The sequence below is a fragment of the Martes martes genome, assembly GCF_963455335.1.
Source record: "Martes martes genome assembly, chromosome: 17".
NCBI lineage: Eukaryota > Metazoa > Chordata > Mammalia > Carnivora > Mustelidae > Martes > Martes martes.
This window is the reverse complement of record NC_137905.1, coordinates 55,920,120-55,990,854: the sequence shown is the minus strand read 5'-3', so window position 1 is coordinate 55,990,854 and position 70,735 is coordinate 55,920,120. Positions and strand designations below refer to the sequence as shown.

The following is a 70,735-nucleotide window of genomic DNA, read 5'->3' as shown; positions in this document are numbered from 1 at the left end:
TTTCTATTTTTTAAAATGCTTTTTAAAAGCAATCTCTACATCCAGCATGGGGTTTGAACTCATGACCCTGAGATCAGGAGACATGTTCTATGAACTGAGCCAGCCAGGTGACCCTACTCAGTTGAGCTATGGTTATTTAACTGGATGGGGCATAGGAAAATCTCCAGAATCTATTTTCTAGTAAGATAAGCAGGGACAGACCAGGATTACGTCATCATTTGTGTGAGGAAAGGTTTAAAAATGGGAATATATTTTCCTATCTTTTGGGTTTTGCATAAACACTGGAGGGTTGCATAAGAAACTTGTCAACGTGGTGGCCTGTAAGGGAAGGATGCCTGGCAAGTGATTAGGTATGACAGCACGGGTAAGACCTTTTGATGTGTACATTTTTGCATTTCTTAAACCCACAAATGTGTTTCCCACCTAACAGTTATGTATTAATTACGAAGCTCAAAGCAAGGAGAACATTTAGGACAGTGCCTCCAAATCCTGGCATCTTGTCACTTGCTAACCTTGAAATACATTCTTGTAGATGTTGGGAATTTCTGGAGAAGATAATGAAGCGGTTAAGGGGCAGGGGGTTGAGAAACTGGAAAACGGGGATGGGTGGGGACTATTGGACTTAAAATTTTGATTTTTATTGAGATATAAGTGACATATAATATTGTGTAAGTTTATCTTTTTTTAAAAATTCATTTGAGAGAGAGTCAAAGACAGAGAGTGCGCAAGCAGGGGGAGAGGGAGAAGCAGACTCCCCGCTGAGCAGGGAGCACGACATGGGGCTCGATCCCAGGACTTGGAGACCATGACCCGAGCCAAAGGCAGATGCTTAACTATGTGAGCCACCCAGGCGCCCCAACATTGTGTAAGTTCAAGTTGTACACCCGTTGATTTGATTGATTGGTTTTTGTTTTTAAGCAGACTCCACACCCAGTGTGGAGCTCAATATGAGCTTGAACTCACAAGATCAAGACCTGCGCTGAGATCAAGAGTCCAGTGCTTAACCGACTGAGCCAACCAGGCGACCCTGATACACTTATATATTGCAACAGTGTTCCCTGATTTGATACATTTACATATCCCTATAGTGTTCCGATTTGATACACTTACATATTGCAACAGTGTCCCTTGATTTGATACAGTTATATATCCCAATAGTGTCCCGATTAGATACATTTATATATTGCAACAGTGTTCTCTGACTTGTTACATTTATATATTGCAACACTGTCACCTTAGCATTAGCTAACATCTCCATCATGTCATACACTTACCATTTCGCTACAGTGAGAATAATTAAGATCTAGTCTCTTAGCAACTCTGAAGTTTATACTACAGCGCTGTGAACTGTAATCACAGTGCTGTGGGTTACATCTCTGAGACTGATTTGTCTACCAGTCACAAGTTTGTACCCTTTGACCAACATCTCCCCACTTTTCCCATCCCCTGGTAACTGCCATTCTACTCTGAGGTCTAGGAGGTCCGCTTCTTGATTCCACATGCGCTATCCCATGGTATTTGTCTTTTTCTCTGGCTTCCCTCATCTTGCATAATGCCCTCCAGGTCCATGGATGCTGTTGCAATCTTCTGTTCTTAGATGTTGCATCTCATCCTTCGTACAGAAGTACTTTAGGCTCCGCAGTTTACCGTGTAAAAGGATTCCTGAGGCAAAGCTGGGCACGAAATAGAATCTGGCCAAAAGGGAGTCTTACGCTGGAAAAGGAGTGCTTCTGGAAGGAGACTGCGGTGGGTTTGTCCCTGGGGAGAAGACACCCCGCTCGTGGCAAAGGTAGAGACAGTGATAAGTAGTAGCAACTGGTAAGTCCCCAAACAGACGGCTGGAACACCAAGGCCAGAATTTGACCCCAAGGGTCCACGATCTCCAGACCGGGGCTCTGCCCCGATATTTAGTGCTAGGACCCTGTGTTCTAGGAGTTGGGCTGTGACCACCCCGGCAAATGGGATCGGTTCCAGGGCTGGCACAAGGGTCTAAGGAGGTTTCCAGAACCATGCCTTGTTTCCCAGACAAACATAGGCCTGGAGAGTGAGAGACCAGGTGGGCCCGGGGCTCTCTCTCCACCTGAGGTCTCCTGCTATATTCTTAGACATGAGTCTGGGGTGGGGGTGTTTCAGGAAAGCAAGTAGGTGGACTGGGCGAATCTGGCCCCGAGAGGGCTCCTGCATGCTGAGATCTTGCTCTAGGAACTGTGATGAGAGAGTTCACTTATCCCCAGGCACCGAAGAAGACCACAAAGTTTCTTTTCTTCTTTCCTTCAGCAAGAATTGGTTGGCTGCGTGGGACGGGGCAGACGGCCGTAGATGAGACAGACGTGGCCCATCCAGGGCACACAATCTGGGGAGAGAGGCAGACAAGACAGATGGAAGAGATGTGGATCAGATCCTTTCAAACATGGAAGGCACGGTGTGACCATGCCCAAGGATGGCGACCTGGTGGGAGAGGCCACTTGGAGTCGGTGACCTCGGAGCCAGAATGGAGGGATTAGGAGAAGCCAGCCATGTAGGGAGTGGAAGAGGGCGAGTCTGGACATTTCGAGCACTGGGAGGAATCAGCTTCAGGATCCTGCATCAAAGGGATCCTGTCGCTGTATGGCAAAGAGCTTTTAGGCTGATGCGGTGTGGGACAGAGATGGCCGGCGGGAGGCAGAAATGAGGTGAGCCGGAGCCGGATGGTGGAAGGTGTTTGAGGACATGATAGAGACTCTGGCTTTTGTTCAAAGTGGAAAAGGAAGCAATTCGAGGCTTTTAAAACTGCAAATGACATAATCTGATTGCACTGCTTAAAACCACTGAGCTGGGCAGAGAAAAGCCATCAAGGTCGCTGTTGTAGAGATGAGAAGGGAAGTGAGAAAAGGGGCACCTGGGTGGCTCAGTGGGTTAAAGCCTCTGCCTTCGGCTCAGGTCGTGATCCCAGGGTCCTGGGATTGAGCCCCGCATCAGGCTCTCTGCTCAGCGGGGAGCCTGCTTCCCTTCCTCTCTCTCTGTCTGCCTCTCTGCCTACTTGTGATCTCTGTCTGTCAAATAAATAAATAAAATCTTGAAAAAAAAAAAAGAAAAGAAAAGAAAAGAAAAAAAAGGAAGTGAGGAGGCCAGAGCAGGCAGGGGCCCTGGGGAAAGATGCCAGTGTGGGCGCCGGGTGTCCGCAGGGCAGCGGGGTCAGGGTGCTGACTAGGGTGACGCCCACCCAGCGGTATTGACAGAGAGCTCTGTGCCTGTTATAGATCCTGCAGGTGAGGCCGTGAGGTCCACGCGATGGGGGTGACCAGGTGGGGCTCCAAGGCAGGCGATCGGAGAAGGCCTCTCTGCTTGGGGCCTGAATGTCTTAGAGCCGAGCATTCCTGGGAGTGGGACGAGGACATTAAAGAGTGTGTGTGTGTGTGTGTGTGTGTGTGTGTGTGTTGGGGAGTGGGAGTGTGTTTGCATGTTCTGAAATGAGTCAAATGAAATGAGTCAAATGGCCCCTTGATGGTTCCATCCATTAGGCATCTGCCTTCAGCTCAGGTCATGATCTCGGGGTCCTGGGATCAAGTCCCGCATCGGCCTCCCTGCTCAGGGGGCAGTCGTCTTCTCCCTCTCCCTCTGCTCTTTCCCTGCTCATGCTCTGTCTCAAACACATAAGTAAAATCTTTAAAAAAATAAAATAAAATGAGTATGATGAAAGGAGTGGGGTCTAGAACAAGCAGAGTCTGAGGGAGATACAGCTGAAAGACAGGTCCTCGGGGAGCCGGTCTGGGTCTGTCTATAGGGAGGGAGATGCGCACACACACTCGAGGACAGATAGTCTTGTCAGAGATGATGAGGATTAGGAGTACAGATTCACGCTGTAAGGCTACATCCATCCAGGGCCAGTGGGTGAGATGATCGGAGGGATCCCCCAGCTCCAGGAAACGCTGACTCAGTGTCTTGATGACCAAGTGGCATCCATTCCTGACCAGGTGGCCCAGTCATCCCACCAGGTACATAGGGCCATGTCCCTGGGAGAGGCTGTCGGTGCCAGGATACTCGGCCCTCCACTGCCCATCTGGCCACTTCTCAGGGGCTGAGTTTGCCACAAGCAGCCTTGGTGGGTGAGGGGCTGTCTCCTTCTGGGACAAAGAGAAGAGAGGTGCGCTCTATCAGAGACAGACCCCCGAGCTGGCGTTCTTCAGCTTCAATGACACGACTGCATGGGCATAGCCCGCCTGTGCCCCTCTGCATTGCCTGGGTGGGACCCGGGGGACCCGGGAAACCAGCACAAGCATGGGGGTCCTCCTGCCTGCTGTGCCCTGGGAATAAATCCTCTGTGACTCGGGGGTGCAAGTCTTCTGCTGGCATCCGTGAAACAGGGACGAGATAGCACATGAGTGTGTAGGAATTACAAAGTCCCAGGCCTTGACAGACATGTTCTTGAGGAACGAGCTGCCAATCCCTCCAGTCTCCGAGGCTCCCCAGGGGAGGTGGGCTCAGGCGGGGCTGAGGTCCTGCTTCCCACTCAGAGTCAGCAGCTCAGCCTCTCAGAGGATTTGGAAGAGTGCCTGGAGCATAGTGAGAAGGTTAAGAGAAAGGAGCTATTCCTGGAGTTATTAAATGCTTTTTACGGAGGCATTGCAGACTCACAGTGTACGAGGAGGCAGGGCTCATTTGGAATATTCTGGGAAGCCAATGAACGCATCCGGGGGATCTGGGCTACGGTGTTATGGGAACCAGATGAACGCACTTGGGGGTTTGGCCTCCCCCACGTGGAAGAGTTGCTCCCCCAGTGGTCACAGCTGACAGGATGATAGATGACAAAGCATGGTTATTTGTGCTTTTATATATATATTGAATTGTGCATATATTTATGTGTATATAACTTCTATGTAAAATTATGGAGGCTGACCAGTCCCAAGATTTTCATCCAGCAAACTAGAGACCCAGAAGAGCCGGTGGTGTAGTTCTCATCTGAAGGCTGACAGGCTTGAGACCCAGAAAGAGCCAAAGGCACGAAACAAAAATGAATTTCCCAGCCGAAAGGCAGTCAGGCAGAAAGAACTTTTTGGTCTATTCAAGTCTTCAACCGATTAGAGGAGGCCCACCCACACTACGGAGGGCCATCTACTTAACTCGGAGTACTGATTCCAAGGTTAATCTCCTCCAGGACAACCCTCCTCCAGGAACATGCCTGGAATAATGCTTGACCAAGTATCTGGGTGCCCCATGGTCGAGTCAGGCCGACACATAAAATTAACGTTAACCTACAAGACTTCACGGGGAACTTCAGAGGAGGTAGGTCTGCTTCTGAGCAGGCCTTGGCACAGGTCTTTGGAAGTGTGCAGGGAGAGGCTGAAAAGCATCACAGTTATGAGCAAGGGCGTGGTCCAAACAGCCGAGCTTCCAACCCTCTCTCCACCATTTAGGGGTGAAATGCCCGTTACGTGCTTTATTACAAAGATGGTGGCAGACAATTCCTCCCCAGCCTGCGGAATCATGTTGCTTGTCCCATGGAGAGGTGGAGTTTGTTGACCTCCCCTGTGGTCGGGTGACTTGGCTGGGCCAATAGCACATGCTGGGGGTGGCACCGTGTGACTTCTTAGCCTAGGCAGTACGAGACTTGGCAGCTTCTGATTTCATTGGGTTGGAAGCCAGCCAGCAGATGAGAAGCCCCAAGCTAGACTCTGATGAGTGTCCTGGAGGAAGACCCCGGTGGTCCCATCATTCCCACCAAGGCTCCAGGCATCTGAGGGACGCCATCTTGGATTTTAGCCCCCGACTGAACGAAGCTTCACGAGTCCCTCTAGTCAGCACCCCACAGAGCTGAGAGCCCAGCCAACCCCAGCAACCGTGGGAAGTAAGAAATCATTATTGTTTTCAGCTCTTCCAATTTTGAGAAGTTTCTCGCAGAGCAACAGATGACAAGCAGATCACTTCAGCTCTCTGTGCTAACACATACCTCAGATTAAATTATTTAATGCGTGGAAAGGGTTTGGATCGATTCCTAACACAGTCAGTGCTCAATAGACGTTACCTATTCTGGTTACCCCAGCTTGATGAGTAGGAGACATGCCAGGCAAGGACAGACTCCATCAGAAGTACGGTTCCAGCTGTCCCCTCGGGGCTTATTTAATTCTGTGCAAATAAGAAATACGGATGATAAGCCCGATCCTTTATCAAAATTATCACGGAAACCAGAGGCCCTGAGTTTCAACATGTAGTTACTGAAAAAAACCATAAATTTTTTTAATAAAATTTTTTTTTTATTAAATAAAAGATTTTATTTATTTATTTATCTGAGAGAGAGAGAGTGATAGAGCTCCCACGAGCAGGGGTGGGGAGGTGGGATAGGAGCAGAGGGAGAAGGAGAAGCAGACACTCCACAGAGCAAGGAGCCCCAGTACAGGACTCGATCTCAGAACCCTGGGATCATGACCAGAGCAGAAGGCAGACATTTAACCGACTGAACCACCCAGGCGCATGCCCCACCTTTTTTTTTTTTTTTTTTTTTTTAAGATTTTACTTTTTAATGTCATCTCTACTCCCAATGGGGTGCTCAAACTCACAACCCTGAGATCAAGAGTCACATGCTCCTCCGACTGAGTCAACCAGGAGCCCCCGGACAATCTTTAGTGGCTGACAGAAGTGAGTGAGCCCTCGTAACTAGGTTAGTCATTAACATTTGTGTAAATAGCTCAGAAAAAAGTGAGCAAACATTGACATATCAAACATCTTCAAATGAGAGTCCAAATTATATTTATTCTCTAACTCGCCATCATAAAAGACACCGCTTGAATAACATAGTTTTTTTTTTTTTCTTTTCTTTTTCTTTTTAAATAGTCCTGAGGCTCATTGCCTTGAAACCTCGAAACTGTGACTGTCAGTAATGGACAGTTAGGCTTGTTGAAATGTTTGTTGCGCAACAGTCTGGCCATCTGAAGCTGTGAACGAGATTATAAAAGGGAAGGAGCTCGCTCTACCAGCTTGTGACAATTACCGACGGCGGCGGCTACACTAGGGGCGAGCCCAGAGTACTGTGTATGGTCGTGGAATCACTTGCTTGTACACTTGAAACTGCAGTAACATTGTGTAATTATACTTCTGTTAGGGGCACCTGGGCGGCACGTCGGTTGAGCATCTGACTCTCGATTTCCGCTCAGGTCGTGAGGTCAGGGTCACGAGATCAAGTCTAGGGTAGGCTCTGGGCTCAGCAGGGAGTCTGCTTGAGATTCTCTCTCTCTCTCTCCCCCTCGGCTCCTCCCCCAATCCCATTCCCACCCTCTCTCTCTTAAAAAAAAAAAAAGCCACAATAAAAACTATACTTCAATTTTTTAAAAATGGGGAAAAAAACCCTCCACAAAGTCTTGTGATAATAAACCATTGGCTATGACCTTGCTGACACAGTTTAAAGTATCTTCACCTATAGAGTTTGGGGAGGAGAAAATCTCCTCTACCCTTCAAAGGCTGCTCTAAGAATTAAACCGACATGAAACAGATTAGCAGGAAAAATCAAATTGACTTTTGCTCATATGAGGTTCCAAGACAGAGAGGTAAGTTGAGGCAGGTCTCCGTGCCACTCGGAGCTGAGGACAGGGCCGGGGGCTGGGGCCTCAGAGGGGAGCAGGGCAGTAAGAACACATGCATGGTAATAGATGTCTGCCCTGCCGTGCAGATGGGGCCCTCAGATAAAACCTGTCTTCGGTAATAGCTCTAATTCTGGAAAAGACCCCCTGTTTGAGTCTTCTAGGTAGTTAAGTGAGGGACAAAAGTTTCTCCTGGGCCTGCAAGGTCTCAATTGTTTTCAGCTCAGAAAAACACACATGCCAAAGGGGCACCTTTTTGGGGAGACCTGTTCTGAATTCTCTCAAGAAGATTGCAGACAGGTGGGGCGCCTGGGTGGCTCAGTGGGTTAAGCCTCTGCCTTCGGCTCAGGTCATGATCCCAGGGTCCTGGGATCGAGCCCCACATTGGGCTCTCTGCTCAGCAGGGAGTCTGCTTCCCCCTCTCTCTGCCTGCTTCTCTGTCTACTTGTGATCTCTCTCTCTGTCTGTCAAATAAATAAATAAAATCTTAAAAAAAAAAAAAAAGGAAGAAGAAGAAGATTGCAGACAGGGCTTTCTGGCCGGCTCGCTGGAGATCTGAGTCATGAGTTTGAGCCCCATGTGGAGCATAGAGATTACTTTAAAAAAAAAAAAAAAAGCTAACAAATTTAAACCAGCCTTGGGGCACCCGGCTTGCTCGGTCAGAAGAGCATCACAAGACTCTTGATCTCCTGGGTTGTGAGTTCAAGCTCCACGTTGGGTGTACAGAGGACTTAAGTAAATAAAACTTAAAAAAAAAAAATGACCACAGAGATTATCTATCTTGGAACAATGTTATTCCTACTTGCAAAGTTATTCTGTGCATAAAACAAATAAATGAATTTAACAGATGAAGTTTAGAGCCATGGTACCCAGCGGGAGGCAGTTTTGCCCCGTTTTAAAATAGAGGTTTTGGGGGCGCCTGGGCAGCTCAGTCAGGTAAGCATCTGACTCTTGATTTCAGCTCAGACCATGATGTCTGGGCGGGCTCCGAGCTCAGCGGGAGTCTGCCTGAGATTGTCTCCCTCTGCTCCTCCCCGACGCACCCCCTCTCTCCACAATAAATCAATCTTTTAAAAAAAGGAAAAAAACATTCCTAAACAAACAGATAAATAAATAGGGGTACCTGGGTGGCTCAGTTGGTTAAGCATCGGCCTTCTGCTCAGGTCACGATTCCTGATCCCCCGGAGTCCTGGGATGGAATCCAGGTCAGGCTCTCTGCACTGCGGGGAGTCTGCTTCTCCCTCTGCCTGCCGCTCCCCCTGCTTGGAGGTGCTCTCTCTCTCTCTCTCCATCAAATGAATAAAATCTTTAAAAATAATACTGGGTCAACAAACAAATAAAATGGAGGATTTTACATATGATTTCACTCATAAAAAAAATAAGCAAGGGAAAAAAAGAGAGACAAACAGAGAAACAGACTCTTAACTGTAGAGAACTGATGGTCACCGGAGGGGGGGACCCAGGTAATGGGGATGAAGGCATGCATTTGTGGTGATGAGAACCAGGTGTTGTATGAATAACTCTCTTGTACACCTGAAACTAATATAACAAGTTAACTAACTGGGATTTAGAAAAAACTAAAAAAAAAAATAGACTTTTTATTATTCTTCAGGGATAGTGAGGCCAACAGATTAGGGCAATTGTTTGCCATTGAAAACATAATTTAGGGGTTCCTCCCCGGGTGGCTCAGTCGGTTAAGCGTCTGCCTTCGGCTCAGGTCATGATCCCAGCATCCTGGGATCGAGTCCCACATTGGGCCCCCTGCTCAGCAGGGAGCCTGCTTCCCCCTCCGCCTGCCTTTCCCCTTGCTTGTGCTTGCACTCTCTCTCTGACAAATAAATAAATAAAATCTTAAAAAAAAAAAAGGAAAGAAAAGAAAACATAGTTTATAACTGGGCTTTGTCTGGGCTCCTGACTCAGCTTCTAAAACTGTTGTGATCTCCTGAGTGATGAGGGGACAGGAGCATCTTTTGTTCTAATATTTGGTCTTCATGCACAGTTTCTGGCACTCGGCTCCCAACACGCCTGGGCTCTCTGGAGCCGTGTCTTTTGCATGCTGGGGAGCTGACTGGTGGCCCTACCTGGCTTCAACAGGGGGACTGGCTGCCACCAACACCCAGGTGTGGCTGGAGGATTGGAGCCTGCACCCAGGGGAGGGGAGGGGCTGGACGTGGAGTCCATCACCAATGGCTAGAGATTTATTCAATTGTGCCTATGTGATGAAACCTTCATAAAACCCCTGAATGATGGAGTTTGGTGAGCTTCTGGGTTGGCACCATCAAGGTGCCAGGAGGGTGATGAGCCCTCAGGGGGCAACCCCTCAAAACCTTGCTCTATGCATCTCTTTTTTTTTTTTTTTAAAGATTTTTATTTATTTATTTCTCAGAGAGAGAGAGAGAGAGAGTGAGCACAGGCAGAGTGGCAGAGGAAGAAGCAGGCTCCCTGCGGAGCAAGGAGCCCGATGTGGGACTCGATCCCAGGATGCTGGGATCACGACCTGAGCCGAAGGCAGCCGCTTAACCAACTGAGCCACCCAGGCGTCCCATCTATGCATCTCTTTTTATAAGGGTGTTCGAGTCTGGGCATATGGGTCCTTCTAGAAGACTGTATTTTATTTATTTATTTATTTATTTATTGCTTAAAAATTTTTTTTAAATTAACATATAATGTATTATTAGCCCCAGGGGTACAGGTCTGTGAATTGTATTTTATTTATTTTTTTAAATAAACTCTATGCCCAGTGTGGGGCTTGAACTCACCCCCTTGAGATCAAGAGTTGCATACTGTACCGGCCCAGCCGGCAGGGCCCCGGTGCATCACTCCTTAGGTGGGGCTACACCTGAGTGGTATCTTTGATAATTAACAGGTTATCAGCAAAGCACTTTCCGGAGTCCTGCGGGCCATTCCAGCACGTTGTTAAATCTGAGGAGGGGGCTTGTGGGAACCCCTGGTTTATGGCCATTCAGTCAGAAGTACGGGGCGGGGGGGTGAATTAGGACTTGCAGCCGGCATCTGAAGGGGGCGAGCAGTCTGGTGGGACCGAGCCTTAACTCATAGGGTCAGAAGGGATGTGAATCACCGGACACTCAGCGTCTGGAAAGTTGGAGAACTGGTTGTGGGTGTGGTTTGCTGTCAGAACCGCCCCCCGTAGTAAAAACAGCCCAGGTACCTTCCCAGATCCCAGGAGGAGGGGGCACGCCACCCCAAGGCAAGGCACCAGGGTCCGACAGGAGGCAGAGGGAGGGGAAAGCATTGCCAAGAGCCTGACTGGGGGTTACTGTGGGAAAGAAAGGGGGAGGCAGGGTGTACAGATTTAGGATGGGCCCTTGGCCATTAAGAGGTGTCCTGGTTGTCTGGCCCCGGCCCCTGGGGATTAGGGCAGAGAAGAGGGGGCATCTGCATAGGGAAGACACACTCAGAGGCCACTTTGCTGTTTCTAGGAATCAGCTAGACCTGAATAGGGCGGTCCCTCCAGGGTCAGCCAGACCCCAATATGTCAAAGCATCAAAAACACAGAATAAATGGAGATGATTATACACCCCTCCCCACCCACGACTTCAGTGTCCTGAGACGGTTTCGGGTGTCTCTCTTAGGGGAAGGGGAGGCAGCTGCCGACACGCAGAAGGTAGAGGCCAGACCTGGAAGCCCAGCAGCTCCCCGCACAACCGGCCACAGAAGGACTCAGCCCCCATTTCGAGCTCTGCTGGGCCTCAGAAACCCTGCTAGAGAACAAACCGAAGGAGCTTATTTTTTCCGCAGCTGATTCACGAATCCAGGGGACTTTCCCCTGAGACCTCTGGTGTTCTGGGCCTCGTGCTGGAGGACGACTGCAGAAGGACCCGCTGGCGGGGGGCGGACTCCAGCCCGGGCTGTCCGAGAGGCGCGTGACGACAGCCCTGGAAAGAGTGGAACGAAGCGAGGGCTTCTGTGTGCCAACTGTTTACATTCCTCTTCCAGAGTCTTTGATTTGATGAGAAACATGAGTAATTGTTTTGTTCTGCTGAGCAGGATGGCATCTGCTTCTCCCTGCGTCTCGTGAGCTCGCCGGGCATCCCTGGCGATGGGATCAGGCAGGCACCTGGGACCAGCTCTGTCTCCAGTGGGCGTAAGAGAGCTCTGTGAACGAATGAGTGAGTGAATGAATGCACGCCGGCCCAGCCCCAGCACGTCTTCAAGGAATACGGACTACATGCAGACAGAGGCCTCAACGATTCCTTTCTGAATCTTCTCCCCCCACTCCTTCCTTAACAACAAACGGGGTAGAGGAAGATACCTGTGGACACCATCTGCAGGGACACTAGGTGGCCAGTGTCCCCACGAACCCCGAATGCAAGCCCACGGGGCTCAGCCAGAGACAGACGTCTCATTCAAAATCACAGCATCACACCGAGAAGACGAGGATATCACCCAGAGAAACCTCAGAAGATGCCCAAAGAGGCACCGAGGGGGGGGGGTCAGGAGAGGACTAGAAATGTTGAAGAAGATATTTTAGATGTAAATTGGGAAAAAAAAAAAAGGGAAAAAAAGGAGATATTTTTAAAATGACAGCTGAACTGTAATAGGAATGAACAGACCCACAGAACACATGGTAGGTGAAAGTGAATATGAAAAGAAGAAGAAGAAAAAACAACCAGATATAAATGACCGTAGCCGACCACTCCCCACAAAGCGAGAGGAAAGAGGAGAGAGGAGGAAAGACCTAAAGAAGAAAATCCAAACCCAGGGAGGGAGACGGAGAATAAAGGCCAGAATCTAAAAAAAAAATTTCCTGAAATTCGAGATTTGGGCCTTCAAACAGAAAGGCCCAGGATGTAACTAGAAAAGCCAGCCGAGGGGCGCCTGTGGGGCTCCGTCGGTTAAGCGTCTGCCTTGGGCTCAGGTCACGATCTTGGGGTGCTGGGATGGAGCCCCGCGCTGGACTCCCTGCTCAACGGGGAGCCTGCTTCCCCCTCTCTCTGCTGCTCCCCACTTGTGCTCCCTCCCTCAAATAAGTAAATAAAATATAAAAAAAAAAAAAAAGAAAAGAAAAACTAACCAAAACCAGTCCTCAGCTTCTAGAAAAACTACTAGTTGGCTTTTTTTTTTTTTTTTAAAGAGGAAAACAATTATTTAGACATCTGAGCAATAGATCAAGTTGACTTAGAAGGGAGAGAAAGTTAGATCAGCATCAAAGGTTTCCACCGAGGGGCTGTGTTCCAGGAGAGAGTGGTTTGGTAGGTGAAGGATACTCAGCAACGTATTAAAACAAAGGAACGAAAATACATCTTGGCTGAGTGGGGGGTGCAGGGATGACCCAGATCAGGAAATCAGTAATTTATCATCTTAACAGAGAGAAGTAGAGAAAGAATCCCATGACCATCCCCAGACATGCTCAAGGGGCATTTGACAAAATGTAATAACTATTGTTTTATTTTTTTAAAAAGATTGTATTTTTTTATTTGACAGAGAGAGATCACAAGTAAGCAGAGAGTCGGGCAGAGAGAGCAGAAGAAGCAGGCTGCTAGCTGAGCAGAGAGCCCGATGCGGGGCTCGATGCAGGGCTTGATCCCAGCACCCTGGGATCATGACCTGAGCTGAAGGCAGATGCTTAACCCACTGAGCCACCCAGGCGCCCCTGTAATACCTGTTCTTGTTGGCACACAGTGAAACAGAATGTGACGGTTCTTTAAAACGTGAGATAGCTTAGCCTGAAATTCAGGATCTCAGTGAGTACACATTCGGGTAAATATCACCCCAGAAGCTAAACCTAGGTCAGGCACAAGAGAAGAGCCCCGCTGTCTGGGGACGGCGTGTCTTCCGTGATGTGTCGGCGAGGAGGACTTCCTAGCCACCTGTCAGCATCTGGGAAAATGCATTGTCCTTTCGGGTCTGGCAGCAGGTTCCCCCCCTCCCCTTGGTGCCACCGACAGGTGAAAGGGACCCAGCTGCAAATGACCCAGCACCCCAGCACGACCATTGGCCAAATACTCTGCGCCTGCCTGCAGTGTGTCGGGCACTGAGCCCAGGGTCATGGTGACAGCTGGTCGCCCGCCTTGCCTTGCTTCCTCGAGGCATTGTAACAAGACGCGCAGACCTCGCTCCTGTCCCCCTGAGTCCATGGCATTATCTGGGTCTGGGGAAAACCATCTGGGGGACACAGCCCCATCCCTTTTCCCCTGCCATGCCCTGGGTGATCAGTCTCGGGGGCAGGCCTGCTGCGGGTGCAGCCAGCACTGGCCCACGGAAGGGAGGCCCGCCCAGCTCCCGCTCTCTTCCTCTCTCTCCCCCTCTCCCCTTCCCTCCCTAGGTCTGCCTCCCCCCTGCTCACTCTTGAAACGCGTTAACTGCTTGCGCCGCCTTTAAATCACCAAGTTACCCGGCGGCCTTGAAAATGCCTGCGACCTTCCTCGGAGCTGGACCCTGGAAGACAGTGTCCTCCGCAGGCGGCCTGGGGAAGGGGGGGGGTCACCTGCCGCCCCGCAGGCGTCCCGCGACAGGGGACCCGCTCCGCTTTGCCCGAGAACCACGCCGGCTTTCACCTGCGTTCCTTACTGCTCCCTCCTGCTCCGGGAACGTCGCTTACCTTGCTCGTCGGCCTCGTCGCGCACGGAGGACTGCGGGAGCCGCAGCTCAGGTCGCCCCGCGGAGACGCCTTCGCAAGTGGGCGGGGCCGGCTCACCTGGTCGCGGCCCCCCGCGCGGCCGGCCCGGTGCGCATCGGCTGTGTCGGGGCGCCCTCTGCCGGTGGCGCGGGCGCTCTGCGGCCGCGGGCGGAGGTCGGAGGTCAGCGGGCAAACTCCAGCCGGGGGCCCTACCCCCTGGGCCTCTGGGGACATAATCCCGAATGTGGGGGCCCCCGTCCTTGGGAGCTCAGGGGGTTTTGTTTTCCATTTTATTTTATTTTATTATTTTGGTTTATTGTTTTTTATTATTTTACTTTTAAATTTTATTTTTTATTGTTTCATGTTTAACTATCTTGTATTCTTTATTGTATAGCTTTATTTTTATTTTGCTATTTATTTTATGTCATTATCTATTTTATGTTATCACTTATTTTATTTTATAATAAATAAATTCGACTTTTACGATTAACATCGTGTGTGGGACGCCTGGCAAGCTCCCCGGGAAGGGCATGCGAGTCTTGACCTCGGGGTTGTGAGTCAGAGCCCCGGGTTGGGTGAAGAGACGACAAATAAATACATAAACATACAAATATACATAACATTGTTTATGATTTTCAGCCACCGTTAACTACGTGACTCGCCCCCACTGTGCTCAGCCGAAAAGGATAACTCCCACCTGCCCCTGCGTTGTGTCCATTAACTTTCTTGAGTGTGTTCAGATGTGTGGGGCGAGCACTGGTCCCAGTCGGTTTTCATACTAACTCTGACCAGTAGAACTGCTCCTAAAACCAGCTGAACGGACGGAAGAGGCAGTTCTGCTGATATCATATCTCCGCTCGGCGATAAAACAAAGGCACTTGTTACTGGAGGTGGGAATGGAGGACACGCTACATTTTGGATAAGATGGCTTGATGCTTTTTAAAAGGTCTGGAATATGCATTTATTGAATCAACTAATTTTCTTCCTGGGTTCCCCTGATAGGGACCTTTGTTTTTTCGTTGCTGAGTTAGTGAGAGGGAGTGAGAGTGTGGGTCCTCTCTCATTATAATCATAACATCACAGACCTTCGTCCACTGCTTCCCCAGACACTGGGTCATAAAGATCCGCTTACCCACGTGTCCTCACACAGCAAGAAAGGGCACATCAGCAATTATGTCCTCCGAGCACCCCAGCAACAAACATACCTTCCTTTCAAGGTTTCTCATCAAATCCCCATGTGGTGCAGGGTATCCGTTCATTTTAACCAAGGCTAATTCAGATTTTTTTTTAAGATTTTTATTTATTTATTTGACAGAGGTCACAAGTAGGCAGAGAGACGGGCAGAGAGAGAGGAGGAAGCAGGCTCCCCGCTGAGCAGAGAGCCAGATGCAGGTCGATCCCAGGACCCTGAGATCATGACCTGAGCCAAAGGCAGAGGCTTAACCCACTGAGCCACTCAGGTGCCCCGCTAATTCAGATTTTTTAAAAAAGATTTTATTTATTTATTTGAGAGAGAGCGAGAGAGAGCAGGAGCCTGGGGGATGGACAAAGGGAGGGAGAAACAGACTCCCTGTTGAGCAGGGGGCTTGGTCCCAGGACCCTGGAACATGACCTGAGCTGAAGGCAGACACTTAACTGAGTGACCCACCCAGACATCCCAAGGCTAATTCATTTATTTTTAAAAGATTTGATTTATTTATTTGAGAGAGAATGAGTGGGGTGAGGGGCAGAGGAAGAAGCAAGAGCCCAACATGGGGCTTCATCCTGGGACTCCGAGATCATGACCTGACCTGAAGACAGACACTCAACAACTGAGCCACCCACGTGTCCCAAAAAGTAGCTTTATTAAAGCAGGGAACAGGGGAACCTGGGTGGCTCAGTGGGTTAAAGCCTCTGCCTTCGACTCAGGTCATGATCTCAGGGTCCTGGGATCGAGCCCCGCATCGGGCTCTCTGCTCAGCGGGAAGCCTGCTTCCCTTCCTCTCTCTGCCTGCCTCTCTGCCTACTTGTGATCTCCGTCTGTCAAATAAATAAATAAAAATCTAAAAAAAAAAAAAAAAGCAGGAGACAAGACCCATGGCCGCCTTCCCCGATGTCTTATAAGAGCCCGCCCCGGCCAGCCGGCCCCCCACCCCGTGGAGGCAGGCCTGGATATCCAGTCTGCACGTAGTGAACAAAGTCCATCATGAAGGTGCACGTGATGAATGTAACACACGACGACTATCTGACGAGTGGAGATGCAGGCCAGCCCCAGAGGCGGCTCAAATGCAGGTGGCCGCCTCCCCAGCTGCACACTTACCCATCAGGCTGTGCGGCTGGGCTCCCCCTGCCGGCCAGCTGACCCCAGGCTCCTACAACCCGTCCTGGAGGCCAGCCCATCCTGCAGCGGCGTCCTTGGCACTGCCCTGCACTCGCCTTCATTGGGGCTCCTCGTTGGCCTGCCCTGCCCGCATCCCGGTGGCCTCCCTCGGCTCCGGGAGCTGCCCCATCACGTCCCTGAACCCCCTCAGACCTCAACACCACCACAGGGTCCCCCCGGGAGCCCCTCTGTCTGCTGCCTGAGCCGTGAGCTGGTGCAGGGGTTTGCCGATGGCGGGGAGAAGGCTTTCTTCTAAGAAGCTCAGGACACATCAGTTTTGCAGATGCCTGCGTGTTCCTTGCTTCGTGGTTTCTTGTTTTTTGTTTTTTTTCCAATGAACGCAATTTTTTCCCCCACTTGAATAGGGAGGGAAAAAAATCGCTGGTTTAAGCGCTGACTGTGGTTATAGTTGTGTGTTCCAGGAGAAAGGAAGATGGAAAAAAAAATCTGCTTTTTTGCTTCGGAAAACATAACCTTCTGGCATGACGCTGGAGGCTGTTAGTCACTCTGCCTCCCCAGGTTCTATTTTAGCAGAAGAACACTTTGAATTTTATCTGGGCACCTGATGGCCCATTAGAGACATGTGCCATCCCCTGCACCACCCCCCACCACACCGCCACTACCTTGGTCATGTGACTGCTTGGGAGGATTGGGGTAGAAGGGGGATGATCTGCGTAATGAATGGCGCCTGGTTTCCTAAGAAAATTGCTCGCTCTCCATTTGTTTTCTTCCATCCTGCTGCCCGGGGTCTGGAGAGAGCAGCAGTGACCCCCCTAGACGGGGGTGTGGAAGCCATTTGCATCCAGCAGTCTGGTATGTGCTGTGTCTGGAACTGAGCCACCTGCTGGCCTCGTGCCAAACACATATTTCTCTTGGGGGAGAAAGACAGGCCTGTCCTAGCTAGCTGCTGGATTCTGGATTCTGTGTTACATCACCCTGGCAAGCTTTTCCCTACTCACTTGGCTCCAAAGGCAGATTCCCAGAGCAGAGCAGGGAGTGCGGAGATCCAAATAAAGGGACAGAATGGGGAGGACGTTTCCGAGACCGCAGTTTGGGCATCTTGGAACTTGGGGAGAAGTGGGGGGACCCACTCTCCACTCCCAGAGCTTGATCCCCAGCACAGACCTCACCCCAGCTCTCCTGGAACAAACCTGGATTAGCTGGCCGACAGGTGGGCCCCTGGTGGTCGTGGACTAACTGGGCGAGGACAGTATCGAATTCCACACTGTGCTAACTTCTGCGAAATGTCCTCCTCCTGCATTCGAGGAGAGCTTGTAACGGAGAGGCGTGGCGTGGTTGGAGGTGTTAGGAACAGAACAGACTGTCTTTGAGTGCCTTGCTCTACTGGGTTTTAATATCCTCAGCAAGTGGCCTGCTCTGCCCGGTTGGTGAGGGCAGAAATGGTTGGGGGGGGATCCTGGAGGGCTCCGGAAGACCTTCCCCAGCCCCGTGGGGGTGGACCCCGCACAGCTGGGCACTTCCTCCAGGGTCTGCGGTCAGAGCCAGTGGGTGAGGACACAGCTAGCTATAGAGGAAGTTTCACAACCACTGTGCACAGGCCCTGGTGAAGTTGTGACTGCGACCGCCAGATGGAGAGGCCCTGGCAGTGGCAGTAGCGACCAGAGAACTCAGCAGCTTTGGGGTGCTGAATGACAGCCTGCAGGTCGCTTTGCTTCTTCGGGCCCCAGTGGACCCCAAATTGGAGGAGTCACCTCGTAGGGCAGTAAGTGTCCTTCCAGCGGATAAGGGGCCTAAAAGCTGGAACTTGGAGGTGCCTGGGGGGCTCAGTTGGTTAAGCATCTGCCTTCAGCTCAGGTCATGATCCCAGGGCCCTATGATGGAGCCCTGCATCAGGCTCCCTGCTCAGTGCAGAGTCTGCTTCTCGCCCTTCTTCTCCCTTTGCCCCTCTCCTACTGCTTGTGTTCCCCCGCCTCTCTCTCTCTCTCTGTCTCATATAAATGAATAAGATCTTTAAAAAGAAAAAGAATCAGGCCCAACAAAAACGAACACCTGATATATATAGATGACATGTCATGTCGTTCACTCGTTCTTCACACCAGTACTAAGAAGGAGGTGATGTTCTTATGCTCATTTTTTTTTTAAGATTATTTATTTATTTGACAGAGAGAGATCACAAGTAGTCAGAGAGGCAGGCAGAGAGAGAGGAGGAAGCAGGCTCCCTGCTGAGCAGAGAGCCCGATGTGGGGCTCGATCCCAGGACCCTGGGATCATGATCTGAACTGAAGGCAGAGGCTTTAACCCACTGAGCCACCCAGGTGCCCCCTTATGCTCATTTTTTTCAGGGAGGAAACTGAAACTTGCAGGAGGGAGTGGATTGCCCAAGGTCCCAGAGCTAGCACAAGGCGGAGCGGTTCACACTCAGCCTGCCTGACTCCAGGACTGTGGTCTTTCCAGTGCATCACACCACCGCGGACTTGAACTCTTCGTGACAATAATTTTAGAGTCTGTCATCATGACCACCTTGACACTAGATTCAGAAACCGGGGACTGGGTCAGTCTTGAGTCCGGAAACGTGGTAGGACCAAATGGACTGAAGTGGAAGAGCATAACGAGAATTCTTTAACCTGCTGAACTCTACGCCAGGGGCCAGGGGACCAGTTCTGGCCGGTGAAATATAAGTCCAAGTTGGCTGTTTTCTGAACAAGCGTTTGCTCTTCCCGATAACATGATTGTACGCTTTCCCCACCGACATCTGCCCTGATCATAGCTGGGATGCTGGAAGCTGTGGTGGCCACCTTAGGATGAGGCACCAAGAATGACAATGAGAGTAGATGCCAGGGACAGAGGGGAGTACATGAGGAGGGAGCCAGGGTCGCTGAGAGCTGAGCAGCTGGGCGGCTGACCTCCGGCTTTGTGTTATATGGGAAAAATAAAACCTACTTACTTAAATCACAGTGGAACTGACAGGTAAATACCAAAACTAAGTTGTATAAGTCATCAAAATGTATGTCTCACCTAATCGAACAAATGATGAAATGTGTTATTTCTGTCATATTTAGAAGCAGCTCTATCTGGACAGTGGGTGATATTCTTAACCTTAGTGTGAGCTTCCTTGACCCTGATGATCTAAGAAACTTCTCCTGAGCCTCTGCCAAGTACATTGCTCTCTGGCAAAGTGTCAACAAATGGTGGAAGGATTATAACGTTCTAGGGCTCCCTTTGCCTACAGGAAGTATTATTTCACACACGGGTTCTCTGGTTCCCCAAAAAACAAGACTCAAGGGAAATCCATTCACACAAAACATTCCTGAGAATAGCAGACTTTACTGAAGATTTCGTGGAGGGATGGAGAGATTTATTTCACTGAAATGGCAGAGATTTTTTTTTTTAAGATTTTTATTTATTTATTTGACAGACAGAGAGCACAAGTAGGCAGAGAGGCAGGCAGAGAGAGAGAGAGAGGAGGAAGCAGGCTCCCCGCTGAGCAGAGAGCCCGACGCGGGGCTCGATCCCAGGACCCTGGGATCACGACCCAAGCCGAAGGCAGAGGCTTCAACCCACTGAGCCACCCAGGCGCCCCTGGCAGAGATATTTTTAAAATGTATTACTTTTTAAATGTTTTATTTATTTATTCATGAGAGACACAGAGAGAGAGAGAGGCAGAGGGGGAAGCAGGCTCCCCAAGAAGCAAGAGCCCAAGTGGGGCTCGATCCCAGGACCCTGGGATAATGACCTGAGCCAAAGGCAGATACTCAACCATCTGAGCCACCCAGGCACCCTTAAAAATTAATTTTAAAAAAAATGATAGTTGGGTGCCTGGATGGCTCAGTCATTAAGTGTCTGCCTTCAGCTCAGGTCCCAGATCCCAGGGTCCTGGAATCGAGCCCCGCATCGGGCTCCCTGCTCAGCTGGAAGCCTGCTTCTCCCTCTCCCACTCCCCCTGCTTGTGTCCCCTCTCTCTCTGTGTCTCTCTGTGTCTCTCTGTGTCAAATAAATAAAATCTTAAAAAAAAAACATTTAAAAAGTTTTTAAAAATGATAGTTTGCAGAACATCCCTCACTGTTAAAAGTGTTGGCAAGAGGGGTAGGGGGCTGGGGTAACCAGGTGATGAGTATTAAGGAGGGCACATGTTGTGATGAGCACTGGGTGTTACACGCAACTGATGAATTGTTGAACACTACATCAAAAACTAATGATGTCCTGTATATGGCTAAAAGAACATAATAAAAAAAATGTTTAATAAAAAATAATAAAATATTTTTTAAAGTATTTGCAAGGGCTCTGGTGGGTACCTCGACTTGCTCTAGCCTCTCCTTCTATCATTCCCCTTTTCCTCAACCTAAGGACACCCCCTCAGCATCTGGGGCCCACTCTTCTGGTTACAGAAGTGTCTCCCCTTAATGCTCCTAACATTCATCTTTCTCTTTCAACTCGCTCATCGAGACTCTCCTCTGGGCACCTGGGTGGCTCAGCTGGTTGAGCATCTGACTTCCGATTTCAGCTCAGGTCATGATCTCAGGCTCGTGAGATTGAGCCCCGAGGATGAGGCTCTGCACTGGGCATGGAGCCTGCTTAAGATTCTGTCTCTCCCTCTGCCTCTCCCTCTGTCCCTCCTCTGCCCCTCCCCTCCTGCCCCCCTACTCACTCTCACTCTCTAAAAAAAAAAAAAAAAAAAAAAAGTCTTTCCTTGACCTTAAACTCTGGGACCCTTGAAGTCAGGGGCTGGGATGGATTCATTCCTGTGTAGAAATAATGGTGTGCCCCACAAGTCCCCAGAAACTGCCAGTTCTCTTCCTTCCCTGGAGAAATCAGAGCTTTTTTGAAAGGGGATGTATAAAATGGTTACAGACTCGGCTTTCCTCTGCCCTCCCCTCTGCATTCTTAGAAATCCTTCTCTTCCTGTGACAGTGGTGGGGAGGGAGGCGTCAGCTAGTGAGTCATTCAGGAAAGCTCAGCTCTAACCCATAAAGAACCCAAGTTAACAGCATCTTTTCCTTCTCCCCCTGCCTTAGAATGTTGCTGCTTACCCCCACATCCCTCAAACACATCCACTGGCCCCACTCAGGCCCCAGAACCAGGGCTCCAGCCTCCTCCTCCTTTTTTTTTTTTTTTTTTTAAGTAGGCTCTACACCCAGTGTGGGGCTCGAACTCATGACCTTGAGATCCAGAGTCACATGATCTACAGACTCAGCCAACCAGGCACTTGAGCCGGCCTCCTCCTTACTCTCCCAGACTCCAAGCTGCCTCCTTCGGTTCATCCTCCACAACGGCCCTGGAGGATTTTCCTTTAAAGGGGACCTGACACCATCCCTCCCCTGCTCAAAACCACCCCATGCCTTACAATGAAATATTATATAGCCATAAAAAGGAACGGAGTACTGATTTGTGCTATCGCATGGATGAACCTTGAAATGTATGTAAGTGAAAAAAGCCCGACATAGAAGAATGTCACATTATATGATTTCATTTATATGAAATATCCAAAAGAGATAAGTTCATCGGGGGAGAAAGTGGGTGGGTGGTTGTGAGGGGCGGGGGTGGGAGAAATGACGTGCTTAATGGGTCTGGGGTTTCCTTTTGGGATGAAAAATGTTCTAGAAATAGATGGTGGTGATGGCTGCACAAGATTGCCAATGTAGGGGCGCCTGGGTGGCTCTGTGGGTTAAAGCCTCTGCCTTCGGCTCGGGTCATGGTCTCAGGGTCCTGGGATCGAGCCCCACATCGGACTCTCTGCTCAGCGGGGAGCTTGCTTCCTCCTCTCTCCCTGCCTGCCTCTCTGCCTACTTGTAATCTCTGTCTATCAAATAAATAAATAAAATCTTAAAAAAAAAAAAGATTGCCAATGTATTTAACGTCTCTGAATTGTACATTTGAAAATAGTTCAAATGGCCAGTGTTACATAGTGTGCATTTTACCTCAATTAAAAAAAGAACACTCGGGGCACCTGGGTGGCTCAGTGGGTTAAAGCCTCTGCCTTCGGCTCAGGTCATGATCCCAGGGTCCTGGGATCGAGCCCCACGTCGGGCTCTCTGCTCAGCAGAGAGCCTGCTTCCCCCTCCCTCTCTGCCTACTTGTGACCTCTTTCTCTCTCTCTCTGTGTCAAATAAATAAAAAAAAAATCTTAAAAAAAAAGAACACTCCATAGCTCCCCATTGCCCTCGGGATAAAGTCCAAGCCTCACTCAAGGAGTTTCTGACCTGTCTCTGTATTGTCTCTTACTTTATCTGATATTTTCCTGCTTTCCTTCCACAGGCCAGACCCACCTGACAGCTCAGCCACTTCCCATCTGCCTCCTGCCACAACCTAGTCCCTGTGCCTGCAGAGGTGTGCTTCCCCTCCATGGCTGAACCTGCCCATCCTTTAAGACTCACCTCACATACCGTGTCCTGTGCAAGGCTTCCTAAACTCTCCTCCCTGTATTTTTTCCCTTCACAGTGTTTTTCATGATCTCAAATACAAATGGGTATATATTTATTTGTGTCTGTTGTCTCTATTAGGTAGTAAGTTCCATAAAGGCAGAGAATTTGCTCATCGTTCGTGGCTTTCTCCGGCCCCTTCAACAGCAGCACACAGCTGGGGGCTTAACGATCTTTTAACCAACGTCACCCAGATAGCATCTGGGGCAGTGTTGGCATCTGAAACTCTCAACTCCATAGCTTTGGAGAATCCAAAGTGAACCCATGTTCTTTTTTCCTCATTTATACAAATGCTTTTTATTTATTTCCTCATATTTGTTCTAGGCCAAGACCTTCTGAAGACATTTTTACAGAGGTTTAATCTTTTTCTTTTTTTAAAAGATTTTATTTATTTGACAGAGAGAGAAAGACCACAAGTAGGCAGAGGGGCAGACAGAGAGAGGGGGGGGAGCAGGTTTCCCACTGAGCAGAGAGCCCGATGTGGGGCTCGATCCCAGGACCCTAAGATCATGACCTGAGCCGAAGGCAGAGGCTTAACTCACTGAGCTGCCCAGACGCCCCATACAGAGGTTTAATCTTGACAGAAGTCTGGCTCCTTGCCAATGTGGATTTGGTCCAGCAGTGCTAACATCAACTGAGAGCTTGTTAGAAATGTAGAATCTAGGGGTTCCTGGGCGGCTCACTTGGTTAAGCATCTGAGCTTGATTTTGGCTCAGGTCACAATCTCAGGGTGGTGAGACTGAGCCCCATATCGGCTCTGCTCTTAGAATAGCATGGAGTCTGCTTGAGATTCTCTCTCTGGCTCCTTCTCTCTCTGCCCCGCCCCCACTGTGCATGCTCATGCCCTCTCTCTAAAAAAAAAAAAAAAAAAATGAAAAAGATGGGTGCTTGGGTGGCTCAGTCCGTTAAGCGTCTGCCTTCAGCTCAGGTCCTGATCCCAGGGTCCTAGGAATGAGCCCAGCCTTGGTCCCAGCTCAGTGGGGAGCCTGCTTCCCCCTTTCCCTCTTTCCCTCCTCCCTGCCCCTGCTCTCTCTCTGTTTCTCTCTCACAAATAAGTAAAGTCTTCTTTTAAAAAAAGAAAGAAATTTAGAATCTAAGACCTGCTAAATCGGAATCCTTATTTTAATAAGGTCCCCAGGTGATTCATGTACAATTACAGTTTGACAAGCACTCAAAGTCATGAGATTTTGAGATCGTACCGAGCAATGATCACTAATCCCAATCCCACTCTTTAAATAACCTCCTCCAAAGCTATATTCTTTGTGGATTCTGAGTGCCGCTGTATTCTGAGTCCAGAAAGCATTACTGGCTCTCACAATCCCTCCCCTCCAGTTTGAGCATATCTGTCCCATTCTTCCCATCCCCGCAGTTGGACGGGCAGACTCATGGAGGCCACAGTAGTTAGTGAAAGTAGGAAAATAGAAGTAGGTCACATTTGAGGGTCAGAGCCCAATACCTCACCTCTGAGATTCCCATTTTACATAAGTTACATAAGGGCTTGTCCTGTGTCCCATTTCTTCATTCCTTTGCTGAGCCTTCAGAGGTTTGGAGTGAAGGTAAGGTGACTTTTCCAGGGGCACACTGTTAGTGAGGTGGCAGGGCACAGGGTGGGGGAGAGAGATTCCTGGGGCGTCTCCACGTTGCACTGCTGTCCCCAGCAAGTCAGGAGGAACTCCCCGAGGCCTTCTTCACGTTGTCGGCATGCACAAAACACTCACCAACTCCCTGCTACCAATGGGAGCCCTCACTTTGATGAATCCTAGTGGAATGACATTCCTAATTCCCTGTCTCCTGCTTCGTGTCAATTATTATCTTCCCAGCCAATCCAGACCAATAATAGTACTTCAAAAATCCCTTCACCAGTGTCCAGGAGAGTTCCTCTCCCCCATCAAGCATTCCACAATTTTCATATGCAAGTGAGGAATGAATTCTCATCTCACAGAATCCCTTCCCCACTGTCTCCTCCCCCTCCCACCATTTTTCTCTGCATTCCTTTTCTTACACAGGATGATCTAGCTTGCACTGCTCCTAAGCTGGACATAGATTTAAGGTCTCATTTTCATTCCAGGTAGTTTAACCAAATACATATATTCTTTTTTCTCCAAATACTGTGTCCTCCCTTAGGTAATGTCTCCATCTGGGGTCACATAAAATGTTATATGTATGCGTGATTCATTCACTGTGTAGCTCATCAAATGTAACGGGGGCATTTATGGCATTTCAGGCACTATTCTAGTTGCTGGGAAGAAAACGGCGATCAGAACTGTTGGAGCTGAATTGGACCCCCTTCCCAAGGCAACTGATACCATAACTCCTAACATGGTTCACTGGTTTTACCTGTTTTTTAATTTCATACAAATGTGATTACGAAGAACACGCTTTTTAATATCTGGCTTCTCTTGCTTACATTATGCCCACAGGATTAATCTGTATTATTTCTTGTAGTGGTGGCTTGCTTCTCCTTACTGTTTAAGACATTGAAATTAGGATTCTAGGCACCTGGGTGGCTCAGTTAGTTGAGCGACTGCCTTCGGCTCAGGTTATGATCCCGGAGTGCCAGGATCAAGTCCTGCTCAGGCTCCCAGCTCTGCAGGGAGCCTGCTTCTTCCTCTGACCTTCTCCCTTCTCATGCTCTCAATCTCTCTCAAATAAATTTTTAAAACCTTGAAAAAAAAGAAAGAAAGAAATTAGGATTCCCAGTTTCAGCCCAAGGCATCCTAACTGAAGCAATCAATGCTGCTTTGACTGCCCTCCCCAAATCATCAAATCCCTATGCTGGTCAATTTTGGCTAAGTTATGCTGCAGTAAGGAATGAGCCCTCGTCTTCGTGACGTAGAGCAACATTGTTTCCCTACACGTTCGCTGTGAGCCTGTTAGCCCTGGTTACATCTATATTCTTTTCATTCCTGGTCCAACCCAATGCAGACAAAAGAGTCTGTATCAGTTTCTTATGCGGCTATAACAAAGCCCCACTGCACACACTGACTATTTTAGTTTTGAGGTCAGAAGTTCAGAAAGGGGCTGAAATTAGGGTGTCAGCAGGCTGCTCCTTCAGAAGCTCCAGGTGAGAATCCATTGCTTTGCCTTTTCCAGCCGGACATGCATCCTATCACTCCTTCCTCTGCTTCCGTCTCTCTTGCCTCGACTCTGGGCCTCCTTGTGACGACACCAGGCCCACCCGGACAATCCACAGCGACGTCCCCATCTCGAGAGCCTTACATTTAATCGCATCTGCAAAGCCTCTTTTGCTACGGAAGGGAGCGTTTCAGAGGTTCTGGCCCTGGGACACAGACATCTTCTGGAACCAGTATCCTGTGTACCACACAGTGGTAGGTATAGGTCAGTCTTGGGGCCAAGAAAAGAGAAACAGCCGGTCCCTGCAGGTAAAGAGCTTCACGCTTCTCCCTAAAAGGGAGGTTTGCTCGCATTTGCCCACATTTCACTGCTCCTCTGGCGCAGGGCCACCTGCTGTGGCAAGTTCTCCGCCCACATCTGACACCAACAGACAGGATGCCACGAGGACGGGCAGGAGCTAGTCGCATTATAATCCAAAGGAGCGCGGGCACCGGCACACAGAGAGCAGGAAGGATTACGGTAGGAGTGTGGCTCTTGGCCGGCCAAGGGAGCCGGAAAGAGGGAGCAGAAGTGAAAGTCTTTCTCATGGTGGAATGGCTCCTGGGATTTCCTAATCTGCCCAACTTCCTCTTCTTGGAAGGGAACACCCACGGCCTGGTGCGTCGTGGCCCCGGGCGGGCGGGCGTCACCTGTGAGGGGAGGAAGCTCTGTTTCAACCCTAGGACTCTCCCCCCTGGCTCTGCGGAGGCAGAAGGAGGGCCTGCTGGCATCGCTCCGCGTGCGCCCACACGCCCAGGCCTCCGGCTTCTGCCCTCCGCGGTTCACGACGCCCCCCATGCCCCGAGCCCCGGTCAGCCACGGCCTCTGTCGCCTCTCGGCCTACCTGGAAGAGCTGGAGGCCGCGGAGCTGAAGAAATTCAAGATGTATCTGGGCACGGAGGCGGAGGCGGGCAGGATCCCCTGGGGGCGGCTGGAGACGGCGGGGCCCCTGGACACCGCGCAGCTGCTGGTTGCGCACTGCGGGCCGGATGCCGCCTGGCCGCTGGCGCTGGGCCTCTTTCAGCGCATCAGCCGGCGGGACCTGTGGGAGAGAGGACTGAGAGAGGACCTGGTGAGGGGTAAGGAGGTCGCAGCCCGCCGCCGGGGGCCCTTTCCCTGGCGACAGTCTCGGTGTGCACGAGACCCGGGTCCCGCGTCTGCCCTTGGCCTTGCTTGCACTGCGTTCTGCGCCGGACGCCCTCGCTCTGCCCCGAACATCCCTGCTTCGCCATCAGAACCACGGAGGCACTCCGTGGTGTGCGAGTTCTTTCCTACCCCTGGGCCTGCCCCTGGTGCTCAACCTGTCTGACTTCTGCAGCGCCCGATTTCTCTTCCTGTACCTCCCGCCCTATGAGATACTCTCGGGGATGCTCCCCTGCACTCCCTCCTCTAACATGGCGTCCACGGTGCACAAGGACCCTCTGGGTGCTTTAAAAAAAAAAAAAAAAGATGTTATTTATTTATTTGACAGAGAGAAATCACAAGTAGGCAGAGAGGCAGGCAGAGAAGGGGGGAGCAGGCTCCCCCCTGAGCAGGGAGCCCGGGTGAGGGGCTCCATCCCAGGACCCTGGGATCATGACCCGAGCAGAAGGCAGAGGGTTAACCCACTGAGCCCCCCAGGCGCCCCTGCGCTCGGTGCTTTAAGTGCTGTGTGAGAGAGATGATTATGATCCCGCCTGTTACAGAGGTGAGGAAACTGAGGCTCAGAAAAACACGGTGTGCCCCAGGGGAGAGTTCCTGGGCTAAACCACGCGGAGTGTTTCAGGCACTGTGCTGCGCGTGCCAGCTGCCGTTGGAGGGGGCGCGGCATGAGAAAACAGAGACCCTGGTTTGTAGCATTTGCTACTCTGGGTCGTGTAAATACTCCCGGAAGGGCTGATCTGGAGTTCCCAATGGGATGCCCACTGGCTTGTAATTCACTGAAATGTAGCGGCAGACTCGAGCGGGTGAGGCCTGATGACAAGAGGCCGCCTCAGATCTGGTCTCACGTGGCTCCTACTCTCCTTGTCTCCATCCCCGGAGAACACTGCAGAGGCCTTGGACTGCGGGAGTGTGAGATGGCGTTTCCATCTTGCCTCAAGGACACCTATGAAAGTCAAAGCACTTTCAGCAATAAAGAAAAAAGGATAAATGAATTCATTTATGATCTCATATAATTGTTGGACTTCTAGAAGTTATACATACTTCTTATAGGAGATTCAAATAATGCACAAATACTGCGTGCCCCCTTCCTTCTGCCATTGTACCTAAACCTCTCCCCAGCATCACAGCTGATGACTTTGGCCAGCACTTTTCTGCAGACTGTGTCCTTTCAACTCGTGGAGGGGCAGCCCTGTGGTCTGAAGCTCATTTTTTTTTCCAGCTGTGTGGTGCTGGAGAACCAGTGTGTCTCTCTGGGCCTCTGTTGCCTCATCAGTAAGACAGAAGGGATTGGAGCAGTTCAGTGGTTCTCTAATGTTACGCATGCGTGGGGATGGTCCAGGTGCCCTGCTGGGAAGGGAGCATCCAAGACCAGCAGGTTTGGGGCCCCAGGCATCTGCATTTGGATGTGGGTGGTGTTCATGGCACGCTTCAGAAAACACTGAGATGGACCTCTCTGATGTCTTTGTCAGCTGTAATATTCACTGATGACTTTTTTCTTTAAATTGTGGTAAAATACACCTAACAAAACTATTATAAATGAATTGGACTCTTCAAGATATGTCACAGATGTGGAATCATAGAGTGTCTTTTGGTGACTGGCTTATTTCACCTAACATAATGGTGTCTTTTTTTTTTTTTAAGATTATATTTATTCATTTGAGAGAGAAAGAGAACAAGTAGGGGGGAGCGGCAGGCAGAGGGGGAAGCAGGCTCCCCACTGAGCAGGGAGCCAGATGCGGGGCTCGATCCCAGGACGCTGGGATCATGACCTGAGCTGAAGGCAAGTGCCACCCAGGTGCCCCAAGCCTGATGTTTTCAAGACTCATCCATGTCGTTGCAGGTGTCAGAGTTTCCTTCCTTTTAAAGACTGAATAATATTCCACTGTGGAATACACACACACACACACACACACACACACACACACACACACACACACATTTCATTTTAATTCATTCATCTCTTGACAGGCACCAGGGATGCTATTCCCTTTTGCTTATTGTAAATACCGCGGTGGTTAACATGGGGCTACAACTAGCTCTTCGAGGCTCTGCTTTCAACTCTTCTGAGTATGTACTCAGAAGTGACATTGCTAGATCAAATAGTAATTCTATTTTAATATTTTAGGAACACATTGTTTTCCATTGGGGCTGCCCCATTTTACCTTCTCACCACAGTGCACAAGGGTTCCAGTTTTCCCACATCCCCGCCAACACCTGTTATCTCTAGGTTTTTGTGTCTTTTTTTTTTTTTTTCATTTTTAAAGAAAATAATCTGTATGCCCTCTGTGGGGCTTGAACTCACTGCCCTGAGATCAGGAGGGGGGGCCCTCTGTTATGTTTGTTTAAAGCAGCTGTCCTAATGCGTGTGAAGTCTGATTTCCATCATTTGCGATTAGCTTCAACTGCTACTACCTTAGTCCTAGTTTCCCCAAAACCTCACACATCCGGTCTTTGGCAAATCCCAGGACTTCCAGCTCCAAGGCCTCCCTCTGCTGCCACCCAGTGGGTAACCCACCTTGCACTTGGGTAAGGGCCCCTAGATGTGCTTTGATCCCCACCCCCTCCCACTGCCACCCCTCCCCCAGCTCCCCCAGCTCCTTCCTTACAGGCACAATAATCTGTACAACCATTGATTAGATCATTCCCCTCCCTCGTTTTGAATTCTCCAAAGGCTGCCTGTTGTGAATGGAATGTAATCCAAACTCTTCAAACTTGCTTGCATAAGATCTGGCTGAGCCCCTCTCTCCAAACCCGCCCAGCACTTACCCTGAAACTCATTCCACTCCAACTTTATTCCTCTCTTGTGTCCACAGGACCTTTAGACTTGCTGTGGTTTTTGGTTTGTTTTTTGGTTTTTGGTTTTTGTTTGTTTGTTTTTTTGCTTAGAACACCTTTGCTTGGGGCACCTGGGTCGCTCAGTGGGTTAAGCCTCTGCCTTTGATCTCAGGGTCCTGGGATCAAGCCCTGCATTGGACTCTCTGCTCAGCAGGGAGCCTGCTTCCCACCCTCACCCCCACCCCCCACCCCACCCCCGCCGTCTGCTGCTCTGCCTACTTTTGATCTCTGTCAAATAAATAGATAAAAATCTTTTTAAAAATTAAAAAAAAAAAGAACACCTTTACTCATGTATCTGGCCCCTTGCCATTCAGATCTTATACTCTGTTCTGCTTACCCCCCCATTTACCCCACTGATGAAGGAGGGGTATCCCACCCCAAATGGTTTTAGATGGCTACAAACATGTCACCAAACACAGGATTGATGAGACTGACAGCAGTAGCATGCACGCCGCCCAGGGGAGGAAACCCCAGGCACCGTGCAGGTCTCACAGGGTTGCTCTCGGAACACAGTGAATCTGCAGGGGCTGCAGGGGGCAGGCTTTGCAGACACAGGAGCATGGGGGCTTTGCGATTCCTGAAAAAAGGATGAGATTGACCTGTTTGATCTCACTGGCCAGCAGGGAACTGGAACCTTTGAGAATGAGGACCAGGTGAGGTGCAGTAGGGGCTAGGAAATGGGGATGAGGTGGGGGGCAGCTGGTCTACCTTTACCAGGAAAACTAGGCAGCTGGGGAGCCTGTCCCACTAGATGGGGCCATACCTGGTCGGAGCACCGGAACTCACACTTAGGCTCACATTTCAGGGTCCCGTGGAACTCAGAGATGCCCGGGAAGCTCTTGGAATCTCTGATTTTACAATACATCTCCAGAAAAGCCTTTCCCGGCCAACCAAACTCAAACACTACTTTTAATCACTCTGTTGTGTACCCTTCTTCAGTTTTAAGTAAACTTTCATCATTATCTGGAGTTATCATGAAGTGTTTATTTAATTTAATTTATTTTATTTTAAAGATTTTATTCATTTATGTGAGAGGGAGACACGGCATGAGCAGGGGGAGGGGCAGAGGGAGAGGGAGAAGCAGTCTCCCCGTTGAGCCCGTTGAGCCCAGAGCAGGGGACATGGGTCTGGATCCCAGGACCCCTAGATCGTGACCTGAGCCAAAGTCAGACGCTTAACTGACGGAGTCACCCAGGCGCCTCTGAAGTATTTCTTTTTTATGTGCTCAGCTCCCCACATCACTAGAATGTAAGGTCCACGGAGCAGAGCCCTTATTTATTACTGTGTATCCAGTGCTAGCAAAATTTGCCTGGATAACGCTGGTGGCCAATGTGTGTGTATTGGTTGGATGGATACATGGGTGGGTGGGTGCGTGGATGGACGGGTGGCTGGATGAGACATGGCCAAGGATGGAAGGAGAGGGAGGGAATCCAAGCTGATTCACACCTGCCTGCCTGGGGGAATTCACCATGATGGGCCCCCAGAAAGGAGAGCAGGTTAGGAAGCATGAGTGCTTTCAACAGCGATGCATATGTGAGGAGACTGCCAAACATTCGCGGTGGGGGTGGGCGGAGTTATATGCACAGCTTGATGTAATAGTAACTACTGTTTTTTAAATGGACATACAAGTTATGTTGGTTTCAGGTGTGCACGGTAGATGCTGGCTGACCTCCTAAAATGTCTCTTCCAGATACTGTACCTGGTGGCCCACCCGCACTGGGAAGCCAGTCAGCATGTTCTCTGGAAGTCTTTCCTGGAGCTCCAACAAGAGGTGGGCTGTCAGCCATGTATCTCGTAGAATGCGCAAGGCCACATGCATCAGACTATCCACCAGAGTCCGTCAGGCCAAAAAAAAAAAAAAAAAAAAAAAAGAACATGTAAAATTAATGTTTGCATATAACAAGAAATCTTGGGTGGGGTGGTTGCAGAGTTGATGTAGTAGATCCACAACACCGTCAAAGCCCCAACTTCTTGCTGGTTCATTTGTCCTGACACTTGTCATTTCACAGTTACAAGATGGCAGCCAAACCATGCAAGTGAATTCCAAGCTAGGGAGAAAAGAGAGACGGAAGGCTCTCTTCCTCAACGGAGTATCGTTTCCTTCAGGAAAACATCTGTTCAATAAGCTTCCCCCTTCCCAGTCGTCATCCCCTTATACCTTATTGGTCGGGACTGGGGCCCATTCCCAGACCAGCCACTGGCAGCAGGGAATGAGATTGCTCATGACTGGTTGAGTCAACATTCATCCTCTGGGGCTTGTGAAGGGACAGTGTTCCTGGAATCAAGGGATCAGCACCCATTACCTTAGTAGAGTCAGAACTGTTGGCAAGGAAGAAGTGACTGTGGGCTGCAGGACAGGCAGCACCACCGTCAACAATAAAGCCAATGATTCTGGACACCTTTCAAGGAGCCTGAAGGCACTGGGCATAGCACAGGGCCAATATATCGTAACTCCTTCTTTGTTCTCATCCTTATTTTAAGCTTTTCTATTTTCCTAATGTTCTGTGTCTCAAAATAAGAACACTTTCTCAGGAAAAGACAAAGACTTACAAAATCCAAACATTACTGTCACAGTTATCTTTGTTCGATTGAAATAGAATCACAGTTGACAAAAGGGAAGGACAATGGGTGTATCTATGAGCCTAGAAGTGTTCATTTTTTAAAAATATTTTATTTATTTATCTGACAGACAGAGATCCCAAGTAGGCAGAGAGGCAGGCAGAGAAAGAGGGGAAGCAGGCTCCCTGCCGAGCAGAGAGCCCGATGCGGGACTCGATCCCAGGACCCCGAGAGCACAACGCGAGCCGAAGGCGCTTGAGCCACCCAGGCACCCCAATATTTATTAATATACATTAAGGGAGCTAATGAAATAACTTTATCAACAGATGAATGGATAAACGAAATATGGTGTATATATTTGTATTCCACATGTATACAATGTATTCTGTTTGTATACAATGGAATAATAGACTTAAAAAGGAATGAAGTTCTGATACTTGCTACAGCATTAGGCCAAGTCAAATGAGCCAACTCAAAAAGGCAGATCCTGTGTGATTTCACTCACATGAGGAGCCTAAAGTAGTCACGTTCATGAGACCGGAAGTGGAACAGTGGCCGCCAGGGGCTGGGGTGGGGGGAGGAATGAGGAGTTACTGTTTCATAGGCACAGAGTTTCTGTTGAGCATGACGGAGAAGTCCCGGAAATGGATAGGGGTGATGATTGCACAACTTCGTGAGTGCAGTGTAATGTCGCTGAGTCCATCAAACACTTAAAAAAGGGTCAAAATGCTAAATTTTAGATGATGTATGTTTTACTACAATTGAAAATAAAAGAGAACATGCATTCCTTTTGAGAGAGTCCTGGGATCACATTGCAATCTCTCGTTCACCTTCCTCTGGGCAGATAGTATGAGCCTCTGGTGACATCCAAGTAAGACAGGATGCATTTTAGTCAGGATCAGGGTCCCCCACCACGGCACCCCTGGCAGTTTGGGCTGGATAATTTTTTGTTGTGGGGCATCCTGGGCACTACAGGATTTTGCAGCCTCCCTGGCCTCCACCCACTAGACGATAGTAGCCTGCCCCTACCCACCCATCCCCTAGTTGCTGCGGCCCAAAATATCTCCAGACCTTGCCAGAAATCCCCTAGGGAGGACACCGTCACCCTGCTGAGCACCGCTGTTCTAGATTAAGCATTCACTTCTATACCAAGTCGATTTCCCAAAGAGACTTCAAGCACGGGACTTAGGGGAGGGATAAGTTCTCTGGTGCAGATAACGTATCTGGCTTTTTTTAAAGCAGGCACAGAAAACTTGGCAGCACTGCCTTCTCAGATTTAAACGTGCCTATAAATTATGCAGCGGTCTTGTTAGGAATGCAGTTTCTGATGCAGTAGGTGGGGACTGGGGCTCACGTTCCCATTTCCCACCCTCTCCTGTGAGCCCACAGGGGATTTCCGTGTCTCTTCACGGGGAGGACCCCAGGGAACCGGTGGCTGAGATTGACATGTTCCTTAGGTGCCCTTGTGCCTTCCGTCAGCTCCTGGGCGTGGACCACCGTTTGAGTCGCAAGGATAGAATGAATACTGTTGGCTAAGGACAGTTTCCATGTTAGTGTCTCCGCTTCCCAAGAAGAGGGGAGATCTTTTTAGAGAAGTACCAAGGTTCCCAGGCTCCATCCAGAAAACCCTCCCGTGGATACTTTAGAACAAGTAGGCAGTAGACCGTGGTTTGCTTTAAGTCATGAGTCGGTCAACGGTTGCTGATGAGTCTCCCACGGGCCCCTCCTTCCTCCCCGTTAGATCCCCGGGAAACCTACAGGGACTACGTACGCAGGAAGTACCGGCTGATGGAAGACCTCAACGCGCGCCTGGGGGAATGCGTCAACCTCAGCCACAGGTACACCCGCCTCCTCCTGGTGAAGGAACACTCAAATCCCATGTGGGCCCAGCAGAAGCTTTTGGACACAGGCTGGGGACAGGCGAGAACCGTGGGACACCAGGCAAGCTTCATCCAGTTGGAGACCCTCTTCGAGCCCGACGAGGAGCGCCCGGAGCCGCCGCGCACCGTGGTCGTGCAGGGAGCAGCGGGGATGGGCAAGTCCATGCTCGCCCACAAGGTGATGCTGGACTGGGCCGACGGTAGGCTCTTCCAGGACAGGTTTGATTACGTCTTCTACATCAACTGCAGGGAGATGAACCAGAGCACCGCTGAGCAGAGCGCCCAAGACCTCCTCTCCAGCTGCTGGCCCGAGCCCAGTGCACCTCTCCAGGAGCTCGTCCGAGTGCCTGAGCGCCTCTTGTTCATCATTGATGGCTTTGACGAGCTAAAACCCTCTTTCCACGACCCTCAGGGCCCCTGGTGCCTCTGCTGGGAGGAGAAGCGGCCCACAGAGCTTCTCCTTTGCAGCCTGATTCGGAAGAAGCTGCTGCCTGAGCTGTCGGTGCTCATCACCACCAGGCCCACGGCTTTGGAGAAACTGCACCGCTGGCTGGAGCACCCCAGGCACGTGGAGATCCTGGGCTTCTCGGAGGCAGAGAGGAAGGAGTACTTCTACAAGTACTTCCACGACGCAGAGCAGGCTGCCCAAGTCTTCCACTTCGTGAGGGACAACGAGCCCCTCTTCACTCTGTGCTTTGTCCCCATGGTGTGCTGGGTCGTTTGCACGTGCCTCAAGCAGCAGCTGGAGGATGGGGGGCTTCTAAGACAGACGTCCAGGACCACGACCGCGGTGTACATGCTCTACCTCCTGAGTCTGATGCAGCCCAAGCCCGGGAGCCCCACCCTCCAGCCCCCGCCCAACCAGAGAGGGCTGTGCTCCCTGGCGGCCGACGGCCTCTGGAATCAGAAAATCCTGTTTGAGGAGCGGGACCTCCGGAAGCACGGCCTCGATGGGGCCGACGTGTCTTCCTTCCTCAACATGAACATCTTCCAGAAGGATATCAACTGTGAAAAGTTCTACAGCTTCATCCACCTGAGTTTCCAGGAATTCTTCGCTGCCATGTACTACCTCCTGGGTCCCGGGGAGGTGGGGGCCGGCCCCGAGCAGACCGTGGCCAGGCTGCTGGCGGAGTACGGGTTTTCCGAACGGAGCTTCTTGGCCCTCACCGTCCGCTTCCTGTTCGGACTCCTGAACGAGGAGACGAGAAGCTACGTGGAGAAGAGCCTTGGCTGGACCGTCTCGCCTCACGTCAAGGCAGAACTGCTCCGGTGCATCCGAAGGAAAGCTCAGAGCGAGGGCTCCACTTTGCAGCAGGGCTCCCTGGAGCTCTTCAGCTGCCTCTACGAGATCCAGGAGGAGGATTTCATCCAGCAGGCCCTGAGCCCCTTCCAGGTGGTGGTGGTCAGCAACATGGCCACCAGGATGGAGCACTTGATCACCTCCTTTTGCGTGAAGAGCTGCGGGAACGCCCTGGTGCTGCGCTTGCACGGGGCCGCCTACCGCACGGACGAGGACGATGCGGGGAGATGGGCGTCGGGGCCCCAGATGCCACCCGCACAGTCGTAAGTACTCGGTGGGGCGCACTGTCCAAGTTCTTGCTCTCAACCACGTCCGTGTCCTCACCTGGGGTTGGCGTGGCCGCCCCTCCAGGAGATACTTGGCAAAATCTGCAGAAATGTTGGAGATGGGGGTTGCTGTGGCATTTGGGGGGTGCAGGCCAGAGTCCCCAGAATGTCCCCCCCACCACAGAGGATGGCCTGGCCCCAAGTGTCAGCAGTGTCCAGGTTAGTGTCTTGCTCTAAAGAGTACCCATTTGGACTCATTTGGGGCCCCAGTCAAGGAGAGAATATCGACTCAACGAATAGTATCAAGGGTGCTTTTCTGCAAAGCACGGACAGTGGAGTAGGCCAGCAGTGCCCCTGCAAGCCCGGACGTCCTAATGGGAAGGGAGAGAGACAATGAACAGTAAACAAATGAGCAGGCAAACAAGCAAAAAAAAAAAAATTGGTCATTTGGGTAGTTTCAGGTAGAGAAGCATTATAAAGACAATACAACAGGGTGGTGTAAGAGACAGTGATTTGGAGGGCTGGGGGGCTTGAAGGAGGGATGGAGGGAGGAAGCTCGGAGGATTCTTCTGGCTTTTTGGCAAGGAATAATCGTAGTTGCGAAGAGTTGAATGTCACTAAAATAGAGGAGGAAAATCATCCTTTTCCCTTCTACCCTCTTAGGTCTGGCATGGAGGCCTGTAAATTAAACAGACAAAAGACAGAGTAACAGAGAAGAACAAAGACGTTATTAGATGTTTATTAGTTCTGGGGTGCCTGGCTGGTGTAGTCAGTAGAGCATGTAACTTTTGATCTCGGCGTCATGAGTTCAAGCTCCACATTGGGCATAAAAAAAGGAAATTTATTGGTTGTTCTCACTTAACACTTGGGAGTCCCCAGAGATGAGTAACTCAAAAGGCTGTTAGAACCTGGGATTTTATAGCATCCTAACACAAGATCAGGACATTTTTAGGGGCACGTGGGTGGCTCAGTGGGGTAAGTGTCTGTCTTCAGCTCAGGTCATGATCCCGGAGTCCAGCTCAGGCTCCCTGCTCAGTGGGGAAGCCTGCTTCTCCTCCTCCCTCTGCCTCTCCCCACTGCTCATGGGCTCTTGCACTCTCTCTGTCTCTGTCTCAAATAAATAAATAAAATATTTTTTTAAAAAAGTGCAATACATTTTTAGAGAAGTGGCAGGACCAAGGAAAAGGACGCTGAGTTTCTCCAGAGGTTAACTATGGGAAGGCAGAAGTATGGGGGAAGCTAATGGACTGACGTGTTTGATCAGGTCTGTCTTGGAGCTGTAGGGGAGGGAAATTCTCTCCTTCCCTCTTGGGGTCCCTGGCTGGGCCTAAGAATCAAACTGACATATGACAGAGTCACAGGGGAAAAGCAGACACAGTTTATTGAGTTTTCCCATGTGCCTGGGAGCTTCCTGCTCTCACACATTCCGATAAAAAACAATCGACCTGTGAAGAATTGAAGGGTCGTCTGAGGGCTTGTCAGGCTGAAGGTCGAATCCGCTTTATCTTGTCATTACAGAGAGAGCTACACTAAAGGATCTCTGAAATTTAGGGGCCCCGGGCTGGCTCAGTGAGTTAAGCATCTGACTCTGGATTTCAGCTCAGGGCATGATCCCAGGGTCCTGGGATCAAGGCCCCCATGGGGCTCCCTGCTCAGCAGGAAGCCTGCTTCCTCTCCTCTCTGTCCTGCTTGTGTTCCCTCTCTCGCCGTCTCCTGTCAAATAAATACAATCTTAAAAATAAATAAATAAATAAAATCCGTAAAAATAAACAAAATGAAAGATCTCTGAAATGAGGCGTGTGCCTGGTTCAGTCAGTGGAACATGCGACTCTTGATCTCGGGGTCACGAGTTTGAGCCCCTCACTGGGCGCAGAGGTTTACTTAAAAGAAGACAGACCCTAAACATAGGTCCTAAGACAGACCATATAACTGTAAGCAAATCAGGAGGCCTCACCGGCCACATGTCATGCCCTGCGCAGTGAGTCAGCCCGTTCTCCATCCCAGGCTGATTCAGAGGAAGGGACTGTCTGTCACAAGACTTCAGAGATTCCAAACTGCAATATCTCCCAAAATTCCCCAGGAAGTGCAGAGCTTCTCATTATAGCTCGGTCTTTCTGGCCACCAGTCCCACCCAGAGGCTCACCCTGAGTCTCCTCACGAGAGCAAAAGCTTTTCCTGCCCCCCAGAGAGTCCAAAGGACTTAGGAGCCCTGGGTCAGGGAGGGGGTCAGAGACCACATGCTGGAACAACAGATGGACCCTAGTGCTCTTACCACTTAGGAAATCACTAAAGTTTTAGGGGGTCTGTCCCAGGAACCAGGGGCAGAAGCCAATATATACACTTTCTGATCTCTCCAAATCGGGAACCACAAATGCAAATGCTTGCCGAAGCCAGAGTGGGGGAGGGGGGCGTGGAGTAAGTCCCCCGCCCCCAAAGACACCTGCGCCCTAATCCTGTCATTGGTGAGTATGTAACGTCCGGGTTAAAAGCGACTTGGCAGGTGTGATTAAATTCAGGATCTTGAAGTGGGGATCCAGGTGAGACACCTGCCAAGGGATGCGAGGCCTTCGGAAGGAAGACAGTCTGCCCTGACGCTGGCTCCGGGAGACCCCGTTCCCATTTCTGGCCTCCAGAACCGGAAGACAGCCCACTGCGCTGTCTCGAGCGGCCACGCTCGGGGAGTTCGGAATCAGATACTGGCAGGCGGCCACCTGGCGCATTCGGGTTTCATGGGACAAAGTCATCACGCACCCGGCTCCGGGACCGGGGGCTCTCTCCTGCTCACGAGGTCCCCGTGCAGCCGGCTTGGTTTTTCAAGAAAGTGTAGAAATCCCTGCTCTGTGGGAGGCCTCCTGATTGAGAAATTATTGGAGGAATTCAGCTCCCAGGCCACAGGCTCGCGCTCCCCGGCTCTGGATCTTCAGGGAGAGCGCTGTGAAGTCGTTAGCTGGGGAGACAGGGAGGGACAGCAGAAAGCCGCCAGGTTCACTTGTGTTTCTGGAACGTGAGCAGATCACCGGGAGGCTGTCGGACACACATTTCGGGGCTGCACCCCGGCCCCGGGAATGTCTGATGCAGCGGGTTTGCTGTTTTTCGCAGGTGTTAAATCCACAAGAAGCAAAGCCCGAACGTTTTCTGCCCTGAGTTGGCTGCTAAAGCTCTTGAAAACTAATAATAATGATTACAGTGGGATATTTAAAGTACACGCACGAGTGGGGGGCTGGTCAGGGTTGGGGGTTCAAGCCCTCAGCGGGGCGTGGAGCCCACTTTAGAAAAGTAAGAAAGATGACAGATGCTTCCTCAAGCCCCAGGTGACACAGTCCGCACGCAGTCGCGGCGCGGCGTCGGGCACAACGCGGCTTTGTCCTGTGTCCCCCCTTGCAGAGCCGAGAAGAGCGCGCTGCCCGAGGCCTACAGCAAGCAGCTGGCCGCCGCTCTGAGCACGAAGCCCAACCTGAGCGAGCTGGTGCTGTCCCGCAACGCGCTGGGCGGCCGGGGCGTCCGGCTCCTGTGTCAGGGGCTCAGACACCCCGGCTGCAGACTTCGGAACCTGAGGTGAGTCGGGGCGGGCCTGCACCCCGTCTTCGCGGGGCAGGGGGCTGCGTCGGAGAGACCCGTGGTGGTGCGCGCGCTCTGCCCCCGTGAAGCGCCGCACACGGGGGGCTTCGACAACAGGAGTTCGTTTCCTCAGGTTCGCACCCAGGTGTGGGCGGGGCTGCTCGGCTCCAGATCCAGGGGTGGGCGGGGCTGCTCGGCTCCAGATCCAGGGGTGGGCGGGGCTGCTCGGCCCCTGATCCAGGGGTGGGCGGGGCTGCTCGGCCCCTGATCCAGGGGTGGGCGGGGCTGCTCGGCCCCAGATCCAGGGGTGGGCGGGGCTGCTCGGCCTCTGATCCAGGGGTGGGCGGGGCTGCTCGGCCCCTGATCCAGGGGTGGGCGGGGCTGCTCGGCCCCAGATCCAGGGGTGGGCGGGGCTGCTCGGCCTCTGATCCAGGGGTGGGCGGGGCTGCTCGGCCCCTGATCCAGGGGTGGGCGGGGCTGCTCGGCCCCAGATCCAGGGGTGGGCGGGGCTGCTCGGCCCCAGATCCAGGGGTGGGCGGGGCTGCTCGGCCCCTGATCCAGGGGTGGGCGGGGCTGCTCGGCCCCTGATCCAGGGGTGGGCGGGGCTGCTCGGCTCCAGATCCAGGGGTGGGCGGGGCTGCTCCGCCCCTGATCCAGGGGTGGGCGGGGCTGCTCGGCCCCAGATCCAGGGGTGGGCGGGGCTGCTCGGCTCCAGATCCAGGGGTGGGCGGGGCTGCTCGGCCCCTGATCCAGGGGTGGGCGGGGCTGCTCGGCTCCAGATCCAGGGGTGGGCGGGGCTGCTCGGCCCCTGATCCAGGGGTGGGCGGGGCTGCTCGGCCCCAGATCCAGGGGTGGGCGGGGCTGCTCGGCTCCAGATCCAGGGGTGGGTGGGGCTGCTCGGCCCCAGATCCAGGGGTGGGCGGGGCTGCTCGGCTCCAGATCCAGGGGTGGGCGGGGCTGCTCGGCCTCTGATCCAGGGGTGGGCGGGGCTGCTCGGCCCCTGATCCAGGGGTGGGCGGGGCTGCTCGGCCTCTGATCCAGGGGTGGGTGGGGCTGCTCGGCCCCAGATCCAGGGGTGGGCGGGGCTGCTCGGTCCCAGATCCAGGGGTGGGCGGGGCTGCTCGGCCCCTGATCCAGGGGTGGGCGGGGCTGCTCGGCCCCAGATCCAGGGGTGGGCGGGGCTGCTCGGCTCCAGATCCAGGGGTGGGCGGGGCTGCTCGGCTCCAGATCCAGGGGTGGGCGGGGCTGCTCGGCCCCTGATCCAGGGGTGGGCGGGGCTGCTCGGCTCCAGATCCAGGGGTGGGCGGGGCTGCTCGGCTCCAGATCCAGGGGTGGGCGGGGCTGCTCGGCTCCAGATCCAGGGGTGGGCGGGGCTGCTCCGCCCCTGATCCAGGGGTGGGCGGGGCTGCTTTCCCCACAGCCATCTCCTCACTGTGCGTTCACACCTGCGTTATCTGTGTCCTTTCCTCTTTTTGTAAGGACACCAGTCACAGTAGTGACCTCATTTTAATTACTTCTTTAAAGACCCTATTTCCAAAAACAGGCACACTCCGAGATACAGGGGTTAGGATCTGACTGTATGAATGTGGGGGTACACGACTCAGCCCATGCCTACCGGAAGCAGTCAGCAGAAATCCCAGCATCATCACCTCCCGCTTCTCTTACTGTATCTCCTCCTTTCCAGGCTTCTTACCTCCAATCACGCTGCCTGATTTCAAAGCAGAGTGCACAAGCCGTAGTAATTAAAGCAGTCTGGTGCCAGGGGCGCGTGGCTGACCCAGTGGGAGGAGCAGGGGACTCTTGACCTCGGGTTCCTGCGTCCCAGCCCCACACTGGGGGCACCGAGTACTTTAAAAACAACAACAACAACAAAACAAGTGAATGTGGTAAATCTTACATTATGCATAATCTACCATGCTGTTACCAAACGTGGCAGGCACTGTTAAGGCTCGGCTTCCAGAAGTTAGATGACAGCCGGTTGAGGGAACCAGGGGTGTGTGGATCCCGACCCAGAGCACAGCCCTGCTCCTGTGGGGAGCGTCCTGAAGGGCAGACACAGAGATCGGGGCCCAGAAAAGCAAGCTACCATTTTGTGAGCAGGACATGGACCCGATCCCAAAGACATAATAATAAATAATACTGTGCGTTCTTGAACCTGTGCCACGTGCAAGGAACCACGCCAAGAACTTCCATTATATATGTCACCAACTCATTCGAGTCAATGCCATCAGACTTGCTTTCCTGCGGCTCCGGGACAGACATGGTGACAGGCAAACGTCCACGGGCGGGTGGGCGCCTTGGGACATCTTACGTTATTCCTGTTGCTTTTATTTATTTTTTTATTTATTCTTTTATTGACGTATCATTGACATGCTGGAAAGCTCAGTGGTGCTTTTTCTTTTCTTTTTTTTTTATATTTTAAAGATTTTATTTATTCATTTGTCAGAGAGAGAGAGCGCGCACAAGCAGACAGAGTGACAGGCAGAGACAGAGAGAGAGAGAGAAGCAGGCTTCCTGCTGGGCAAGGAGCTCAGTGCGGGACTCATCCCAGGACGCTGGAGCTCAGTGCGGGACTCATCCCAGGACGCTGGCATCGCGACCTGAGCGGAAGGCAGCCGCTTAACCGACTGAGCCACCCGGGCGCCCCTCAGTGGTGTTTTTTCTTCAGTGTAAGCACTGTGCCAGTGTCAGCATGAACTCCAGGCAGTTTTCCCCATAGGGCAAACAAACACCCTAGCCCTTAGCACGCACTCTCCAATTCCCTCTCTCCCCTGGCCCCTGGTGCCCCCTGATCTCCTTTCTTTTACTTTAGATAAAGGGGAAATAGGGGGCACCTGGGGGGCTCAGTCGGTTGTGTCTGCCTTCAGCTCAGGTCATAATTCCAGGGTCCTGGGATTGAGCCCCGTGCCGGGCTCCCCGCTCGGCGGGAAGCCTGCTTCTCCCTCTCCCACTCCCCCTGCTTGTGTTCCTTCTCCTGCTGTGTCTTTCTCTGTCAAATACATAAATACAATCTTTAAAAGAAAAAAAGGAGGGGGGAATAAGTGTAGACCAAAGGAAGGGGAGAGACAAAGGACGAGGGGCAGAATCACCACCGTGGTGATCCGGCCCTTCCCCCCGCCCCCAGCCTGAAGAGGTGCTGTGTGACCAGCTCTGCCTGCCAGGACCTCGCGGCCACCCTGATGACCAGCCGGACTCTCACGAGGATGGACCTCAGCTGCAACGGGCTGGGGCTGCCGGGCGTGAGGCTGCTCTGCGAGGGGCTCCGGCATCCCAGATGCAGGCTGCAGGTGATCCAGTGAGTTTCTGCCCCTCTTACTGCAAGGCCACTGCCCTAGACAAGCCCCCTAGCATCCCCTGGGCGGGGGGCTGGCTTCACTCCCTACACTTCTGGCCACAAATGCGTGGGGTTTCCCACAGCAAGTAACTCTGCACCCCAGTGGGGCGCCCTCCAGTTCCTTTACAGTTCAAGTCCATTCTGCCACCATCTGCCAGGAGGGGACGGCTCCGTCCCCCCAAGACTGCCCTCTGCTGCCCCCTCCCCCCCAAGCTTCAGATCAGTTACAAGTCCCTGTGGTCACCTGGCTTCTGAACTGCCTCGGGTTTGATTACTCCCCTCACGTGGCTCAGAGAACCCAGGGAAACACTTAGGTTTATGGGTTTATAAAGGATATGGCGAAGGAAGCAGGTGATCAGCCAGAGGAGGACCCCATGGGGTGAGGTCTGGGAGGGTCCCAGAGCGGGAGCTCCTGCCCCACGGAGCTGGGGCGCGTCACCCTCCCAGCGTGGACTTGTTCTCCAGCCTGGAACCTCCGAGCTGTGTGCTCTGGGCGGGGGAATTGGGGATGTTACGGGTTTATGGAGCCTTCCCCTTGTGGCCCGCAGATCATAAACTCCATTCCCGGCCCCTCCGCACTCTGGAGGAGGGTGAGGGGCAGGGCTGCGCATTGCCCGCCTCTCATCCTGGCGCGGTCTCTCCGGCGCCGGGCCCCACGTGGCCCACCCATTAGAACCAGAGACTCTCCTGGCATTCTTGTCACATAGGAAATGCGGGGATTTCAGGAGCCCTGTGTCGGGAACAGAGGGTGGTGGGGCAGGAACCAGCACGTGTGTTTTCTACCATCTCCTGCCACGTGTCTCATCCTGTTCCTGACCGTGAATGCTCAGCCTTTGAGCACCATCTCAGATGACCCAGAGAGCCTTTCCTAACTGTGCATAGCGTGTCAAACCTGAGTTAGACGTCCCCTCCCCCGGGGTGGTTTTAATCAACAGTAGCTCACTGTTCGAGCACCCGCTGTGTGCCCTGTCCTCTTAGTCAAGTATGCACCTGCCGTGTGCCCTGTCCCTTTAGTCAAGTACGCCGTCCTTGCAACAGCCTTATGAAGCAGGTGTGATTATTGTCCTTCCTGTAGAGGCAGTGAGCCTCAGGCACAGCGGCAGCTCCCAGAAACACGACACACGCTTGCTGACAGCTTGCTTGAAGGTGCAGGGCTAGTGGGCCTCAGAGACGGACACGCCCACGTCTTGACTCTAGGGACCTCACCCTGAGCTATGGTGCACTCCGGCCTCATTGGCATTGCCTTCCCTGGAGGGTCCTCGCGTACCCCCCGCCTCAGGGGACCGGACGCTCCCGGCTGGAAATGATGAAGTCTTGTTCATCCGAGAGCTGTAGTGACACGTGTGTGGGTTCGTGTCGGGTGACTTGAGGGCCCAGGGGATGAGCGGGCAGGATAGAGGACAGCAAGATGGCACCTTCTTCACCGTCTCTTTCCTCCTGAGATTGAGGAAGTGTCAGCTGGAGGCTGGGGCTTGCCAGGAGATCGCGTCCGTGCTCAGCATCAACCAGCATCTGGCGGAGTTGGACCTGACGGGAAACGCCCTGGAGGATGCGGGTCTGAGGTTCTTATGTCAAGGCTTGAAGCACCCCATGTGTAGACTGCGGATCCTGTGGTGAGTTCTTCATGGGGCCGACTTAAATGCAAGTCTCCTGGGGCGCCTGGGTGGCTCAGTCATTAAGCCTCTGCCTTTGGCTTAGGTCATGATCCCGGGGTCCTGGGATTGAGTCCCACATCGGGCTCCCCACTCAGCGGAGGGAGTCTGTTTCTCCCTCTCCCTACACACTCTCTCAAATAAATAAAATCTTAAAAAAAAAAAAAAGAGTAAAAAGATGCAGGTCTCTTCGTATGGAGGGATGGTATAAAAATGCCTCCATTACTTGTACACCTGTGTTTGTAGCAGCCTTATTCGCAAGAGCCCAAAGGTGGAAACAGCCAAATGTTCATCCACAGGTGCACGGGTAAACAAAATATGGCACAGCCCCACGACGGGAAATTATTCTATCTTAGAAAGAAAAAAGCATGAAATTCTAACACATTCCCCAGCGTGGATGAACCTGGAAGACATGGTGTTGAGTGAAATGTCAATCAATCACAGAAGGACAAAGATACTACGGTTCCATTTACGATGCCCCTAGAATAGTCCAATCCAGGCAGAAAGTAGGACCGTGGTTGCCATGGGACTGGGGCAGGCGGGAATGGGGAGTTATGCAGAGTCTGTGTTTGGGACCACGCAAGGTTCTGGACGTGGATGGTGGTGATGGTTGCACAGCCCTGCCAGTGTACTTAGGGCCACTGAGTTGTACACTTAAAAACGGTTAAAACGGGGGCTGGTTCAGTTGGAAGAGGGTGTGACTTTTGATCTCGGGGACGTGTGTTCAAGCCCCACGTTGGGTCGGGCACAGCTATTCCTAAATAAAAAGAAAAGGTTAGACAGGTAAATGTTATGTTTGATATCTTTATTTATGTATATGCTTTTTAAAAGTAAGCTTTATGCTCAATGTGGGGCTCAAATTCAAGACCCTCCCCCATCAAGAATCTCACGTTCTACCAACTGAGCCAGCCTGGCATGCCTCATGATGTATATTTTACCAGAATAAAACATAAATAAATAAACATCAAGGGGATAGTAGCATCCGTGGCAAGCATCAGTGGCAAGCATCATAAAGCCCCTTAAAATAAAGAACCTTCCCCAAAACGCTTGTGGTCGCCAGCGACAGACACCCCATCTCAGTGTGGTTGACGATAAAAGTGAATTTGTTGGCCTCTGTGACCAAGAAGCCCGGAGGGAAATACTGGTTTCCAGCACGGCTGAATCCAGGGACGCACGTGGTAAAATCAGGACTCTGTCCCTGTCTTCCCTTTCTATATATAGGCAGACACTATGCTAAATGTCAACAGAGGACATCTTTGAGGGACAATAGTGTTTCCCTGCTCTATATTTCTATCAGTGAAGGCGGTTCTAACTGAACCCCGGACACGTGACTACAAATTTATGGTGTCACATCCAAGAGAGGTTGAGGAATCACACACGACGGGCATGGAAATGTTGTTCTGTCTTTCTTGGTTATTTCAGCCAAGAAAATGCATTGCACACACACACACACGAATAAATAAAATTAAAATACACATGTCATAAATGACCCTCTTAGTGTTTTTTTTAAGTAGTCTCTGCACCCAACATGGGGCTCAAATTCACGAACCAGAGATCAAGAGTCGCACGCTCTACCGGCTGAGCGGCCAGGCACCCCCACCATCTCACCATTTCGAGGCGTACAATTCTTGCAAAACTAACAGTGTCCGTTTGACACGGACTCCCCGTCTCCCTCCCTCGGCACCTGATAACCTCCATTCTACTTTCCGTCTTTACGAATTTGACGACTGTAGGTACCTCATATATGTAGAATCACCGTGTGTGTGTGTGTGTGTGTGTGTGTGTGTGTGTGTGTGACTGGCGTACGTTACTCAGTATCTTTTCAAGGTTCATCCACATTGTAGCGTGTGTTCGAGGTTCCTTCCTCCTCACAGCTGAGCGACCGCCCATTGCGTGGATCCACCACAGTCTACCCATTCAATTTCTCCACTGATGGACACTTGGGTTGCTTCTACCTTTTGGCTAAATTGAATAATGGTGTAAACACTGGAGTACAAATACCTCTTTGAGCCCTTCCTTCTAATGCTTCGGGCTGTGTAACCGAGAAGCGGAATGGATGGATCCTATGGTCTCTTTAATTTTTCACGGAGCTGCTGTATTGTTTCCCACACCCACTGTACCATTATCCACTCTTACGACAGTGTGTAAGGTTTCCAGTTTCTTCACGTCCTTGCCAACGCTTGTGGTTTTCGGGCTCTTTTTTTTTTTTTTAATTCTTAAAAAACGTTATTATTATTTTTTAATAATAGCTCTCCTAATGGATGTGACATGGAATCTTGGGGTGCTCTTGATTTGCATTTTCCGAATGATGAGTGGTGCTGGGCATCTTTTCATCTGATTTTGGACCCTGTGTTTATTTTCCATGGAGACACTTCTATTCAAAAAGCTTCTGCCTATTTAAGAAAAAACGAGTTGCTTGTTTGAAAACCACTACGAGTGGGGGTAGGGAGGATAAAGTCGGCGCTGTGTGGAGAACACTCCCTGATCCGTGTTGAATTGGGTTTCCGGCAGGTTGAAGATTTGCCATCTCACTGCCGCTGCCTGTGAGGACCTTGCCTCCACCCTCCGTGTGAACCAGAGCCTGATGGAGCTGGATCTAAGCCTGAATGACCTGGGGGACCCTGGGGTGCTGCTGCTGTGCGAGGGCCTCAGGTGTCCCCAGTGCAGGCTCCAGACCCTTCGGTGAGTCGTGCTTTGCTCGCCGTCATCCGAGTTCAAGTCTGCAGTCCTTGCTCTTATGTCTGAGCTCACTGGGGTCGTGCTCACTCCCCTCTTCTCCTAGCCTCTAGCTACCTCTGCTGCAAAGATTTTCCTGCCACAGAGCCTTTGCACAAGCCGTTTTTTTTTTTTTCTTCCTGGGATGCCCTTTTGCTTTGCTGATCCCCCTTTCACCCTGGTGACATCTGTTTTATCTGTGAGGAAAAACAAACACTTCTTCCCCCTGCGTGGCTTCCCTGACCCCTAAATAGGTCCAGATTCCTAGCTGTGGGATTTAATTTGATCTTATGCTTCTCAGCATCCATCATTAAAACTTGCCATTTGTGTGCATGGGTGTGCGTGTCCAAAAGTGAAGAAGCTGTACCAGCTCCATGCTCTGGTGGCTGGTGGGAGACCTGGCTCAGGGAGGGGTGTTTGAAAATTTGCACATTTTATTTTTATTTATTCTTATTAAGTGTTTTTAAGTTTATTTTATTTATTTAAGTTATTTATTTATTAAATTTATTATTTATTATAACATCCAACTCAGGACCCTGATATTTATCATTTTATTATATTTATTAAATTTATTATTGAATTTATTAAATTTATTTAAGTTACTTAAGTTAGTTATTTATTAAGTTTAAGTTTATTAAGTTTTTGTTTTAATTCCAGATTAGTTAACATGTTTTTAAATAAATAAACACATAAATACACCCAAGGAATAAAAAGAACGCAGAGGGCTGTTCATTTTCAGAAAATCATTTTTTCGGGGGCTCCTGGGTGGCTCAGTGGGTTAAGCCTCTGCCTTCGGCTCAGGTCATGATCCCAGGGTCCTGGGATCGAGTTCTGCTCCTCCCCTACTCGTGCTCTCTCTCGCTCTCCCTCTCAAATAAATAAATGAAATCGTAAAGAAAAAAAAAGAAAGAGAGAAAAAAAGAAAGTCATTTTTCTCTGTAGTCCCAAAGGAGCGTCCCTCTGTCCCACAAAAGCCTCCCGTTTTTCGGGTTTGTACTGTCTTCCTTTGAAGACGGCGTGAACAGTGCGTCTTCTGTCGCTGTTGCCGCGCTTGGGGACGAGCCCTGTTTCTTCACATTCTTCTCTCCGCCGCGTCCGGTATCACCACCGACCCTACACACCTGTGCTTGAGTTCTGTCTCCCGGCACCCCAGAGCTCTGCTGCAGGCACCCCAGTCATCTCGCCATTGGCTCCCTCTCCCGCCACCAGCCCCACTGAGCTCGACACCTCCCGATGCACTGATTTGCATCCTTTGCCCTGCCCGGCACGCCCTCATCTGCACGCCCCAAGGGCTACGGAGCCGTGCCCCCTCCCCCCCACCCGCGGTTCCTTGTCCGACGCGTCCCTCTCTGAACCCCAGGGAGGTCCCACCCCGGGGCGCAGGCGCCCACTCAGCCTGAATTTGCATCCTTGAGATCGCAACCCTTCTGCATAGCTCTCCAGAAAGACGGGCCGTTTAAACGTCCACCCGCAATGTAGGAAAGCTATTTTGCCGGGATCTGGATGGTTATTCAACTCTCTGTCTGTAGAACCCTGGTGGGTGTAAACCGTTCTCAAGTGAAATTTCAGTGTTCAGTAGCTCTGCCTGTGCCTACCCCCTTTTTTGGTTCCCCCATTCTGTGGATTGCCTGTTCGTATAACTGATTTATGTCTTGATGCTCCCCGTGTCAGGGATCAATCTTTTGTTGACGGCAGCCTTGGAAAGGTCTGCTCAGCGGGTCACCAATCTGTCAAGGTGTCTGTGGTTGCTTTCATCAAATTCCAATCTTTATGTTTTGAGGTCAAGTCCGTATGCATTTCTATGATTTGCATTCTTTTCTTAGAAGATTTCATTTATTTATTTATTTGTTTATTTGTTTGACACAGAGAGAGAGAGAGGGATCACAAGCAGGCGGGGGCGGGGGGGGGGGAAGCAGACTCCCTGCTGAGCAGAGAGCCCAATGCAGGACTCGATCCCAGGACCGCGAGATCCTGACCTGAGCCGAAGGCAGAGGCTTAACCCACTGAGCCACCCAGGCTCCCAGCCTCCCTGATTCATAGTCTCTGGCCCGGCTCCTGGCTGGTTCAGTCAGTGGAGCAGGTGACTCTTGATCTTGGGGTTTTGAGTTCAAACCCCCCACGTTGGGGGTAGAGATTACTAAAAAAATAACAATAATAATAATAATAAGTAAAAAAAAAACCTTAAAAAAAAGAAGTCCTTTGCTAGTACACTGTCACAGGTGTATTCTGTTTCTTCTTTGTGTCTACATATGTAGTTAGGCACAGTTCCATTTTCCCCTCTAATTTTTGTGTTGCCATTTAATAAAGGGCCCATGCTTTCCTTGCTGATTTGTAAGGCCAGTCCTATTGCAAACTATTTCCCCATATTGTAGTTTTTTCTGTTTTTTTTTTTTTTAAGTCTTATTTATTTAAGTAAGCTCTACGTTCAGCATGGGGCTCCACTGCATGACCCTGATATCAAGAATCCCGAGGGCTCCCGCCTGAGCCAACCAGGCGCCCCTCCCCGCTCCTCTGCTCTCCCCGTGTCTGGGTTTCGAATCTAATTTCCTGCTGTTGTAATTGCTGTCACTCATCACATGCTCCACTGTGAGGAAGAGTCTGTCTGTCTTTTGCTTTTTGTTTTTGCAGACTTTCAGTTATTCGTAGACATTTATTCTGCCATTAAATTTTAGGATGCATCCAAAACAAACAACCAAACAAACTCTTCTCAGAGTGCACTGGTCCAGTTACTGAGCGTGGCTCGTACTGACGGACCGAGGCTGGGCTCCTTCTCTTGTCCAGACACAGCAGGCCAGCCAGACATCTATGTTCACACAGATCCTGCGGGTCGCCCTCAAAGGACAGTTCAGGAGTTCACCGTTGGGAGCTGTATCTCAGGCAGAAATACCACAAAACCAGGAAAAAAATACTATGCCATGAAATACGGCACTTCTGACCCTCTCAAGCCCCCGCGTGGTCTCCCAGCGGCAAGGGCAGTTACATTAACGGCGAGGACGGTGGCGGAGGGGCCCCAGGTCTGTGACCTTGAGCAGTGCATGGCGTCTGTCTGTGGGGGCCTCGGCGCTCACAGGTGTCTCCTAACAATGGTAGGACATGTCGCATTTCCCTCCCAGCGGCTGCCGCCAGGAGCAGAGGAAGTGCCGCTTAAGAATCGCTTGCTGGGGCTCCTGGGTGGCTCAGGGGGTTAAGCCAGGTCATGATCTCAGGGTCCTGGGATCGAGCCCCACATCGGGCTCTTTGCTCGGCAGGGAGCCTGCTTCCCCTCTCTCTCTGCCTGTCTCTCTGCCTACTTGTGATCTCTCTCTCTCTCTTTCTTTGTGTCAAATAAAAAAAAAAAAAAAAAAAAAAAAAGAATCGCTTGCTGTCCCGAATCACAAACCGCCCGTTTCTGGCAGGTGCAGTCGGAAAAGTAGGGAGCCTGCTTCTCCCTCTTCCTCTGCTACACCCCTGCTTGAGCTCTGCCTCTTTCTGTCAAATAGATAAATAAAATAAAAAAGTTTTTATTTCTCTGTTTGACAGAGAGAGACACAGGGAGAGAGGGAACACAAGCAGGGGGAGTGGGAGAGGGAGAAGCAGGGAGCCCAGTGCGGGGCTCGATCCCAGGACCCTGGGATCATGACCTGAGCCGAAGGCAGATGCCCCGTGACTGAGCCACCCAGGCACCCCAATAAATAAAATCTTAAAACAACAAAAACCTAGTTCAGGTGAGGGCCTGCTGGAGCGGGAAGGCCTCCTCCTGCAGAAGGGACATTTGGACAAAGTGCACAGGCAGGAGGACGCAGTGCGAACATGGGGGCAGAGAGAGCGGTGATGCTTCTACAGGGCAGGGAACACCGAGGACTCCTGGGGTGGAGGCTGGAGCAGGTCATGAGGGCCCCGGAGGGAAGCAGGCTCCTGGCGCAGTGAGATGGTGTTTCTGCCTTGGGCGCTGCTAGCGTGGTGCTCGTTACAGCAGCTGGGGGTGCTCGGACCCCAGCAGCCGTCCCATAACCAGCTCACTCCAAATAGTCCTGTCTTCCTCCCTTCCCGCTCCCCCCTTCCATTCTGGTCTCTCTCTCCTTCTGCCTGCCCACCCGCCTGCCCCTTGCTTCTCCCTTCTTCTGTCTGGGGGCGCCCCGCTGGGGAGCCCTTCCCGGGGAGGTCTGCGGGCTGAGTCAGCCGGGCTCTGGGCATCCTGTCTTCCAGGCTGGGCATTTGCAGGCTCAGCTCGGCCGCCTGCGAGGGTGTCTGCACGGTGCTCCAGATCAACCACCACCTTCGGGAGCTGGACCTGAGCTTCAATGACCTGGGGGACGCGGGCATGTGGCCGCTGTGCGAGGGGCTACGACATCCCACCTGCAGGCTGGAGAAACTGTGGTGAGCCCGGGGCGCGGGGACGGGTCAGGTGCGTCCTCGTGCCACGGCCATCCCTCCGCGGCTCCGGCAGACACCCCCAGGAGCCCCCAGAGCTGGAAGGAAAAGCCACAAACAGCTCCCGGAGGAAGAGTTCATTCTCTGTGGGAGGCAAATATAAAATGCCTCCCTTTCCCTTGGCTCCTTGCCCGTGAACATTTTCTGTAAAATTCCCCCTTTCCGTTGACACTCACTTGCGCGGCTGCGTAGCTCTTCAGTGACCTTTATAGAATAAAAACTCAGTCTGCTCCAGTGCAAATTCTGGGCAAATGTGAATTGTCCCTTCCTCCTCCTCCTCCTTCCTCCCCGGAACCCGCTTGGCCCCCACCCTGAGGGAAGGACTGTCTGTTTCTGTTGTGGTCGATTCTGAGTCTCTCCATTATCTGGGGCCCTGGGTAGGTGGCCATCGAGATGGGGTCTCAGGGACAGCACTTTCCTCTTAATTTGTGCTGCTGGGGTCCCTGGATGTCGGTATCTCGCCCATCTGGCCGGCATCCAAATGCCACTCTGTCATGGGGATCATGTGGGCGTTCTTACGGGACCCCTGGGAGGTGCCCCGACTGCCCAGTCTCCTGACATGGAAGCAGGGTCGACCCCCTCATATAGCAGCCCCCACCCCACGCTGCAGGTCTCACCCTAACCTTCCTCTCCTGACCCTTCTGCACCCGTGGTGTGGGTGGCTCTTCAGCCCCAAGCTGGTTTTTCCTCTTCCTCTGCAAGTTCACGGCCGTTGTCTTGTACCTCCTTTTGGAAGCTGGCATCTCCTCCTTCACAGCCTCAGCCAAATCAAGATTAAATATTTCCACTTAGCATCCCAGCTGTGGTAGTGCTTCTTTCAGACAGTTGCTGTGAGGCATAAATGACGAAGCAAACAAAGCCCTTAGCAAGGTGCTCAGCACACAGTTGGCCCTCAGCAAATGTGACCTGTTCTTATTCTAACAGCAGAGAATGCAGGAAAGAAAGACAATGGGAGGCAGATTGGAAGTCACAGAGAATCAGAAGGCATATGGTTTGGGCAGGTGGCAGCCCAATTCGTACTGTCTCCTTTAAAAAAAAAAAAAAAGGGACTTATTGATATGTGTAACTGAAAACTAATGGCTTCAGGCATGGCTTGATCTAGGTGTCTGGAGTCTTGGTGTCTATTATCTTTTGTACTTGTTCCTGCCTTGGCTCCTCTATGGAAAAAGTTTAGCCTTGATCCTACCTGGTGGCAAAACACCTGCAGCTCTACGGAGGACTTCTTACCCGGTCTAAGTTCTGAAAGAAAAACTCCAGGAATCGAATAAGGTTCTGATTCACTGGTTTTGGATGGGTCCTCTGTCCAACCAAAACACAGTAACTGGAGCCGTGGAAACCAACCAACCAACTCAGGCCTGGACCCGGAGCTTAAGGACAGTGTGAACCCCCCATGGGCTGAGACTGGGGTTTCAAGGAGAAACTGGGGTAGAACTACCAGGAAGGGAAGTGGGTACTTGACTGCAAATCAGCAGGTGTCCTAGAGACTGCAAATTGACAAGCATCCTTGAATGCCTCTCGGTTGGGCATTTGCTACTCTGCCGTCTCTTCAACTGGTCCCCTAAAAACATCGCCCTGAATCCCTCTCAAAAGACTTTTTCCAAAATAGCTCCTTAGGTTCCTTCCACCGTTCCTTCTCTTCCACAGGCTGGATAGCTGTGGCCTCACGGCCAAAGCTTGTGAGGATCTTTCTTCCGCCCTCGGGGTCAACCAGACCCTGAGGGAGCTTTATCTGACCCACAACGCCCTGGGGAACGGCGGGGTCAGGCTTCTCTGCAAAGGGCTGAGTCATCCTGGCTGCAAACTTCAAGTCCTCTGGTGAGAGACGGGTTTCTCGTTTCTGATTTCTGGTTTGGAAGGAGGTTGGAGATGGGGCTTGGAGGTGGGAGTCAGGGTCAGTGATGGAGATCCATGGTTGGGATGGACAAAGAAGCTAGAAAATTTACTAACATTTCCTCCGTGCACTAATGTGTGCAATTAGCGTGGAATGCTGAGGTGGCCTTCCTTTCCTATTCTAATTCGGCCACTTGCCAGCTTCGTGATGGGTTGCTGCACGTTCTCGGGCTCTTCAGTGTCCGTCAGATTGAAAGGGTCGGCACAGGTCAGGGACAGATGACGGTGTGGAGCCCAGCCTGGTCCCTGATGGGATTTGAGGTTTCCAACAAAGTGCTAGACTTAGGGTAATAGGGCAGGAGGTATGATGGATTCCAATGTCACAGCAGTGGCCTGGAGTAACGTGTCCCGCTCTATGTCCTAAGGTTGTTTGGAATGGACCTGAACAAAATGACCCACAGAAGGCTGGCAGCCCTTCGGCTAACGAAACCTCACCTGGACATCGGTTGCTGAACCGTCCTAGCTGCTGGCTTTTCTCTCGGACTGGGGGCAGAGGAAGGTGATCCGGGGACCATGTCAACATGTTGGTCAGGCCTTTTTATCGTCTGCAAACTCCCACACAGGATAAATCCCTTGGGGACTTAGGTCATCCATGTGTGTGTGTGTTTTGGGAATGTGGGTGTCCTGGAGAGAACTTAGGACAGGGCCCCGAGGACTCTCAGAAGAGGGTGGTTTTGCACCCCCCTCCCTCCCCAGGACACTGCAACGTCAGGAAACACTGGGGTGGTGCCGGGAGCTGCTGGATGGAGCGGGTGGAAGCCAGGGATCCTTCTGAACACCCCACAAAGAACACAGCCTTGCTACGGCTAAGTGCTGAGCTGCAGTGACATTTGGGGCAAGGCTGAGAAACCTCGTTCAAGGATCCTTGAAGGCCGGCACACCTTAAGGACGCTGGTAATGCCCATGGCCCCAAGCCCTTCAGTTTTGTTCTGTATGCACATGGCTCTGCCGGTGCATCGCGGCTGGACCATGGCCAACTTACTGTAGACCACCCAATAACCATGCCTTGGGTGAGAACTTGAACTCCGGTCTTCCCTGTGGAGATTGAAAGCAGGGCACCTCAGGTCCCAGCCAGTGATGGGCAAGTAACACCCCATTGTGATCGTGACGAACTGGAACCGTACGTGGTGGTGTCTGGAAGACTGGAACCTTCCAACGATTGTCAAACCTTTAGATGTTATTCGTAGTCCGTGTAGCACGTTCCAAAAAATGGCTTGTCTCACGGGTTCCTGGAATATGTTAATGAGCTCCGTTTTAACCGTTCGGCCGCTCAATCATGAGCTGCTCCTGTAAGCACCCTCTACGCCATGGGTCATAGAACACACGGTCTCCATCAAAATTGGGGTAATGGTAGCCCCTGTTGCAGACCCCAGGATACTCGGGGAAGTGGGAAAGCCAGTTCAAGGGAGGCTGGGGATCTAGCAAACGCAGGGGCACAGTAGCTCCCTGGGCCAGCCAGCGTATTTAAGGAGCCATGCCAGTTCCAAGGCCCGGCAGGCAGGGTTCTGCTCCTTCACCCTCCCCCCCCCCCGCAGTAGGTTGTGTTCTGCGCCCTTTTCCTGTGGGAGCCCATCTGAGCTCAGCCAAGATTATGCAACATCGTTCCATGAGCTAGTATACTTTTTAAGTCCCCACTATGGGAGGTGCTCTAACACCATGGAGACTCCCGACAGTAAAGGGGTGCAGCATGTGCCACACTACCATGGAGAACTGCAGACCATATTGGAGTTCACTTAGCGTCCCAAACCTGTGCACGATAGGCCCTTCCCTCCTCACTGCAAGAACCACAACCGATTTGTTTCAAGATTTTATTTGATGAGGGGGCGACAGAACAGTTGGTAGGGGGACAAACAGGCAAGGGAAGTCAAGCTCTCTGCCAAGACCCCGGGATCATGACCTAAGACGGGAGGCAGACACCGAGGACTGAGCCCCCCACGCGGCCCAGAGCCCTTTACACGAGGTGAGGCAGCGTGGTTTGTATCCTAGATAGTATAGGACTGAGGTCCGCAGGATTTCAGCCAACTGGACAGGCACACCTTTGGATTGGATGTGAAGTCAGAAGGGGGGGTCCCGGTCTAGGCTTTATTAAAACCTACAGACCAGATTATGGGCAATGGTGCAAAAATGCCCCATGAAGCTAGGGAGTTGGCAGGACAGACGGACGTGGGCTGTGGGGACAGCTGGGCTGGAGGCCGCGGCTCAGACCCCAGACTTGGAGGTAGGAGGCTGCAGAAAGCATGAATCCCTCCTTGGACTAGATTCACCCAGAGCCCTTGCTTCCCCGTCGGTCCCAAGAATGCAGCTGCGTTCCTCAGACAAGGACACACAAAAATGGGAGCACTTTCCAGACGGAAGACAGGAAGTGCCCTCATTTTGTGTATCCCAGCGTGAGCCGTTGGACTCTGCTCCTACTGTCACTGCCAAGGGCCATGCACGTCACCACTGTCACCACTGAGGCTAACACGGAAATAAACTTAACACGCACAGAAATGTTTCAAAAAGCCAGACGTCCCCGGTATCCCAAACCCCGTGAACTCCATTGAGCCCCATCTCCCACGAAGGGACTCAGCCACTCAGATTCATCAAAGCGTCGTCCAGGACCAGAGCCCGTTCTGGGTGCCGTGATGGTGCCCACCAGCAACACCCAAATATTGTAGCACTTTTCACTGAGTTGTCCGAAGAGTGCTTCCACATTTGAGTGCCACGGGGGAGCCCTGCAGAGACATGACCTCAGCCCCCTTCCCCGAAAAACGTACTGTTCAGAACGGTCAGGGACCCGTCCCATAGCTCCAAGGAGACATTCTCCGTCGGTGACACTCAAAAAATGGCGGCACTTCCCTACTCAGAACAGAAAGTGCCCCCACAGTTTGAGTGGCACAGACCGAGTCCACATGCCCAGACACCAGCGGAGCCACTTACCAGCAGGGCCGAGATTAGGCCTTTGCCCTGAAAGTAAAGGACGATGTATACTGAACAAACGAAGTGATAGAAAAACACTTAAGAATTTTTGACGTGGACCTCAACTCACAGGGGACAACGACCTTCAAGTTAATTCGATTCTTCCTCTGACCCTTCAGCCGGGACTCTGAAAGAAATGAGTTTTAGTTCCATAATGAAGAAGCAAGGTTTGCGCACCAGAAAGAATCTCTAGAAAAAAACCCACCCACTTATCCCAACACTAACCCCAAAATGAACCCTCAGAACATGAAAACTCATGAAAAGACCATGGAGATTCTAAGGGAAAGAGAAAAAAGTAGGACTAAACCATCCACCACCAACCTCAGACATTTAAAACAAATAAGAAAAAACACTTCTAAAAACCTGAAAAACAGAAGACATCATACTCACGATAAATCATGCAAATACAAGGGACTGCGCCTTCCAAGGCAAGTAACGGATCGGGTCCTGCTGGGCTTTTATATAAGCTGATGGCCCGATCGCCCCAGAACCCCGGGGTGGGGGGGGCTTTTCCCCACCCCTTCTCCGCCCAGACCCACCTGAGTGCCTCTGATTGGAGCTGGTCTGGGTCGGACACTCCCTTACCTGGTAAACGGTTTCCTCCCGGGCTGGGTGGCTCTTCTGCGGAAAATGCAGATTCCTTCAGCGAACACTTATGTATAATCTGTATTACGTTGATTGAGTTGACAAGGTTTACCAGGCGCTTTGCTAAACTCTGGAGGGGTGGGGGGAGAAGGATGAGTAAGACCATTGGGTTGTGTTGTCTAGAACACCGGTTTCCAACCAGAGGCGGGCGGCTTTCTCCTCAGGGGACAATTGGCAATGTTTGGGGGACTTTTTGGTTGTTACAGCTGGGTGGGGTGGGGGGCAGAGTGCTTCCAGCCTTTAGTGCCTGGGGGTCAAGGACTGCTTGTAAGCATCCTCCAACGCGGGCAGCCCTCCTCGATGAAGAAGGGTCCCGGCCCCAAAGACGAAGAACGGATTTAGCATGAGGCTGCGGAGCAAAAAAAAAAAAAAAAAAAAAAAAGGGGAAAGAAAGAAAAAAAAGCCCCCCCCCTCCCCCGCCGCCAAGAAGCACACAGACGTGTAATTGCTGTTCAGATGATTCCATCTCAATGTTGCGGGATACTCAGAATCGTCTGTGTTGGGAGCAGGCCTCTGTGCTTTTTAAATCCAACAGAGTGTTACAAAGTATTTAAAATGTATCTTAGGGATGCCAGGCTGGCTGGGTCCGTGGAGCCCATGACTTGATCTCGGGGTTGTTGAGTCTGAGTCCCCTGTTGGGTGTAGAGATTATGTTTACATAAAAATCTTAAAACGTGTTTTTACGACCACTTAAGTTTGATACTTTTGAAAGTGTGCCGTTTTACTTAATTCATGCATCTTGCTGAGGTCTGAGGCCTTACTGGAGTTTTCCCGTAATAGATCTTGGAAAGTGTATCTGAAGCCCATGGGACCTGATAGGGGAGGTTGGGGGAATTCGAATATATAAGCAAAGCCACTGAAAAGTAGGTAAATGTGTTTTAAAGGCCAAAGGGCAATACAGAGAATGCTTTATCATAATTTCATGAATCCCCTACAGTTAGACGTTTTCAATTAAATATTTAGGATACTTTTTTTTTAAAAAGTAGGCTCCTCCTCCAATGTGGGGTTTGAATTTTGACCCCCAAGATCAAGAACCGGATGTTCTACCAACTGGGCCAACCAGGCACCCCTAAATTTTAGGATAACTTAAAAAGTTATCCCAAACTTGTCTGAGGGCAGCTCTAAGAGGGCGGGCATTTTTGACGTCATTTAGGAATCCCAGTTAACCCTCCAAAGGCTGTGGACGGTTGACAGATGCGACCACGGAGATGCAGCGATTTCCCCGGGAAAAACAAGGGCCAGAAAGCAGTAAGGGTTAGAAGTCCAGGCTCCAGATTCTTGCTCCGGCCCTTGTTGAGTTGCTGGAGAGCCGTGCATTGGACTGGGCTTCTGCCCCAGATTCAGATCCGGACTCGTCCTCTCCCCCTGCCCCCACCACACCTGGACACCTGCACCTTCAGGTGCTTCCCCAACCTCAGCAAGCTCTCTCCCATCACTGCCCCTCGTCCTTGAGACTTTCTGGGCCAGCGGCAGCTTTCTCCCCCCGCCCTCGACCCCCGTATGCCTCCTCGTACTGAAAGTTGCCTGTCTAGGGGTTCCCGTGGGCACTGCAGAGACAAGGTCCTGTATGCCTTTTGGACCGTGTGCTCCTGCATACGAGTTCTGTCTGTTGCTCTGATGAAGCGCTTACCAGCTCTGGTTATTTCCCAGCTTTTTACCTGCCTCTCCTGCACAGCTCCTGGGGAGCGATGGCTCCTTGGTCGTATTTACCTGTCCCACCTTCCCTGCCCCCCAACCCCCACACCAGCCCTGGGTCTGACACACGGTAATGGTGCGGCAAGCATTCCCCCCCCCCAAGGGCAATAAATGTGGTCAGTGCAATTGAATTTAAGGAACATTAAAGATGCAAGGATGATTTTAAGTAAATTGATAGTAAAGGACCCAATTTGATATTTTCCCAATGATCTGTGATGTTTGTGCTGAGACAGGGAAGAGAACGCAACCCTCACGCTTTCCTCCGATTCGCCAATTCCAAGCTTGGTCTAACCTTGCATTTTGGCAATTTAACACATCTGTTGAGTCTCAAGTCGATATCATTGTTAGTAATTTCCCCCCAGTGTTCCGCTTTCTTTGTTTCCAGGTTTCCAGGTGTATTGACTTAAAGTCTCAAATTAATATTGTAAACATTTTTGGGTTTTGGTTTTTTCTTTCTTTCTTTTTTTTTTTGGATTCCTGATGGAAAGAATCAAAAATTCCAGAGACTTGATTTGATGGCCTGAGGTGGAGGTCATAGCGGGAGGTTAGGAAGACCCCGAGGAGTTTTCCCTAATCAGGAATTCTCCCTGCGGAATTGGAAGATCTTCATTTGCAAGTCACTAGACCTTGTTGTCATTACAATCTCCCTAGACAGCCTCCCCCTCCCCGCCCCACGCACACCCTCCCCACCCAGGGCTCAGCCCCCTCTGGCTGGTTTCCATACCAATGAGAATAGATTCTTCCGGGAGGATCCCAACAGTTTTTTGAAATCCTTTTAGGTAGGTATTGTTCCCTCTAATCCCACATTCTCTGGCTCCCGGGATACCTACAGCCCCGGGGGTGGGGAGGGTGGATAATCCTACTGTTGACCTTGAGAGGGTCCCGCCATTTTATCTAAATGTCCCGCTTTGGGGAGAGGTTGGGGAGAAAACGTGGGGAAAGGATTCTTTCTTGAGTAGCTGAGATGCTTCTCAAGGGCACAGAGGACGTCCCTGATGCCGATGTGTGCCCAGCACCTCCCAAGACTCGAGACATATCCCTTAATATGGCCTGAGACTTAGTGGGGGCTGGCAAGGCTGAGTGCTGGCTAAGAAACACTGAGGCAAAGTCCTGACTCACTGGGAGTTTGCATTCGAGTGGGGAAGAGAGAGGGCGAGAAACATCACGGGTCAGGAAAATGTGCGGTCATGTTAGTAAGTCACGCCGTGGAATGGAAACCAGGAGGCCGGGAACGGAGCTCACGCAAACGCAGAAGGGTCCGTGAGCCCGGATGTGACCCCCGAGGCTCCATGCAAGGCCACGGATCCAATCATGCCTCCTTCTGGAAGCTTCCTCCCATGGGATTTCTAGAGGAGCAGTCCCTGATGCTTTCCCCCACACTGTGGCCGTAATAGGTCCGATGACCCCACTTGTCTATTTACGTCCCTGTCTCCACAACTAGAAGGCAAGCTTGCTGAAGGCAGAACGTTCTCCTGTTTTGTTCAGGGCTGTATGTCCCACAGAGGCTCAAAGTATTTACTGAGTCAGCGAATCTGTCAATTAGGGGGAAAAAAAGGTCAAGTGTGGGGGACACTTGAGAAACGGGGGGAATCCTGGTGAATGTGCTGTGTTGTGATCATTTTGTCTTTGGAAAGTAAAAGCAAACCTTCACTTTTGGGAATACTAGCCGAGCAGCTAGCAGAAGACTTTGGGAGACATTTTATTTTATTTTTTCAAGATTTTTATTTATTTACTTGACAGAGATCACAAGTAGGCAGAGAGGCAGGCAGAGAGAGAGGAAGGGAAGCAGGCTCTCTGCTCAGCAGGGAGCCCGATGTAGGGCTCGATCCCAGGATCCTGGGACCATGACCTGAGCTGAAGGCAGAGGCCTTAACCCACTGAGCCACCCAGGCGCCCCTGGGAGACATTTTAGATGTTTGTTCTTCATAAGCACAAGGGCTCAGGGTGTGGTGGGCGCTGAGTGAAATGGCCCCAGGGTGCAACATTTTCTGAGGCTTTTTTAAGTAGGCCCCATGCCCATTGGGGGGCCGCGGGGCTCAAACTCAGGACCCCGAGATCGAGAGTCCAGCCCCGCCGGCCGAGCCGGCCAGGAGCCCCTCTGAGGCATCTTTGCAAGTTCTGGGCTGGCTTTCACCTCGACAAGTTCCGTTCCCTTCAGGGTGCTCCGTACCTTGTGCGGTTAGGAAATCCAGGAAAGGGGGTGAGTTTCGGTCTCTCCCAGGTGTGCCGAGGGGCTGAGGGAAGGAAACTCAGCACTTGTCATGTCAGCCCCCCCCCCCGCCCCGGACCCCAGGGTTACTCTCAAACTGAAAAACGCTGACGTTAAGAAACAGTCATGACCCACGCCTTGTAAGTCTGTTGCATTCCCGGCCGGTGGAGGTAGAGTTAGGGTTAGCGTAGCGGACTTGGTAGGAAATCGGGGTGTCTGGTGCTAGAATGGGGGGGTTCGTGGTGGTCCTGTCCCCTGGGTTGGGGGGTTTGGCTGAAGCAAGTGCCTTCCGTGGTCATCAGCCAGAAAGCCTCAGCTTGGGGCCGGCAGGGATCTGGCCTCCAGGGTCACTCAAGGTCCCTGAACGTCTGAGCCCCTCTAAGGAAGGCGGTGATGATATCCTGCAGGTGGTCTGGGGGTCTTCTAGGCAATCCTGTTGCAGAGACGCTCCTGGGGTCTGCTCACTCACTGGGCTGCAGCCTCTCCCTCTCCTGTCCCCCCCCCCCCGCCCCCGCCAAATACCCCTCCTTAGAACGTCCGTGACCTCAGGATCCCACCCTGCCACCCCCATCCCGCCACCTCACACCACTTGATTTCTCCTCAATACCCTTGTGAGGGGCGCCTGGGTGGCTCAGTGGGTTAATCCTCTGCCTTCAGCTCAGGTCATGATCTCAGGGTCCTGGGATCGAGCCCCGCATCGGGCTCTCTGCTCCGTGGAGAGCCTGCTTCCTCCTCTCTCTGCCTGCCTTTCTGCCTACTTGTGATCTCTGTCTGTCAAATAAATAAATAAAATCTTAAAAAAAAATACCCTTGTGACCTTCAGATGAAGTGTCCATTTTTGGTTTTATTGGCCAGCCATGGGCTTTTCCTGTGTCCTGAAAGCAGCGCTGGTGAGGAAGTCCCTTCCGGACACTTCCGTGTTCCAGGAAAAGACTCTGTAAATCGCTGCCCTTCTCCATATGCCCAGGCGACTCCCCTGTCCCGAGCCGAGGCCAAACATTGACCTCTGCCCTTTATGCCTGCACCCGCTGACAAGGCCAGACCCGGAAACTGGGCTCCCTGTTCTGTGTCTCCCAGATGCTTTAGCTGAAGGGAAAATCCTGGAACTATAGAGAGAAATGCTCCCTGGCCAGGGGGCCCCCCTCAGACGGGCGATCATGCTGTCCTGCTCATTCCTTTCTAAAAATCTTCCACAACAGAGCAGCTCTGCCCAGATGCTCCGATCATTGCTTGGTCAGCAATGGTCTGGAATGTTCTCCCAGCTGTAAAAGTGTGAATACAAACACTTTCCTTCTGTATTTGGCTCTTCTCCATCATTGCTTTGTTGACTTTCTCACCCAACAACCAAAATGTCGTCAGAAAATGGCTATTCTGGGGGCACCGGGGTGGCTCAGTCACTGAAGCCTCTGCCTTCAGCTCAGGTCCTAGTTCCAGGGTCCCGGGATCGAGCCCTGAGTCAGGCTCCCTGCTCCGGGGAAAGCCTGCTTCTCCCTATCCCTCTGCCTGCTGCTCTGCCTGCTTGTGCTTTTTTTTTTCTCTCTCTCTCTCTCTCAAATAATCTTTTTTAAAAAAAAGATTTTATTTATTTATTTGACACACAGAGATCACAAGTAGGCAGAGAGGCAGGCAGAGAGTGAGGAAGGGAAGCAGGCTCCCTGCTGAGCAGAGAGCCCGATGCGGGGCTCGATCCCAGGACCCTGAGATCATGACCTGAGCCGAAGGCAGAGGCTTTAACCCACGGAGCCCCCTAGGTGCCCCCTAAATAATCTTAAAAAACAAAAAACCCGGGCACTGGCACTACCACCTGTGCGACCTTCATCCTCCACGTCCCCATCCATGAAGTAGGGCCAGTCCCGCTTCTCCCGTGAGACAACAGTATGGCTTTCCTCTGCAGAGGGAGGATGTCTTTCATCTGGAAATTCCATCTCTTGCTTTTCAGGAAAAAAAAAAGGAGTGCTTTTTTGTGGATTGGCTGTGTTTCAGGTGTCTTTCACTCCAAAGAGCCAATCTACCAGAGCAGAGTGGTCTAGTTTTGGGGTGTCACGTTAAGCCCTGAAATCCTTCAGGGTCCGGACTCTCAGTGGGTACACTGAGCTCAACGACCACGGGAACAGGGGGAAATGGGGATTTGCAGCCAAGGAGCTGAGGGAGGGGGACAGTGGGTGGAAATTAGTAACAGGGACACCTTGGGTATGGGGCTCCTCCTAACCTGGCCTCGAGCTTTTTGCAGAGGATGGGGATATCTGAGAGCCGGGATGGGAACTCCATCAGATATCAAGGGTCATGAGATACCAAGGGTGGGGGTGACAGCAGAATTCTTTATCAAGACTGGGCTGGGCGGGCCTCAAAGGTCGAAGGCCAAGGTCGAGGTCAGGGGAGACTGGCTGCAGTCTGGTCAAGGACAGAATCTTATGCTCAAAATACACAAATCACAAAGGAGGAAATGATCCGAGATCTTGGGCTGGAAGCAAAGTGGGTGCTGAGCCTTAAGGACCGTCTGTGACCATCTCCTCACCCCCAAAGTCCTATCTGTGGGGCCGCAGGACTCCATGGACAGCCAAGAGTGATGGCGTCGGGGCAGGGGTGATCCAAACGGGACTGGGAACCAGAGGCAGGAACTCCTCCTTCCACCGGCTTTAGCAGACAGGCAGCCCTTCCGCCCGTGCAAAGAATGAGTCTTGATGAGCTGTTTTAGGGAATATCTTGAATACCAGGGAACACAAAGGGTAGGCATGCATCCGTTAATAGTGGCAAATTCATTTCTGTTTACTGAGCCCTGGGGGTTGGGGGACTGGGGGGTTGGGGGTGGGGAATGGAACCTGCTCCCAGTCCAGTCGCTGGATTTCTAGGAATTTGCCAAGACAGACGTCTTTTTTTTTTTTTTTTAATTTAAAGATTTTATCTTTAGGTAATCCATACACCCAGCCTGGGGCTCGAACTCACAACATCAAGCCTCACACTCCACCCACCGGGCCGGGCGGGTCCTCTGGTCCTTGGACTTTTTTTTTTTTTCTTCTTTAACAAAACTTTACATTTTAGAACAAGTTTAGATTTATAGAAAACCTGGGAGGATAACAGAGTTCCCATGACACCCTGTAGGCCCAGTTCTCCTACTAGAAATGCGTTGGTGTTTGTTACCGTTCCAGAGCCAGTATTGCCAATGTGACTGCCCACAGGCCGCAGTTCTGTGGCTCCCATCCAGGAGACCACACGCTCCGTCTTCACCACGACTCCTCACACTTCACGTATCTCGGATGACAACGGCTGAGTTGGGGCGTCCTGTCAGACTTTGTAGAAAGGGCTTCCATTAGGATTTGTCTCATTTTTTTTTGTCCTATTAGCCTGGGACTGTGGGATTTGGGGAGAAAGAGCATGGACGTGTACGCCTTTTTGTCAGGCTCCAGGGGGACATCCTGACCCAGATGCTCTCCTTGACCAAACTGGGGTCGGGCTTCCCAGCCCTAACTAGGCCTTGACCTTGGCCCCGACCTGTCTGGGGCCTGCCCTGCGGGTCTTAACAAGGAATCCTGCGGTCACCTCCTCCCACCCTTGATATCTGATCAAGTTTCTCATCCTCCACCTTTGATGTCCACATCCTCGCTGACCCTCCTGGAGAAGCCCAAGGCCAGTCCAGCCCTCCCCGTGGCCCCCCCTCTGCAGTTTCCCAGCCGCTGACCCCTTCCTCTGCTCCTTGTCTGTACCTCCCTCCCTGCCTTCCTTACAGAGTTGAGCCCGGTATCTTCTCCCCACTCCTGCCATCGTCATGACTCTGCAGGGCTTCGGAACGCAGCACCCTGAAACTGGCCATTTCCGCATGCTGCTTAAGGGACATGAGCGACCGCAGGGGCCAGGAGGCCATTTCAACCTTCCTCTGTCCTTGAAAGCAGGACATACATCTCTCCTGAGAAAGACACCTTCCAGCAGCCGGAAGGTAGACGGCCACCTTCCTCCCCAGAGAGGGGGACGGCGGGCCAAGGGGGGCTGTGTAAACCACTCCTGTGAACTCCCCGAAGGCCAAACCCCTTTCTCTTATAAATTCTTCACGATTTTTTTCTAAAAGGTCTAGAACCTTCCTGCTCTGGTCACCTCAGAGTCTTAACATCTTTGGGAGCCTCTCACACGTCAAAGTTGTCCCTGCTCGTCTTTTTATTATGTGGGGGGAGGGGGGCCCGGCTGGAGGAGGTCTCGGCCCAGACCCTAGAAGTGTCCTAGACAATTACTGGAATTATGTCCTCTTCCTAACAATCCCTAGTCATTTGTCTTGAATACACTCTTTCTTACCATTTTTTAAAAGTAAGCTCTAGGCCCAACGTGGGGCTCATGCTCACGGCCCCAGGAGTCACCTGCTCTACCGACTTAGCTGGCCAGGTGCCCCCGCTGTGAGTTTTTAGTCCTCAGATGTTCCAAGGAGTGCGGAGCACGTTTTACTGGGTGCCCCGCGTTCGTGTGTCCTACAGCCGACGGCCGTCCTCAAGCATGGCAGCCTGTCAGGGTCCATGGACACCCAAGCCTTGTGTCCCCGCGCAGGACAGCAGAGACGCACACCTGCGTCCTCGCCGCACATCTGGGTGTGCAGCGAGGTGCAAAGCGGCTGGCGTGGACACCGTGAGACGTGCAGACCAGGGACAGGGCGCAGGGGACCCAGCCGGGAGGAAGGGCCGGTCTGACAGCGGTCGAGGAAATGAGAGGAGACGGCCAGGCATGAACCACACAATTCGATGCTTTTGCAAAAAGAGATTTCAGGGGCTGGTGCATTCGTTCCAAGAGTAGCTTCTGATGGCCTTGATGCAAAAATGGTGGTTTGTTTTTTTTTTTAAGTGACACAGTCAGTGATCGGGTCTGTTCTCCACAGGGAGCTCCTTTCGGATTACTGCAGAACCCCCGAGAGGACTGAGGTGGGGCAGAAATCTTTCTGCCTCTTGAGGATGTGCTAGGCAAGGACTGTGTTTAAGGTTCCAGAGCTCCCTCTTAGTGATTCCTGTGAATCTTAGTCGTTCGACCCGTATCCCTCGACACCGGCCACTTTCCAGGTCCAGCAGTAAGGAGGGGAGATGGAATTCCTTCCTAGCTGGGGCTGCGGTCCCGAGCTCAGAATCGGAAAAGGCTGGGAACTGAGGCAGTGGGGGGGGGGGGGTTGGCTTCCCCCCTCCCTCGGTTTGGGAAGCGCTGGAAGGCGTTCCTTAGAAAACATCGGGAGGGAAAACTTTCCTCTACCAGCCCGAGTCCAGTGCTTGGGGGCCTGGAAATTAACTGACAATGGCCAGATTAACAGGAGAAAGACGGGTTTATTTACACGTGGATGCGGGACCTCCCAGCAAACTGCAGGGAGAGCCTGAAGAAACGTTGATATCTATCAACGTAACAAAAGGAAGGTCGTTAGGGCTTCGGTGGGAGAGGATGGGGATTCTTTGGGGGGCTTTTTGATGCTAAGGGGAATGGGCACACGAGCCCATTCGGGCAGACGAGCCCATCCAGGCGGGCGGCTTTGCCGGAAACGCCCCCAGAGGGGGGCTGAGGGCAGCTGTCCCTGTCGTACCCCCCACCCCCCGCGGGAGGTTCATCTAAGATTTCTCTCTGCATCTTCTCTAGCTCTCATGTTTGGGGCAAAGAAACAATAATCCCGATGGCAGCTCTGGGCTCCACGTGGGTCCCTGCCTCCGAAGCCCGGTGAGCCGGGCACCGAGGTGGGCGCGGGCGGACGGCCGGTCTGCTAGCATTTGCACACGCGGGATGAAGAGCGGTTCAGGAAGACCGGGGTGTTTCTCAGGGCAGTGTGCTAAGTAAAATAAGTTCGACACAGAGAGACAAATACCATATGGTCTCTCTCACATGCGGAATCTTAAAAAAAAAAAAATTAAAAATAGAAACAACTCAAACTCCTCAACACAGACAGCAGATCTGAGGCTGCGGTGGGGGAAGGGCGAAGGGGCTAACGAGGACCAAGTCCCAGCTACCAAGTCCGTCATGGGGATGTCCTGTACAGCACGGGGACTGTGGGTACACACGCTCGGCTGGGTATCAAAGTCCTCATCACAAGGAAACATGACAAGGAGGATGGCGATGGATGAGAGTTCTGGGGGGGACGAGTCGGGGACGAGTCGTGAGGCCTGCGAGCAGGGCTGCAGCCTCCAACAGGAACCTGGTCTCGGAAACAAGAAGCCCCATGAGAGCAGAGCAGCCCTGAAGGAATGCCCGGTGTCTTTCCAACAGAGTTGCATCTGTCTGTGATCGCCATCTGATGAGTCATTTATGAATATTATCCTACAATTTGCTTTTTTTTTTTTTTAATTGTGGGTCAGCTGGAATTCAACAAACAATGTTGTTGTTTAGACGGTCAGTCGCTGTCCCCATTTTGCAGATGGGCTCATGGAGATCGCGGCAGGGAGGGTGTGAGGTCCCAGCTGCCGTCTCCCATCAGGGAGCACATCTGGGTGCGCACAGGGCCAAGGCCGCTGGAGACTAGAAAGCAGCCCCCAGAAAGATGCACATCTGCAACGACAGGCCCTCTCGGGGTGAGGACTTGCGTTCGGAAGTGTCATTTGTGACTTGCCAAGTACGCCACTGCTCGGGCTGCCCTGGGCTGTGGCCGCCTTCCCCTCAGCCGGGGAGGGTCTCAGACGCATCCCTGGTGTCATTTAGCATTGGTGCTGGTCAGCAGAAAGCTGACTGGAAGTGGACGGATGGATGGATGGATGGACGGACGGACTGACGAGCGAGTCAAGGCGCCTTAATGCTGCAGAACCCAGGGAGAAGCCACCAGCCCCAAGGACCCTGCTGGGTGGCTTGGTCATGAAGGCTCCATTTACTGCGTGCGCCGTGTTTGCTACTCTGCATGCCCAGCGCCCGAGGCACAGTCTTTCCTGCATTTCTCTCCCCCCACCCCATATGAGGAAGGCATGGGGGACCGGAGAACCCAGAGAGGTCATGCCGTTTGCTCAAGGTCATGGCGCCTGGAGGCTTCCTGCCATTCTCGGTCAGTGGTACGCGGCACCTCAGCTGTGGTCCAGGAAGTGCAGGAAAACCTCCGTCCGGGCCCACTGAGAGCCAGAGGCTGGGAGTGTCTGCGGGGGGACTCTCCTCCGGTGGAGAAGGCGGGCAGGGTAGGGAGGGGTTGGCCGAGGCTTCGTCCGAGGCCCGTGAGTCTGGAATTCAGAAATAACAGGAATGTGTATTATACTACACGGTGATAAAAACAGCGGTGATAAAGTAGTCGGCGTTAGTAGAAAAGGGCCACACGTCTAAGGAATAACAGTCATCGAGAAGTTACTACAAGTCAGACGAGATGCCAAGCCGGCTCCCCAGAGACGCCGTCCCCCCCTGCTCAGCTTCATTTTGTGCAAGTCCCGAGAGGGGAGCCTGGAGGTGGTGACTTCACGGTGTTACCGTGAGGGCCGGGAGGTGTGGCGTGAGATAAAGAGGTATCTGGCTTTCAGATCAGCGTCCCCCGAGCAGGGGAGCAGGGAGGACAGCACCCCAGAACAGATGGTCAAACACTTGGCGTTCTCTGTCCCCAGCGGGCAAAGGATATGAACAAAGAGTCTGTGGAACTGAACTCATTCTGCTGGAGAAGCAGTGAAGAAACAGGACACCGGTAGCACAAAAAAAAAAAAAAGGCAGGACCCTGCGGGGGCCGGCTGACGGCGCCGGGCGGGCTCCCACCGTGGAGCGTGCAACTCGATCTTGGGGTAGTGAGTTCGAGCCCCACGCTGGGTGCAGAGATGACTTAAAAAAATAAAATCTTAGCAGGACGCCTGGGTGGCTCAGTCCGTTAAGCGGCTGCCTTGGGCTCGGGTCATGATCCCAGTGTCTTGGGATCGAGTCCCACATCGGGCTCCTGGCTTGGCCGGGAGCCTGCTTCTCCCTCTGCCTCTGCCTGCCACTGCCTGCCTGTGCTCTTTCTCTTTCTGACCAAACATAAATAAACTCCTAAAAAAAAAAATATCTTAGGGCACCTGGGTGGCTCAGTGGGTTGGGCCTCTGTCTTCGGCTCAGGTCATGGTCTCAGGGTCCTGGGATCGAGCCCCGCATCGGGCTCTCTGCTCGGTGGGGAGCCTGCTTCCTCCTCTCTCTCTGCCTGCTGCTCTGCCTACTTGTGATCTCTCTGTCGAATAAAAAATAAATAAATAAAATCTTAGAAACAACCTGTCAGTGAGGGACTACATAAAAATGATGATACGTACACACGTATTGGAATGGTGTGTACCTGCTACGCAAAAAAAGTAAGGAAGCTCAGATTTGGAAAGTTCTGCAGGACACTGCTGAATTAAAAAAATTTTTTAAAAAAGATTTTATTTATTTATTTGAGAGAGAGAGAGAGAGAGAGAGAGAGCGAGTGAGCGCAAGCTGGGGGAAGGGCAGAGGGAGAAGCAAACTCCCTGATGAGCAAGGAGATCCATGTGGGGCTCCGTCCCAGGATCCTGGGACCATGACCTGAGTTGAAGGCAGATGCTTAACCCCCCATTTTTTTTTAAAGGTGTAGGCTAAGGCATATAGTAGTGGGAGAAAATCCTGTTCAAGATGGGAGCAGCATGGGACACCGGGGCCCACAGGGGAGCATCTATATGGGGAAGTGGGATGACTGAGAGCAGAGAAACAAGGGTGGGTGGGAGAGACACCTGTCGATTTTCATCTTCTACAACCCCCTGTGAAAACGTGGAACCACATACATTTAATTAAATACATTTATTTATTTATAAAAACGTAGAGAACAAGAAAAAGTACTGGGAAATGCTGGATCCTACTTTGTCCCTTTTTGGAGAATCACAGCTCCAACAGCTGCAGGGGAGAGCACGGAAGAAAAAAAACAAACGAAACCTGAGTGAACGTTTACTTTCCAAATTACTTTCAGGACACTTTGGGTTGGGGCGCCTGGGTGGCTCAGTGGGTTAATCCTCTGCCTTTGGCTCAGGTCATGATCTCAGGGTTCTGGGATCGAGCCCCACATCGGGCTCTCTGCTCAGCGGGGAGGCTGCTCCCCCCCCCACCCGCCTGCCTCTCTGCCTGCTTGTGATCTCTGTTCTGTCAAATAAATAAATAAAATCTTAAAAAAAAAAAAAAACATGCACAGAGGTCGGTATTAAAGGTCCCCGCGGCGGGCCTGGGGGGCAGCGATCTTGAACCCCGGACCCGGCTCCCGGAGCGCGCTTGCACCGCGGGGCGAGGCTGGCCTGGCTCGTGTTCTCCCCCTGCTGGCCAGAGAAGGACGTGCTGGCGGCCCCGGCGCCTCCGCTGACCGGATGGCCGGCCTCGGCGCGCCCCCTGGTGGCCGCCGTGGGAAAGCGCACCCCGGCTCGGCTCGCCAAATGCTCACGGCGGTGCGCGCGCGGGGCACTTTCGGTTTACGATCTTCGTGCACTTTCCGCCGGCTGTGGAGCACTCCCATCTCCCCTCCCGTCCTGGCGGGGGCTGTGGGGGACGAGTTCAAGGGCGCAGTGCCTGTGAGCCACCTCCCGGCGCCCCCCTGGCCTCCGGCTGGGCAGCTGGGTCACCGGCGGACCGATCAGGGCGCTGCGCTCGCCCTACATCCCTGCGGGCCTCCCCGGGAGACGCGCTGGAGCTGGACCAGAACGTTCCTCTGCAAACGCAAATAATTACCCTGACATGAAACCAGCCAGAAAGACCTTACTGGTCCCCAGCGTCCTTGGAAAGCCACAGTGTAACCCCGCGGCAGGCTGGACCTCAGTAACCTCGTGCCTGTTCGTTTCTT

The 70,735-nt window shown here is 51.9% G+C and overlaps 1 protein-coding gene across 2 annotated transcripts; it reads left to right on the top strand.

Annotated features, from left to right (window-relative positions):
- Nucleotides 1–26,776: 26,776 nt before the first annotated feature.
- Nucleotides 26,777–53,975, top strand: NLRP12 (NLR family pyrin domain containing 12; the record flags this gene model as incomplete). 2 transcript variants are annotated; one of them, XM_080828792.1, is made up of 10 exons in its annotated part: nt 26,777–27,059; nt 31,649–31,729; nt 34,259–35,960; nt 39,348–39,518; nt 42,646–42,816; nt 44,298–44,468; nt 47,019–47,189; nt 51,408–51,578; nt 53,277–53,447; nt 53,888–53,975. In XM_080828792.1, 10 exons carry the CDS (start codon nt 26,777–26,779, stop codon nt 53,973–53,975), a joined length of 3,180 nt encoding a protein of 1,059 aa, XP_080684918.1. The 2 variants fall into 2 exon arrangements, with proteins under 2 accessions (XP_080684918.1, XP_080684917.1); XM_080828791.1 differs by having other exon boundaries at nt 34,205–35,960.
- Between the last annotated feature and the right edge of the window lie 16,760 nt (nt 53,976–70,735).